This window comes from Typha latifolia, chromosome 15 (assembly GCF_019914945.1).
Source record: "Typha latifolia isolate L0001 chromosome 15, TyphaL0001v2, whole genome shotgun sequence".
NCBI classification, from domain to species: domain Eukaryota; kingdom Viridiplantae; phylum Streptophyta; class Magnoliopsida; order Poales; family Typhaceae; genus Typha; species Typha latifolia.
This window is the reverse complement of record NC_133100.1, coordinates 3,132,882-3,204,970: the sequence shown is the minus strand read 5'-3', so window position 1 is coordinate 3,204,970 and position 72,089 is coordinate 3,132,882. Positions and strand designations below refer to the sequence as shown.

Here is a 72,089-nt window from a genome sequence, read left to right as displayed (position 1 = left end):
GCTGAGGGAGTTGATTGGTGATCATTAGGTCATTGGATCAGTTCTACCGGAGCTATTGGAGGAGACAGAGATCATAGCGTGTACGTTTGAACGCGGTCTGCTTCCTGGAATAAATTTAGATCTTGAAGGAATCGTTCTGTAGCATATTAGCAGCAATATTAGGGTTATTTGTATGTTGTTGACAGTCAGACTTGAGTTATTCTTAGTTTAGATACCGTAAATAAAATTATTATATAGATACAAGTTTATTTAATTATCAGCAACTAACCAAGTTGCCAGATGCCTTGCACGTGCCGTGTGGGCTTGTGCCATGCATATATTTAGAGTTTGGGTGTTACATAAGTAGCTTAGGATCTAACTGTATTTGGGTCAGGTTGAAACTGAACTATCATTATTTTATAGTATTAACTTACAAAATTTACTTCTTTAAAAAATTTCACTGAGTGTTAGTTTAGTAGCTACAGTAATATAAGTTATAAGTTTTTACACAAATTTTTTACCACTATTATGTTATTTTACCATGTGAGCATCGACTTATAAATATACTATTGTGTTACTTTAGTGTCTACACTTACATAATATTTATAAATATAATTTAGTAGCTACAAGCTATATTATACATAAGTTACGACTTCCTTATACAATAAATTTCATTATCATTCTGCTATTTCGATAGCTAAAATAACTTATAAAATATTTACACAATTTTTTCTATTACATTCTTCCTAACTTCAACTTTTGATACTCTTAGAGATGCTACCTATTTTCAAAGGTAGCAATCTAAATGTAACATTTTTTGTTATGCCCAAACCATGACAAACCATGCATTTCTTTTTTGCTCTAGTATTCTCTTCACTAGTCGATGGTCGTATCTTCTTCTATTTGCACCCAAGCTTTAATTTAGTTAAAGGCTGTAAAACATGATGATACTTGAGAAGATATTTTAGAGCAATGATGAGGTGAGCTATAGATGCGAGATGGTATAAATAATAGTTTATATAGAAATTGAGTTGTACTAGTATTTGATATTTGTACTCTTTTGTATTAGACGATGATTTGTATAATACGGGTCAAATCATAGTGTACTCTTGTATTAGTTATTTTAGTTGTATCTAGATGGTTTGTTGTGGCCTATGTGGGTCCTACTAGATTATGTAGTGGTCTAGTGTATATTATTATGGACTTGGATATTCTTATGTTAACAGGTTTATTTGGTTAATAGTATGATTTATTGGTGATGGATTATGTGATCATGAATAGGTTAGCAGGTTTTATTTGATGATGTCATGATTATATGTGCATAAGAGTATCTATACGTGACGGACCCCGCTCGACCTGTCGCATGCATCGCTCATGCCGTGTGAGCGCGTGGGCGTGCACGTGCCTATGCCCGACAAGGGCGTTACAGGCTAGGTCGCACCCAGGCCATCCTAGCACACGGGCTGGGTCACACCCAACCCAACCTAGCACATGGGCAGCGCCGCACAGCCCAGCTCGAAACTCGGGTTGGGTCGCACCTAGCTTGACTCGACAATCGAGCTGGGCCACTGTTACGACCACATAGGTTAAGTCAAGTCGAGTCAAATTAGTTAGCTTTATCTTATTGTTTGAATTTTAAATAAATCAGATAATCCACATGTAGATCTAATCTGCTATGAATTTTTACTCCTATAAATAGAAGTGGACATGTGTTGATAATATGAATGGAAGGAATCATTGAATGAACTTGAGTTTAGCCAAGTTATTATTTGTCCTTATCTTGTACTGTAGTAGTTAGATCGTCTTTATCTTTCTAGGAGTATATTATAGCTATAGAAGCATCTTGACCTTCCAAACCCTAGCCACCTTCCACCACCACCAGCCATCCTATCTTATGGCTGTCTACCACCACCCTTCGCCATCCACCAACCTCCGACGACCTCTGCAACGTCAGTTAATTACTATTCTTCCCTACTTTGACCTTGCTCCATTATTTTAACTATAACTTTCCATCGGGATCTCTGATTGACTTCATTCCAAAGCCATTAGATCCAAGACTTCTAAGATTCTACCCCTCAATAAGTCAAGATCATCCTATGGACAGATTGTTCCAAATCTGATTTGTAACAATCGCACCTAGCCCGACCCGATAATCAGGCTAGGATGCACCCAACCCGAGCTGTCACTCAGGCTGGCCACACCTAGCTTGAGCTGGCACTCTGGGTTGGTCGCACCTAGCCCGAGTCTATGACATCCCCCTGAGTTAGGGTGGCTGCCGATGGTCACCATCGTCGGTAGCTAGAGCCAACAGACCAGTTGACGGTCAGGGGAGGAAGGCACCCTCGGTGCTACGATCTCCCCTCAAAAGGTTTGATCGTCTCACAACTAGTTCTGGACAAAATTTGCATGGAACTTTTGAGAGATATTTTGGAGGATCTAGATCATTGTAAAATTTTGATACTAGTAGCCCTACGAGAGAACTTTCCAATGAATTTAGTTTTACGTAAATTGAATTTGTATATCAAAAGATATCTTCAAAAAGGTAGACAAAGGTTGGAGGGTCAGACCTACGAGATTAGGTCTGCACGAGATTTGGGATCCGTGGGTGGTGGCACGGACTCCAAGGTGAGGTATGGTGGTGGTAGGCCAAGAGTGATGGGGTGGCACTGGTAAGGATATTGGTGGTGGAATGTTAGGGATGGTGTAGCGATTAGGGCGATGGTAGAGAGATTAGGAGTAAAGGATATAGAAGAGGAGGACTAGAAGCTAGGAGGGACTGAACCAATAGAGTGATGGCACGGTGGGCAAGTAGGGAGGAGGAAGGAGAGCCGATGGCAAGAGAGAGAGATAGGGGGGTGATAATGCTCCAATAATCAAATAATAATCAAATTAGAGTTTTCTCTGCATATTTATAGAGGCTAACCCTAGATTGACCTAGATAAGGACTCGATCAACCAATACCACTCGACTAAGCCGAGTCATACTCGAGTTCATAATACATCTCATGACTCGACTAAAATAATTTATTGACTCGACTAGACTTAATTAACCAATTAACAAGTTGAGTCTATATTTAGCAGGTACTTGAGTTTATGGCTCAACTAACAGGACACCTGCAAAAGAAATGCAAGAAATCAAACTAGACAAATAGACTCATCCTAATGAACCCAATGTGCCGTGAATGAATCCAATTTGACTAAGTCATATCACACAATGCCTACTTGATCGGTGGGGAAGATGGGGACCACCCATCGACAAGCAAGAACCCAATTGGTGGTGGAAGGGAAGAGCTGCTGGCAAACTCAATCGCAGATAACCCAGCTGACCCCACCGACACCCTCCCCTTGACAAGCAGAGGCCCGCTGAGGGGAAGCCTAGCTGCTAGAGGCAGAAATCCACCTCGTCTCGCGCGCTACCTCGTCTCGGCCATCGGCCAAGGCGAGGGGCCACCCAATGACTCTGACCACGGGGGCGTCAAAGGAAACCACTAAGGGCATCCTCGCGAAGCGGGGAAGCTCATAGGACTGACGCGGCAAGGCACGAGGCCGCTGACCGACTGGATCAAGTCGAGAGGAGGAGAAAACTAAAGAAAAAATTATAATTAAATATTGAATTACAAATCAAACTTACTTGGATGATGAGGGAGCTCCAACACTTTGATCTAGGGGGTTGGAAGTTTTGGGATGGGAGTAGAAAAAGTAAAAAAGAGGGAAATCAAACTTACTTGGGATGTTACAGTTCATGCCTTGTACCTCTCTTGATATCAATTGATATCCATCTTCAACTCGAGTTAGTGATGTAGCAAAAACTTCACTATTTGAAAAAACATGCATGCCATTCGCCAATGTATTGCCATCAATACAGAAGGATATGCAAAGAAGGCCTAATGAATGCAAAAGGGAGGGAAGTTTTGAAGAGGGCACTTACGTCCTCATTTGTCTGCACTCGAAGCAATTTTCCGTAGGGAGTTTTGTTTTACGATGGCTTTCTTCAAAAGATATGATCAATTAGCTTGGTTTTGATCTAGGGCAAAACTTTTGAGATCAATTGTAGGTGATCTAGCCGTCCAGAAGATATAAGATTTTGCTCCACTGGAATCTCGTCAATCGGAGGTGTAGATCAGAAGATATGAGAGAAATACTGGCCATTGGTCAGATGGTGGCGGGATGGACGTGGGTAGTGGAAGGTAGAATAATGGTTAGGGTATTGGAAGATGACAATGGCAGCAATGGTGGGGATAGAGCCTCAAGCTAGACGAAGGGGTAGAGGGTGGACCGATCCTTGATAGGCAAGCTGGCACAATCAGATTGAAGGAGGAAAGAGATGATGTTAGATAATGGATGCCATTGGAGGAAGGAGATAGAGGTATAGGAAGGGAAATTTTCAATAATTCATCAATAGTTCAATAAGGTTGCCTTCCACATATTTTAGAGGCTAACCTAAGAAGTAAAACAATCAAAAGATAGCCCTAGAAACAATGCAGTTTCGGTGATCACGTTCGAACGCGGGTTAGGCTCATTCGAACACGCTAAATACATTCTCTGTATTTGCGAACATATGTAGGCGCTCAAATGCAAGTTGAGCATGTTCGAATGTGCTAAATATTTTCTCTGTATTTGCGAACGTATGCAGACGTTTGGAAGTCACGTTCGAACATGACTTCCAGATTTGAACAAGACTGCCAGAAATCTTTATTCTTCAAAAGAAAAAGTTATTTCTTTCGAGGCGGGTTGGTCAAATCCAAGCCGTATCTAGGTGAACCGTAACAGTCCACCTCGTTTCCCCCACCTTGCCCTCAAGGTGTGAAGTCGAGGAATCAATTGACGATCTCAGACTCGAGCTCCCATGTCACCTTGTTGGATGGTTTTCCCAACCATTCAACCAAGATCTCAGTCTCTAGCCTCGCGCAATGTTAGCTCCGTCGTCGTGCTAGTACCCGTATTGGCTCAACATGATGCAAATCCTCCTTGGGTTTGGGTACAACCGAACCTGCCACTTGATCTAGCCCAATCTGTGCCTTTAGCAATGAAACATGGAACAACGAATGTACTCTTGTTCCCTTTGGTAACTCAAGCTTGTAGGCGACTGGTCCAACATGTTCACAAACTCGAAATGGGCCAAAGAATCTGAATGCCAATTTCTTGTCTGAATAGGGCGCTAGGTGACTTGACGATAGGGCTAGACTTGTTGTATAAACACCAACATGGACCGACACAAGAGTGGCCTAAATATGTCGTTCATTAGGCTTTGTGTTGCTAGAGCGTTGGTCAATCCAAAGGGCATGACTCGAAACTCATGATGATTGTCATTAGTTCGAAAAATAGTTTTCTGCATATCGTCGGGGTAAACTCGGATTTGATGATATCCAGCACTATGGTTCAATTTGCGAAAATAAGAAACCCCCGCCAACTCATCTAACAACTCTTCTATCACCGGTATTGGGTATTGGTCTTTGACAGTTATGGCGTTGAGTGCATATTAGTCGACACAAAGATGTTATGAACCATCAAGCAAAATTGATGAAGAATAAGCACTGTTACTCGGTTGGATGATTCCTTGTCCAAGCATCTCGACTACCAACTTTTTTATCTCTTCCTTTTGGATGTGAGGATAGCGATATGGACGCACATTAGCTGGCTCAGCCTCCAGTATAATAACTATCTTATAGTCTAAATTTCTGCACGGCGGTAGTCCTTGTGGCTCTTCAAACAACACAGAAAATTTAAATAATAATTACAACAATTCTTGGGTTTTACCTGAGCTTAAGGGAGGCTCAATTACTTTTGGAGACATCATAAAAAGATAGGCCAACTCCTTTGGCCATGGCAGTCTCACCATAGGTTCCAAAGCAGGGCTAGATAACGTTTTCACCCTATTTAGCCGCACCACCTTGCCATATCACCGAATTGTCATCCACATATCGCAAAAGTCGAACGTCACCGGTCCTAAGATTTGTAACCACTGAGTACCTAGGATAAGATCAGCACCTTACAAAGCAAGAGGATACAAATAAATAATCAATTCGTGTCCTTGGACCCAAATTTCCACCCGGCGACACAAACTGTCAGCTCTCAACTTCCAACAATTGTACTAGGCCTTGAATTTCCAACAAATAAATAATCAAGAGGGTTGGAGTGGAGCTCTCGGCCTTGAATTTCCAACAATTGTACTAGGAATTGCTATTGCAGTGCCAACCGTCGCAGTTGGTTGGTAGGGCTATTGTGATTCTCGGCTAGACCATGGATTTTTGCTTTGGTTCCTTAGGCCCTGGTGCTTCCTCTCCATGATGATGGCATCCTCATATGCTTCCTCTAAAGTTCTTGGGCGCAATGCTTCAACATCTGCCTGCAATTCACTCTGTAGCCCCACCAAAACAATTAGATTTCAACAAAGTGTCCGGCTACGGTGGATCGCAACATGCACTAATCCGATTGAACTCTTCTTGGTATGCTATGACTGTAGTTCACTGTACCATCTTGCTGAGGAGAGCATCAAAATCTTTATATCTAGCAACCCCAAATCTTTTCACAATGCTTCCTGTAAGGTTAGTCCATATTCCAAGAGGGAGGGTGTTGTTGCTATCAATATGCATCCCTTCTCCACTACATAAGATCACGCCGGTGCTCGTCATACTCCAGCGACTTCTCATCATCTTCATGTAAAGTTTGCACTCGTGCCCTAGGGTTCTCCTCAATTTGCATCAATCTATGGGAAGTTGCGGCCTCCCACGCCATGGGGTGTGGAAGGAGTGGTTCATTGTTGTGGATGATGTGACCCATGGTAGGGCTAGCTGGAACCAATGGTTGACGCCAATATGTTGAGGTCTCATTGTGTTCCGTCATCAAACCTCGAATTGCTTTATGAGTGGTGTGGTGGTCCTCCTCTTTCTCATCACTAGCCTTCACCAAATTTTCTAAGATCATGTTGGTCTGTGCCAAGGCAGCCATTAACACGGACGTGAGGCCTTTTACACTCATTGGACTTTCTGAGGAAAGATCCGTTCTTTATGCTTCACACCTTGGTGTTTTATTGTTTGTGCCTTCTTCCATTATGTTTAGATCTTCTATTTGCATTTTTGCAGCCACAGCTTTTGTCGTCGTCACTAATGATGTCAGCCTGGCTCTAATACCACTATTATGATGGCTTTCTTTAAGAGAGATGATCAATTATCTTGGTTTTGATCTAGGGCAGAACTTCTGATATCAACTGTGAGAGATCAAGCCGTCCAAAAGATCTGATATTTTGATGGGTTGTTGGAATCATGTCGATCGGAGGTGTAGATCAGAAGATATGAGGGAAATACCAACTGTTGGTTTGATGGTGGCAGGATGGACGTGGGTAGTAGAAAGTGGAATAATGGTTAGGGTATTGGAAGATGACAATGGCAACAATGGTGGGGATAGAGCCTTAAGCTAGACGAACGGGTAGAGGGTGGACCGATCCTTGATAGGCAAAGGGGCACGGTTAGATTGAAGGAGGAAGGAGACGATGTCCGATAATGGATGTCGTTGGAGGAAGGAGATAGAGCTATAGGAAGGGAAAACTTCAATAATTCATCAATAGTTTAATAAGGTTTCCTTCCTCATATTGGGTAACCTAACAAGCAAAAATATCAAAAGATAGGCCTAAAAATAATGCAGCTTCACCGATGGCGGGCAGGTTGCGCGCATTTGAATGCGCTAAATACGCTCTTTATATTTGCGAACGTATGCAGGCGTTCGAAACTATGTTTTAGCACGGGTTAAGTGCGTTCGAACATGCTAAACACGTTCTTTTTATTTGTGAATGTATGTAGACGTTCAAATGCGACTGCTAGAAATTTTTATTCTTCACAAGCAAAAGTTATTTTTTTCGAGGGTGGTATGTCAAGTCCAAGCCATATGTAGTTGAACCGTAACATTTTGGTAAAGCTACAAGCATGTAGAGCGGGACCATTTAAAATAAGAATGCTCGCTCTGATACCAATTGAAAATTCTTAGATTTGCGTATATATCTAAAACTTAACTAATATTTTTAGTAAAACTCAGTGAGTAAAGTAAAGATGAATACCAAGATCTTTACGTGGAAAAACCCAAACGGAAAAAAAAAAATCACTAATTCAAACTCAGATCAAACTTATCACTAATAACTGTAGTGGTTTACAAGATTGGCTTACAAAATAAACCATCAATCTCCATGACTTTTTTTTACTTAGTCTTGATCGCTAAAGCCTGTGATTCGCTACTTTTCGTGTTTGATCTTTCACATTGGTGATCGTTAAGATGAAAATCTTGATGTGTAGAAGATGAGACGAACCATGGTCAGTGAAAGAACATTGTTTCTTCAAAAACTTCACTTCAAAAGAAATAACTAATGTTGCTAGGGTTAGGGCATCCCAACCCTTATAAATCTTATAAAGATAAGGTAAAATTCAAGTGAAATCAGGTCTCACATAACTCCATAGTTTGCAAGTTACGTGGGGGTGTTCGAGTGCGGCTCGAGTGCGGCTCGAGTGCATTTGAACACGATGACTTGTTATCTAAAGCGCATTTGAACGACCAAATATGCATCTCTGTATGTGTGAATGCACTATGAATGTAACATTGGCCACCATATGCACATGCCCCTCATGTGGGTGGAACCTACATGATTTTCACGTGACCTATTGATCAAGGTTTTAACATAATATACAGGAGAAAAACTCATATTTTCACAAAATAATACAAATAAAAAAGAACCCCATAATATTATAGGCCACAATAAGCCCCAAAATACATATCCAAAGACAGATGCAATTATCCACATAGGGGTTACAAAGCTGTATGGCTTAATTTACATAAATAAAATAAATTAAAAAACTATAAAGTAGTCTTCGCGAGATCTTCCACAGATTCAAGCCCATCTATTGATATGAAAATATCACCACTAGAAGAAGGTGAGCATAAAGCCTAGTAAGTATCCACTACTATAGTCTAAAAATAGTGTAAATAAAGATATAATAGTGGGTAAATATAAATATGCACATCATGATCAAATAAGCTGATCTCCAAAGAATTTTGGGAAATCAAGCTTGGCCGTCCAAGCTTCAATGCCCCAATGTGGTCTGTCATATCAAGCTAGGTGACCTCATGGTGGATAGTTGTTATGTGGGTCATGAGCCCATGGGTCCGCCTCAAATTGGGCTAGGGTTGCATATAGATCTAGCTCAGTCAACTAATGTGGGTCCATTGAGTCATTCCATTGGTTATCCTTGGGCTTGTACTCGAGCCTAAATTCATGCTCATGGGTCCAAAACTAGGTCGCATGAGGTGGTCGAACTAGTTCGCAAAAAAAAAAAAAAATTCAGCCTGCCTCAAAATTCATGCACTTTATTTCCTCAATAGGATTGTCGTAACCCTAACCCTAAGATTGATAATTTGTTTTGGCCTAGGGGCACTACCACAAAATGATATGGTCTCAGTGACAGCGGCCAAGGTTGTTGATCGGTAGCAATTATCTGGTAAGTCTTTGCGACGACAGAGAGGGGACGAACAGTGGTGGAGGGCAAAAATCAAGCTTGCACTTGATCTACTGCAATAGTGGCCATGGCGCTTCACTAGTGGGTCCATTGCCCGAGTGGCAGCGGGTGGTACCTAGGAACCCACATATTGGAGCCACGATAGTGGAAAGCCCCAATGAAGCCATCTTAATGAAAGGATAGCTCGTAGTGAAGGTAGCCTAACTCATGACACTCTTTTTTTTTTTCTAACCCTTTTATATGAGGTATATGATAGCGACATGAGATATCTTTAAGGGACACTATAGAGTGAAGATGAGGTAAGTTAAACTTGGAATAATATAGAAGATAGCCTATGTAGAAATTGAGTTGTACCGATGTTATATATATTTATATTTTATTATATTAGATGGTGGTTTATATAATATAAGGTGGATTATATTTTACTCGTGTAGTAGTTGTATTAGTTGTATCTTGATTATTATCATGGCATGTGGCAGTCCTGTCAGATTACATAGTGATCTAACATAATTATTCTGAATTTGGATAATGATATGTTAATATGTTTATTTAGATGATAATATGATTTATTTTTGCAATGGATTATTAGAGTACATGTGTATCTCTCTATGGCTGCCCTGCTTGTCCTGTCTCATGCGTCGTGTATGTCGTGTGAGCACATGAGCGTGCACGTGCCTGTCGGGTGGAGGCATTATAATTTTTCTGCATTAACTAAGAATGGCATATGCTAACTAATGAACTGTAATAAATATAAATATAAAATTGGTCAATCTAAAAATTAGTCAAATGTTATTTAGTCAACGTGCTTCAAGAAAATTTCTAATTTTTAATAGTATTATAAAAATGCTTATAAGAAAATAGTTAAATATTATTAATTAAAATAAACCTTTTGCTGTGGGTGATGATCTAGAACTCGAAGATTATTCAGAAAAATATTTTGTACTGAGTTTCAAAATAATTCTTTATCACACAGTTAAAAGAGATATTTTAAAATACTTTGCCAAAGAAAAAAATTAATTTTTAATTTTGTAAAATTGAAATCTAAAAGTTCTTTTAGGAGTTATATTTAGATTTCATGCTAGTGCTAGTCTTTTTTATATGTATAACGACATATTTTATTTAATTAATAAATATAAAAATAAATAATATCTTTTTAAAAACTTAATGGAAATCATTTCAACGAATATCTTTCTTGTATTATTAATAAAAAATTAATAAATTATAATATCTAAAAGGCCTTGATGAATTTTTACGGTCTTCGATTAGTTTTTCTATGCTTTCATGTGTAGTCTTGCCAAATTTTTGTTGCCTTGATGGGATCTCGTTATAACATCTTTTGATCGCTGGATTTTATTTGGTATTTCTTGTATTTGTGAGGCATCTTCGTTGACACGTTGCATGACACTGAGGGAGTTCATTGACTTGTTTGCATACTCATGATAACTTATGAGATCATAATACGTTGTACGCAATGGATGTCTAAATCTGAAACTTTTGAATATGAAATGTCTGAATTTTGAAATTGATTTGCTTGAAATTTAATTGTTAGAATTATTGTCATGCTGACTAAACAACCAGGAGCTTCACTCTTTTGGATATTAAGACAATTAGACAAGAATAATACTCTTGAACGAGCCATTAGGAGCTTCTTGGATGGCATCAACATCATTCTTTGTCCATCAAATCCGATCTTGTTAATAAATAAAAATCTTTAATTTTCTCAAGAAATTTTGGTTGTCTTGGCCTTTTTTATGAGTATACATTGCTATATTTGTGATAGAAAAACCCAGGCCAAATGGCTACAAAACCCTACCATCGCTTAGCGCCATCTAGGTTTTCCCTTGGCCAAGGCCGGCCTTTCGTTGGCGTTGCTGGCCCAATCTCTTTTTCCTCGCCCTCTCTCATCCGACCACTCTTCTACTCCCGGTTCCTATCCTATAGATATTCCCTCGTTTTTGCACTGCCTCATTTCCCTACTGCCCCTTCGTTGTCTTGTCGTCATTAATCAATACCCACTTTCCCACTATTCCCCCATCACCCCCATTTCCCACCGCCTCTGAGTTTCTACACGTCACTTTTACTCTATCCCCTATTTTGCATGCCTCAAATTGTGTGATGTGAACCCATTTATTCTCTTCCTAGTGTTTCTTCCTAAGCTTTCCTTTCCTATGGAAGACTTAGAGGAAGTATTCAAAAAGTTTGCGGCTTTGCTCCTGCCCCTAGATTCTCCTCTTGAGATCTGTCTTTTGGTCGACTGCATTATTCCTGATAGAAAGCCGAAAACATGTCTTGTGGGCAAACTCATTTTAGTTAAATCGACCAACCCTCAAGGTTTGAAACTAGCATTATCAAAGGCTTGGGGACTTGAAGACAAAGTGTCTTTTGAGGAGATGGACTCTAACTTCTTTCTCATCACCTTCCCATAGGAAGATGATAAAAGGCGAGTTTGAGCCGATGGTCCTTAGTGCTTTTCCCGCGACCTCTTTGTGTTAGATCCCTTCCTCCCTTAGTCGAAGGTGGAGTCATGAGATTTCTCCACTTGCACTTTTTAGGTTCAAATTCATGGGCTTCTTCCGGATTACATGTCAATCTCCTTGCCATGCTGCAACCCACTTTCTTGACCTCTCGGCTTCACCATAGTCAGGCAACTCCTTCCGTTTCACTGGATCGAACAAGGGACGTTCCTTCTCTCACCAACGATATCTAGAAAGTCCTGCATATTCATCCACAGGTTCCCCACACCGATGTTCTTCCGTTCAAGCTTCAAGGCCTATTAAAGCGATGGGGTCATTATCGAAGCTCTCTTCTCATCTCGTCTCTATTCCTGTTGATTTTGTGGCTTCTCACATCTTGTCTGCTCCGAAGGTCACTACTTCTTCAACAAATAAAATGGATAATACATCATTACTTTTGTAGTTGATGCCTATTTCCGATCTCGGAGTATCTCAGGTTGTTGCCAAGGATGTTACGAAAGAGCCCATGCGATATTGCCTTTTACCAGCTCCTCCACCATCAAATGAGCAGCTTTCATGTCCGCCTCGAATTATGACAAACATATCTCCCAATTCTAAAGGCAAATGGAAAGTTCCCCCTTGGCATGACAGATACTCTTCCTCCCCTATCAAGCAATTGAAAACCATCATGAAGTGCAATCGAGTTAGAAGTGTGGCAAGGCGATGCCTGCTGCACGATCAAAGATGAAAGCTATTGCATGGAATTGTAGGGGTTGCGGAGGAGCCTCTACAATTCATAACTTGTGCCAAATCCTTTGCAGCACTATTTCTTCTATTGCCTTCATCTTCGAGACTCGTTGTGACGCCTCAAGGTCCTCTTCTATTATCTCTTCACTTCCCCTCTCTTGCTCATTTGTTGTTCTGGCTAACAATAGGGTTGGTGGCTTATGGATGCTTTGGAATGACTCTATTGCTATCACTATTAAAGTCTCTTCTCAACATTGTATTGCTATGGAAGTGTTAGAACCTGGTGCTACATCCCGTGGCTCTTTATAGGTGTTTATGGAGATCCAACGCACTAGCGCACAACTTATATTTGGTCTTTTATAACAAATATCATTCAGGACTCTCCCACTTCACTAGTTGTTTGCATGGGAGATTTCATGAAATAGCCTGTGCTACTGAAAATCTTGGAGGCCTTGCTCCTAACCGTCCCAGATACCAAGCTTTTGTAGATTTGATTCATAGTGTTGGTTTAGTCGATCTTGGCTTTTGATGGTCCCGGTTATACCTAGTCAAATCGCTAGGAAGCTCTTAGATTAATCAAGTAAAGGTTGGATCGAGTCTTGGCAGATCCTGCTTGGTGTACCCTTTTTCCTAAAGTGAAAGTCTTTCACTTACCAGCTATATCAAGTGATCAGAACCTCCTCCTCCTTGATACATCTCCCGTGAACCCTCCTAGATGTCGGTTTTGGGTTGAAAATTGGTGGCACAAAATTCTAGGTTTTTCTGAATCTTGTTCTAACCTCTAGCACACTTCTATTTAGTCTGCTTTTAGTTTTTCAGTGAATATACATTGTTTTAACTCTAAGCTGAAGTCTTGGGCTTGCAACCATTCTTCTAATCCATCTTTTGAACTTAAGAAAATAGAACAACAAACCATTACTTTGCAAGCCATCCCTAACCCGTCCATTGTTGACTTAGCCCATGAGAACGCTCTTCGATCAGTGCATGAAGAACTTATTTGTCGGAAAGAAATATATTGGCATCAAAGAGCCCGTTAGATGTGGCTTGCTGCTGGAGATAGAAATACAACTTTCTTTCATGCCTCAGCCTCGGTCAGAAAACGTCGCAACCTTATTTCATCTCTCACTTTGGCTTCAGGTGAGCTTATTAGCTGTCCAAGGCATATACAGGAAACTTTTCTTCAGCATTTTCAAACTTTATTCACTTCTGCTATGCCTCCTCTTCTAATGGCCTATCTCAAACCATTAGAGATCAGTTCTCTAAGGTCAGTTAAGGGCTCACGTTTGATCTCTGCAGTCCTCCATCTGATGATGAAATCACTAAAGTTCTCATGCACTTTGCCCCTGATAAAGTTCCACACTATGATGGAATTAATGCATGCTTTCTTCAGACACAGTGGACAACATTTAAACATAAAATATGCCAAGAAGGTAGGAGGTTCTTTATATCGGGCTCCATAGACCGAAATCTAAATAAAATTATTATTATTCTCATACCAAAGAAGCCTACTCCTATGTCAGTTGGAGATTTTAGACCAATTATTCTTTGCTCTATCATCTGCAAACTTATTTCAAAGATTTTGGCTAACATATTGAAACCTCTTCTCAATGACATTATCTCTAAAACCAAAATGCATTCATCCTAGGTCGCCAGATTATTGACAACCATATTTTGGTTCAAGAAGTTATGACTTACATGGAATCTTCTGCCAGCACCTCTGGATCTTTTCTCTTGAAAGCTGATCTCTCAAAAGCTTTCGATCGTATAGAATGGTCCTATCTCTATGATGTTCTAGCTCTTCATAGTTTCCCGGCCAAGTTTATTAACTTGATCAACCAATGCATCTCCACCACTTCATTCATAGTGGATATCAATGGTAGCAAGGGTGGTTTCTTTACTCCTTTGAGATGTCTTCGTTAGGGCTATCCTCTCTCGCCATATCTTTTCATCTTATGTGCTAATCTTCTTTCTCTACTACTTGATTAGGGCTTAGCATCTAAGAAAATTGTTGGACTAAAGCTAGCTCGCCCAGCCCTGCTATTATCTACTATTTGCAGATGATCTAGTTTTAATGGGTAAAGCAACTGTCAAGGAAGCGCTCCATCACAAACCCATTCTGAATAATTACTGCTCATTCTCGGGTCAGGCACTCAATTTTGATAAGTCTACTATTCACTTTAGTAAGGAAACTCCAAATACTTCTTGTTCCATCATTTTGGATATTCTAGGTGTAAAGAAAATGGAACATCATGATCGGTATTTGGGCTCCCTCCTTATTTGCCCGTGGTCAAAACTGGAAGCATTCCACTTTGTTTTAGATAAACTTGCCATGTGGAAATCCAAACTTCTCAGTCATGCTGGTAGACTGTTTCTTATCAAATCAGTTCTATCCTCAATTCCAATATTCTATATGTCTACAGTTTGCCTTCCAGGCCTACTTTTTGAAACTGGATAGTGTGCTTCGAAAATTTTGGTGGGGACCTAGCAAAGACCGGCCCATCTGTCTTCGAAGTTGGGAGGTGTTCGGCCGCTCTAAAGATCATGGTGGTCTTGGTATCTGTTCTTTTGAAGCAGTAAACAAATCTCTCATTATCAAGTTGGTGTGGAGACCTTTAACATCAAATGGCTTGTGGACTGAGATTCTTAAAGCCCATTAGTTCCCTAGTTCTTCTTTTTGGAATGCTGCACGTAAGCGACTTCTTCTTGGTCCTGGCTTGCAATGCTCCATGTCTGAGAAATCGTTAAATCTTAGGTAGTTTGGGTAGTCGGATCGGGAGCCAACATTTCTATTACTCCGGACACAGGGCTACGCAGCATGGACTTATCGTATCTTGTTCTCCTTCCTAGCATCACTCATGTCATTCACCTAATATCTCCAACATGTTTATGGAATCAGCAGCTTATCTCCTCTATTTTTCCATCGTCTATTTCTACCCTCATTATTAATTCACCCCCAACCTCGCCTTCTAAAGAGGATTGCTTAGTTTGGAAGCTTACTTCCACCGGCCGCTTCTCTACTCGGTAGGCATTTCAACTCATGGCTCAAGGTACTTGGTCTGCTTCATCTTCCTCACTTCCTCTCAAAGCCCTTTCGCGAGCTGTTTGGAAGACTAAAAATATTCTTCCAAGGACCCTTATTTTCATCTGGCGCTGTCTCTCCCAAGCACTACCAACCAAGGAAGCTCTTCATGCTCGCTGGTTTGCTATTGATAAGTTTTGTCATCGCTGCCTGAGCTCATTGGAATCTATTATTCATGTTTTTTTACTGTCCTTTTGCAAAGGCTATTTGGTTTGGTATGGGATTGCGTTGGCCTCATATTTCCTCTCTTTCTGATTGGTTGATAGATCTTCACACCAAACAAGGTGCAGACTTATTTCCCCTTCTCTTTGTCGCTATGTTGTGTGTTTGGAAATATCGAAATGATTATTTATTTCGGCAGTCTATTGCTAGTCCAGAAGTTATAGTACAATCTATCAAATGTATCATCTCTTCATGGTCGGATGATCTTTCTTTGACTCAAATCACCATTCTAATGCCGATTGTTCAGACGGAGATTACTTCATTGACCTCACTCTCTCTTTGTTGGGTTGACGCTAGTTGGTGCAAAGGATTAGATGCTGAAATTAGTATTTATCTCCAATTAGCATTCTCAGGAATACTTCGGTAGACTATTTATTTACATGACTATCCTTCAGCTTTAGAAGGAGAAGCCCAGGCTCTTTTAGCGGGTCTCAAAATAATTCAAGCTCTCATACCTTTGGAGCAGGTTCTTCTTTTTTCGGATTGCAAAATAGTAGTTGATGCCTTTTCCTCTAATTTACCTAATGATATTCCGTGGGTTATTAGGTCTTGGATTAGAGAGTGTTGTAGCTTGCATGCTACTCTGCCTTCTACTACTATTTTGCATACTAGCAGGGCTAATAATGCTTATGCTCATAACCTTGCTTGTTCGGCTTTATCCACTCAATCCTCTTTATCTGATTTGGGTTTTCTTAATGAAATGAACTTTGACTACAATCTTTCTCTCTCAAAAAAAAAAAAAAAACCAAACCCAGGGCAAGCTAGGCTCATTGCACCCGACCCGTTATGCCAATCCATTGGTGAGCTAGAATATTTCAAGTCAGCCTAAACCCAACTTGCTTAACTGATTCGTGGACGTGCTGGTGAAGAGAGGCCTTGGCTTGGTCAGCCTAGAAACAATGGCTCAAAATTGTTTAGCTCACGTGATGACCTCTACCTTACGATGCGAACAAAACCTTAGGGGGTAAACGACACTGATAATGGAATAAAATCCTCCATAATTGATGATGATAGGATAGGAAATGAGCAGGTATTTAAGAAATTTAGAATCGATGCATCCTAAGAGTATCTCCAAGGGAGGGCTCTATATTTGGAGCCCAAATACAAAGCCAAGAGCCCCATCCACTCCAATGCATCGAACTCTATATTTATTATTTAATTAATATAATATATATTTATATATTATATTTTAAATCACTTAATAAGTCCTCTTAATATTATTACTTTTTAATAAAAAATATATAGTTAGAAAATTCTCATCGATATCTTTATAATAAAACTAATATTCAGTAGTTTCAGAAAAAAATTTAAATTATTTTTTTAATTAAAAATATTAAAATTACATTACACAAAATAAAAATAAAATATTTAAAATAACTTAAATAATTTAATATTAGACTCATTTTAAAGATCTTAATTAGATCATTCTAATGGTACTATTTTTGTTAAAAATTGATTAGCTTTAATAAAAGATAAAAGAGGAATTTAAATTTTCAGATTAAGCTTTTGTATAGCAAAATTGGTATTTCTAAAAATTAAATAGTATTAGAGCTGGGCTCCAAATTTTTAGATGGGGCTCCAAATTTGAAGCTCTATTGGCTCCAAATTTGGAGCCCTATTTGGAGCTCGATTGGAGCTCCATCGGGTCTGGTTGGGAGATGCTCAAGTAGTCGCAAATCTTTTTTCCCTTGAGAGCTTCTGCATTAATAGGCTAAGCCACCCTTATCCCATTAAGAAGATATACTCGAAGTAGCAAGGATCCAGGTTTTCAAAGAGTAGGGGACAGGGAGGAAAATTAGGTAAAATATCTAGCAAACTTAGAACAGGGCGATCTTGAGGAGTTCGTTACCTTTTCTGCCTCAATTTATAATGAATAAGATTCATCTTTTAAGAAACTTTATATAAGTTTCATCATCATATTCGTTATCAAATAGCCCATTTGTTATGTAAAACTCCATGGAACAAATGATCACAAAATTTATGCATTACTCAATAATTCAATATCTGTACACCAATTATGGATTTATCAGATGTTACAATCCTTTACAAATTACAAAACAATATCAATAATAAAAACTGACCGATGTTTTACTAAATCTGAAGTTTATACTTTAAATAGCTGAGGCAGCTCAGTGGTCAAAGGGGTATAATAGGAAATACAATTAATGACTTCCAACATGGATCTCAAGTCCTTTACATGTATCACCCTATGCACATCTCAGCGGTACAGCTTCGCGAGTTGCCAAAAAATGTAAAAGAAAGAAAAAAAAACTCTGACCAATCACGTTGCAATGTGGGGAGACTTGGAACCCCTATACCAGCATGACTTCTGCAATTTACACATATGGATTAGAATTTGCATCCAAAACTATCACTTAATTCAATCACTAGGTGAATCAAGGAAAAGAAAAGAATATTATGTTCAGGGGTCATCCAGGATTCTGCATGCCTTTCCTATATCTGAGATTAAATCTACTTACATGTAATCCAGTCTCCTTCAAATGATCTATGGATTCTGCCAGCTCTACTTGCTTCAATGAGGTGGATTTCAATACCTGCATAAACCAATAATAGAATCATTAAGAATAGGTGTAATTATTTGGCTACTAAATATTGGGAATCAAAATCTTCAGGTTATCAGAAGCTACTCACATCTTTTGTCTTCTGTAAATCAAACTCTATACATTTTATTCTATTTAGTGATTCTACAATCATACTGTCCTTTTCTGGAGGAATTCTCATGCGTTTCTTGTTTAAATCAGCTACCGTATCCTCTAATTTCTGCAGCCTATCCAAGCATGGAAGGATAGATTCTTCATTGACATCATCATGACCAATGTGGCTGGAAGGATTTGCATTTGGCAACTCTAGTCTACTGTTGTCCTGTGCCTTCTGCCCATTATGGATGGCCACATTTCTCATTCCATAGAAGAGATGAAAAACTGTTAGCAGTTTCAAGATGAAGTACATCACTGCTCGTACCATTTGCACAAGGAACTTTCTCGACAGGATGGAACCATGAAATGAAACACCTGTTATGAGTCCAAAATGAGCTTATATTACCATGACTTCCCAGAAAAAAAACATTGTGTTCAGATTAGAAACTATGTATTAGAATAGAGTCATCATACGAGTCAAGACATTTGTTTGCATGAAATTTGATGGTGTGGCAGAAGATGGAAAGAATAATTTAATCTCACAAGGATGTTGAATGTGAAAACAAGTAAAGCTAAAACTTCAGATAGTATTAGATGTAGTGATAAATGGTAAAGTTGAAAGGGGTCCTCTTGTTCCAACATTTAGGTGACTGCATTTACTAACAATTACTCCCTAGGAGAATAGGTAGTCATTTTAACTCATGAGACCTAACAAAATTTGTAAACACTTTTTTCCTTGCCGAGATTCCAATTCAATCTCCATACCCCTCCACTCTTCTCTTATACTCCTTCCTCCAGGCTGCTGCAGTTCTTAAAGACTCCATCAAAATCTGACACAAAATTGTTCACTTCTTCCTCATCATTCTCAATATTATGTTTTATTATTATTTCCTTCTGTCAAGTCTCTTTACCATCACCTGACTCTCCTATCCAACTCAGTCTCAAAATCTGACCCTCAACTCTCAAAGATTATCGTGAAAGGATAAAAATTCCATTTTGGTTCCAGGAAAGACAGATATATGCCAACTAGTAAACATAGTGGCTTTATTTGTTTCAACATAAGTTTTGGAAATTTCAACCTAAAATAAGAGAGATACAGAAAATTTTAACTTTTAAAAAGATGGACAGTTTGATGATAAAATTCACTCAAGAAGATTGTTAGACATGTTGGTTGTTACATGCTCTCTTCATCTCTTATAGCATCTACCAATGGAATGGTGGTATAGATTGAAATCTCAGGGAAATTATGTATGAACATTGCATGTGGTTTACTGGCTTTATTTTCATTACAATCAGACATGACAACCTTAATGGAATGAATATGAGCCTGTGAATAACAATCAACAGTTTTCATTTTACCTCAAAATGAATCATATGTTACCATGACTCCATATTCACATCAGAAAGAAAAGTAGGGAAAATACAAGAAAATGTATTTTCCTTGAGGGAATATGACCAAAGCTTGCAGATACTATCTCTTAAAATATTTAGTCAACACAAGTTCCAGATGATATCTGAGATAGAACTAATTTCAGGTTATTTCTGAAGCTGAAATATTCTACTTCTTCAACATCATCACTCATCATACACTAAATAATTTTCCTTCAGGGTTATACAGGCTGTTTATAGGAGACCAAGCTAAGACATTGATATCAAGAGAAGAGAGGTAGATAAGAGGAAGTAGACAGGAAGAGAGAAAATGTAAGAACCAAAAAAAAAAAAAAAAAAAATTTAGGGGTTGAGAGAGGAGGGTGCACGTGCAACCCCTCCCCTCTTCCTCCTCCGGCACGCGATGAGGGGCAAGGAAAATCTCATCTAATCTGAATCGGATTAGATTTGATTTTTTTTTTTAATCTATAAATTAAAACCCTAATCCTCCCTCTCTCTCTCTCTCTCTGCTTAACCACCTCAGCCCCCTTCTCTCTCTTCTTCCTCCCCTCTTTCGCTTTCTTCTTCCTCACCGTCGGAGTCACACCGTGGAATCGACCTGCCGGAGCGCCGCCAGAGCCAACGGAAACCAACATGTGACTCCTTAGTAAGCCCTCTCCCACCCCTCAAATTTAATTAAGTTTAATAAGGTAAATTAGAAATACCTAATTTGGGTTTCTCGGCTTCATCGGCAAATCAGGCCGGCCAACGGCTTTGGGTCGCAACCGCATCGTCATCGGAACCTTCGTGCTCTAAGCCCAGTGTCGATATCTTCTAGGAGGCCCTCGTGGCTCGGGTTGTGGTTAGCCATGGGTGGGAAGTCTTCCACCGTTGGTCGCCATGGTCGAACTTCCCTCCAGTGCACATCGTTGAGGTCGCTAGGGGACCTCCGACAAGGTCGATAAGCTGCCGGCAACAATGGTCGTCGGCGATGCCCTCTCTTTCCCTTCCCTTTTCTCCTCTCTTCTTTCTCCCTCACCGATCTCTTTGGGGAAGAAAAAGGTTGGGCTCAGGTTCAACTCAAGCCAACCTTTTTCCTTCTCTCGGGTTCGGGTTTGGGTTGCGGACCTGACCCGACCCGACCTCTAGCCTTAAGTCATGGGCTGCAGGCCGACCTACAGCCCAGTTCTTTGTTGGCTTTGGGTTGGGCCATGGCCCAGCCCAACTAGCATGAGGTGGAAGGGAGGGCTACGGGCCAGCTGCAGCCTAATCCAATCAATTATCTTAGCTGGGCCTTGGCCCAGTCCGATTAGTTCTATTTTTAGAATGGGCCGAGCTAGCAGTAGCCCAGCCCAGCCCAATCCAATGGGTAATTAAACCCATTTTAGTTCTTTTTAGTTTTTTTAAATTTTAAAAATATTGATATTATTCAAATTAAAAATTTTATTATTATTTATTAAAAGTTACAAGGAGGCATATCAATTATATAAATCTGTAAACTTATAATCTGACATAGAATGTTATGGGCATTCATCTTTATATTCACGAAGAGAACAGCGCCATATGCATCTAACAGTTTCGGCTATAAAAGCATGTCCAATGGCTTTAATATAGGTTGATTGTCATTTTCAGTCTAAACTATGAAAACAAATCTAACAGATGAATTTTAGCATGAAAATACACAATCAGTTTATTGCATTGTTTATCAAGCATATGCTTGCTAACTTGCTATTCTATTGTCCTACTGATGTTTGGAGAAATTCATTTTCACAATTGTACAACATCTATGTTAGAAGTAATGAGATTTTCACTGGAAAAAAAATTAAATGGTAGCTCTATTATTTCTCCATTTAGTGGTCATTAAATTTACTTGTACTCTTGTATTGTTTCTTCTAATTGAGGAAGCTATAATTTCATAGTTTGAGCCGGAATTAATTTAAGAACTTGTGCACACAACTTAGCCATCAATGATGACAAATTTCCATTATTTCAACTATTATTAAATTTCTCAATATTTGAGGTAAACAGATTTAAGGTTCATTGACTTCATTCTTTTCTGAATTTGACCAAAATATTACCCTATATTTACAAAAAAATTCATCTGAGAAACACCATTTAAAGTACGTACTTTGAATGTCCAGTAAATTCACTTATTTAAACCCAATTTTATGGATTTTTCAATTTTATGGTGAAAAGAAGGAAATTTACCTCTCCCAATTTATCCAGATCCGGCCCTTTACTCACCTACACTTACTATGAGTAGTTTATGAGATTAGAAGTTGTTCACACTTATATGCTGTTGAACCCTTTAATATACTGGTGTCTGAGGATACAGGGATCTCTGATGATATGGGTATGAAGATGACAATCATTGTTAGAATTGTGCTTATGAGCAGGATGGACTTCAAAAAGATCATCAGGGATCAGGTATTCCAACTTTGAACAAATAAAATTACTAAAATATCAAAGTGGAAGAAAGGAAGTTGAACCTCTGATCTGATTTTTGTCTATACATTGATGACTCAAGCTGCAGGGAGCCGCATTTCCATCAGTCCTTGGCTGTAATGTGACACAACAGAAAATATGCAACAAATAAGAATATTGTATGCATTATTTTACTTTCATCATGACATTCATATATACCACAATGTTGAAAATAAGAAGCAAGAAGAATAATCTTGATTTATTTCCACTAATGGCCTACTGCATGTATTTTATAAATGCAAAAAATGGCATGCCTAAGGCCAAAGGCAAGCCTATGCATATTTTGCTAATTAATAGGCTAATACTTGAAATTATTTGCATTCGTATGGACAAACCATGCAATAGTAGATCCCTGGTGCTCTTAAAGCCTGAGCTACTAACTAAGCATGATAATGAGGTTGAGAAGTGCTCCCTTGTTATGCTTATCTAGGTGTACAAGCAAAAATATAACATCAATGTTTTAATATGAATGGACTATTTAGAAAAGGTGCAGCCGTCTTTGATGATAAATCATAAATCAAGCTTATGCCTATACTGATTCAAGTTCAAGCGAAACTAGAGGAGCTTCATACAATCAAGTTGCACGCTTACTGCATACAAGATCTTTTCGTACCAGAAACTCTAGATTGCACAGATTCCTATGGAAATGCACAATTATGAGGATTTTCATAGATATAGTAGGAGTAAGGCATGTTGCTTCTGCATGATTGGTAAATAGCCAAATACTATTGCTGGAGATGAACTCCTTTATGCAAATAAGCAATGCTACACATAGGATTGAAGCCATTTATTGAGCATATATACTCCCATAGGAATCTGAATGAGCGAGTCATATTGATAGGCGTTCAGTATGGTAGTAAATATCATGATCAGTACAGTCATCAGAATCGGCATCAGCCACAGGAAAAATGGTGTATCAGCCATATAACTGCTATAATCCAAAGATGTGATCATGCTGGTCATATCATATGAACAATAAGATGTTTGTCGCTCTTGTTGTGTCTACCACCTAGAATAACTAGCAAATCCAGCATATGACCCCTTTGTGTGAATCTGACTAAATGAATTATCGGGAGCAGCAGCCCTCTCATGATGGGCATGTCTTTGATAAATATACAACTCCTAGTCTTTTTCTCTCCACTCGTCTAGCATGATCTATGGATTGATCTCCCTTATCTATAACATAACCATGAGATGCCAAATCAGATGCGGAAGGGATAATCTCATCACCATGAGTCTAAGAAGCACAGACACAAACATAGGACACAGATATAACACGATACGAATATGGGGATACAACAAATCTTGAAAGTATAGGACATGATACATTTATGACACGGCAAAATAAATAAATAAAAATATTATATATATTATTGAAATGTTTAGAGAAATATTTTTCGAAACTTATAATATAAATACAGGAATGCATAAATTATTCATGAGAGAAAAATAAAATATACACAATACCACAAAGTCAAAAATAATAATGCTAATACGTGACAATACAATTCAATATTATAAGAATAAATAACTAACTAACATTACTTAACAATAGCGGATGGCATAGGTGAATCTATGATTTTATAATAATATGCATTAATATTTATTTTCTTGGATGCACTAACTTGTGATTGTTGCATTATATTTCTATAGCATATGTAGGAATTTGCAATAGATAATTTGTATTATAAACTTTTATAGCATATTATAGCATATTATAAATCTTTTGAGTCAAGTTGAAAACTAGATTTGTAAGAATAGAAAAAAAAGGGGTCGCACGTGTAGTGAACGTGCACCCCCTTCCCCTCCCTTCTTCAAAGTTACACAAAAGAGGAGTGGTCGAGTAATTTCGGCCATTCCGAATCCGAATCTGATCTCAAATAAAGGTTCAAAAACCTATCATATAAATTAAAATCCTAACCCTAGTATTTGAGGATACGTTGTTCTCTCTCTCTTTCCTTCCCGTCGGAGCACCCATCGTTGGATCAAACTGCCGAAGCACCGCCGGAGAAATTACAGATTACCACGCGAATCGTCGGTAAGCCCTCTCCCACCCCTTAAATTTAATTTAAGTTTAATAGGATAGATTAGAAATACCTAATTAGTGAGGTTGCGGCTTCGTGGCAAATCACATCGGCCAGCGACTTCGGGTCGCTACCGCTCCATCACTGGAAGCTTCACGTCGTTGGCCTCGTGCCGTAGATGTTCACCTTTGGAGCTCTCGTGGCTCCAATCGCCGTCGCCCATGGATGGAAGACCTCCCATCATCGGTCACCATAGCCAATCTCTCTCCTCTTTCAAGTCGTCGAGGCCGCGAGAAAGACGCAGGCATGACTGGCGAATTGCTGATGATAGTGATCGCCGGCGTTTCTCTCTCTCTCTCTCTCTTGTCGGTCCTTTCAGATGAAGAAGGCAGACTCGAACAACCAGAGTCTCGCCTTCATCTTTTAAGATTATTGGATTTAGGTCGAGTTGGATTTCGAATCCAAGGGACCCAATCTGACTCAGTTAACTCAATTGGTGAGTTAAAATAGAAATACCTAATTTCGGTGTTGCAGCCTCATCAGTGAACCTCGTCTGCCGGCTGGCTTCGGTCACTACCGCTCCATCACCGGAAGCTTCATGCTTTAAGCCTTGTGTCGATGATACCTTCTAGGGAAGCCCTCATGGCTCGGGTTGTGGTCGACCATAGGTGGGGAGTCTTCCACTATTGGTCGCCGTGATCGATCTTCCCTCCTCTTGTTCAGGTCGTCAAAGTCGCTAGGAAGGCTTTGGTGAGGTCAGCAAGCCGCCGCCGACAGTGGTGGCCAGCAATGCCCTCTCTCCCTTCCCTTTCCTCTTTCTCTCTTTTTCTCCCTCACTGATCTCATTGGGGAAGAAAAAAGTTAGGCTCGGGTTCAACCCAAGCCAATCATTTTCTTCTCTCGGGTTCGGGTTTGGGTTGCGGACCCGAGCCGACCCTTTAAGATTAAGTCATGAGCTGCAGGCCAACCTGCAGCCCAGTTCCTTGTTGGCTTTGGGTAGGACCTTCGCCTAGCCCAATTAGCATGAAGTGAAATGCGGGTAAGCCGCAGCCCAATCCAATCCAATTGGTTTTATTCAACCAATTGTAGCCTTTTTTTTGTTTTAAAATTTCAAAAACTTTATTAGAGATAAATTAAAATTTATGTTATTTTTGTATTTTTAAAGGTGGTGATTTTAGCACGTGGACTAGAGACTAGAGATTTCAATTGTCTTACCTAGACTCAGGTGAGTGGGTCACCCACATATTTATTTATATTATATTTCATACTTTTATCAAACCATGTAAATTATTGTGTGCAAATTTATTTATTACATTTTCTGTGTGTATTTAATTATTATACTCAGTGCATCGCCATACCTTGTGCAAATTACAAATTTTAGTGGAAAAAATAAAACTAGTATTGATATGACTTAGAAAATAGTTCCGATATAGTTTGCTTGCGGCTTTCCGTGGTGACTCAAGTCTATCTAGAAGTCTAGGAGAAAATCTTATATCAGATTACTATGGTGACTTTCTTAGGTGACTCTGACGGGGTTAGGGAACAGTCCTAGAATGGATCAAAAACTTCCTAAAGTGACTCTAACCTCTCTCAACGGTTAGTGAAAAAGACAGGGTGTATTGATCATATAGTGACACCTCGTGATGACCCTAACTGGATCAGCTACGAGGAAAAGACCCAAGTGTCATCTCGAGATGACTTCTAGTTGATGTAGATCTACAAAGTATAGACCCATTGAGACAAATGATATTATAAACATTGGAAAGATATTAATATGTTGAAACTGAGCAAGGCTACAAGTTATGACTTTGTATTATTATCATTGTCATTATTTTAAGAGCATGCCTGTTGGAAAATTGTTATTTATATTTTTGAACTTGGGTTTTAGTTAACACTATAAAATTTTAGAATTTATTTGGTTTTCTAGTGGATTTCACTCACTGAGCTATAGTTGTTGGCTCATAGATTTCTTTTTCTCTTTTTTTTTAATATCTCAGGTAATAGTTAGCATGGCGACTGAGCAAGATACACCAGGATCCTACCTTCACTTAGGACCTACCTATTTACCTTTCCACTCTTTTGGTCTTATGTTTTAGATTAATTATTAATTTAATTTCATTTAGAGACATAGTAATTATGACATTGTTTTATTTTCATTGCAATTAGTTTAAATTTAATAAAGCAGATCCTCTTCGTTTATTTATTCTTGTTATTGTACACTTAAGAAGTATTAGTAAGGCTTCGTGTATCTCAAGCGTATTGAAGTGCATGGCTGATCATGATTTCAATTTGGGTCGGGGGGCTAGCTCGGAATAAGAATGAGAAACGCTAGAATTGGGATATCGAGATCGCCCTCCGCCATTAAAGAAGGGGACACGACCAGCCGCTTTTCTGATATTTCCTCGCTTAATCTTCATTCTCCGGATCTTTACGAAGGGCGAATGAAATTCTTATTAAACTTTGGAATCCGGAGCCCACCCGTCACTATACTTCGTGCAAAATGCAAATTTTAATGAAGAAAAATACAACTGGTATTAGTATGACTTAGAGAACAATCTTGGTATAGATCGTTTGCGACTTTCCGTGGTGACTCAAATCTAACTAGAAGTCTAGGAAAAAGTTCTATTTTAGATCACTACACTAACTTTCTTAGGTGGCTCTGGAGAGGTTAGGAAAAAGTTCTAGAATAGATCGAAAGACTTCCTGAGATGACTCTAATCTCTTTCAACGGTTAGTGGAAGAGACAGGGTATGTTTATCATGTGATACCTCCTGATGACTATAACCAGATTAACTATAAAAAAAAAGACCTGAGTGTCATCTCGAGGTGACTTCTAATTGATGTAGATCCACGAGGTATAGACCCAATTGAGACAAATCACATTATTATTATTGAAAAAAATTTCGGTATGTTGAAACTGAGCATGTTACGAGATATGACTTTCTATTATTATTATTGTTATTATTGTTATTTTAAGAAGATGCTTTAGTAGAATTGCCATTTTATATTGTTGAATTTGGATTTTAATTTAACGTTATAAATTTTAGATTTATTTGGCTTTCGAGTGGATTCCACGTAGTGAGCTATAATTGTTGGCTCATGGATTTTTCTCTTCTAATATTTTAAGTAATGGTTAGCATGGCAACTGAGCAAGATGCATTGGAACTCTACCTCCAGTTAGGACCTACCCCTTTACCTTTCCATTATTTTGGTCTTTATGTTTTAGACTAATTGCTAATTCAATTTGTTTAGAGACACATTAGTGATGACATTGGTCATTTTCATTACGATTTGGTTAAATTATATAAATCAAATTCTTTTCTTTTATTTATTCTTGTCATTGTGTACTTAGAAAGTATTAGTAAGACTTTGTCTATCTCAAGCGTATTGAGGTATATGGCCGGTCATAATTCAAATTTCGAAGCATGACAAGATCTCTCAAATGACAAGCTAAAGATATAATATAAATAACATTTTCTAAATTCATTATATCTAATTATTATATTATTGTAATAAGATTTTTTCACTTAAGAATGTAGATGTTCTATATTGGCATTGTACCTTCCATAGTTGGAATGACATTTATCAATAAATATTAATACAAAATTTATTGATTCCTTAAGCAATGCCTTAGGGTAAGCATCTCGCAAGAAACTCAAGCCTAGGTTGGAATTACATGAGGATCATAGGCTTATATCATTTTGTTAAACAATTCAAACGTTGAGTTTCGCTTTGGATGTGTTTGGTTGGTGAGAATTGAGGAAAGTGAATTGATATTAGGAAATGAAAGTTCCTAGTAAACTTCCTAACAAAAACTTATCACTTTTGAATATTTAGTTAGGGTAGAGAGTAAAAGATTGGAACTGTGAGTTATTTACTTTTTATTGTAGTTGACAAAAGTGAATAAAAGTAGAATTTCAGAACAAAAATAAAATAATTTATTTACATCTATATCCCTCCAAAGTTCCTTATTTGTATGTATACCCATTTAAATTTTATAATTGTGTATATGTCATTTAAAACCTGTAGTTTTTGTGTGGATATCATTTAGGTTACCTTTTGGTAGCTATAAGTTAAATATTTAGTATTTAAAATATAAAAAGACATAAATACTACTAGTTGAAGTAATTTGTAAAAATAAGAACAAGGGTTTTGTCTTTTTAAAATCAAATTGGTGAATTTAACGTTTAGCTAGTTTTGAGGGGTATCCAAAATTTTATTTTAAAAGGTACCCATTTAAAAACCAAGGGTTTAAAGGAGATAAAAGTAAATATTAATTTTAGAGGGTATACATGTAAATAAGAGATTTTTATAAGAAACTAAAAATAAAAGAAAATGGGAAAAAAATCTTTTAGAAACTTAGTGATCAAATATTTTGCATGTAATTGGTAACTAGAGTTGGAAAATGCACTGTCTAAAGAGGAAGTGGATTGGGCCAAAAATAGGAAAGTCCAATGATTTAAGGGAAGTAAAAGAAAAAAACTAACCCAATTCCCTAAAATGCATGTCAACACAATTTAGTATGCCAATAATTAGAGGTGATCAATTGGCCTAACTCGCCCGGTCTGGACTCAGTTTAACTAAGAATGGCACTACTCATCTAATGAGGCATATTAAAATGGACATTAAAAAAGCTCAATATAATATCAGTCAAATGTTGCTTAGTCAAGGTGATTCCATAAATCTTTTTAATTTTCAATCAAATTATGAAAATGCTCATAAAGAAATAGTCAAATATGTTATTCATAAAAATAAAATATTTTGCTATGGATAATGATCTGAAATTTAAAGATTGTTTTCAAAAAGGTTTTGCTCCAACTTTTAAAAGAATTTCTCATCACACAATTAGAAGAGATGTTCTAAAATATTTTGCAAAAGAAAAAGAAAAATTAATTTCAGATTTTCTAATCACACAATTACAAAATTGAAATGTAGAATTTATTTTACTAATGATAGTTGGACTTCATGCCTATATTGGTCTTTTATATGTATAACCGCACATTCTATACCCTCTCCTCTCTTTCTCTTTTTCTTTCCTCTATCAAGCACGGCAATCCTTGCTCGTGTGCTAGCCAAGAATCCAAGTTTTGATCGATCCAAAGTCGGATCGCTGAAACGGGATAGTGAGATAGAGAGGCTAGAGAGTGGAGAGTGAGTGATGGAGAGTAATTATTATTTTCTTATTTACTTGTCATTTTTTCTTAATTTTCAGGAAAATTTTCTGCATTTTTAAATAATATGTAGATTTTTTTTACATAAATTCAATACGGGCGATCAATACTGCCTATATGTACCTTTTTCAGACAGCCAATCTTGATCTAGATACCAAGTTTCGAAGCCATGGTGCTGGCACTCTATGATTTTTATTTTGTCTATAGCTTAGCGAGTTTATTTTGTTCAGTTGTGCCAAAGTATGTGGCTCAAGGTGTGACAATGACATCACTTTAGAAATTTTCACATCATAGAAGCTACAATTTAAAATTTGTTATTTGCCTAGATTCAAGAACTAAATTGTGCCTTGGTTCATTACCTGGAGCAGGAAAGAGACTAAAGAAGCACATACAATAGAAATCTGGAACACCACAATGCAATAAAGTGTTACTCTCCAGAATTATTCGAGTTATGGTTAAGGTGTCCAAATCATGAAAATCATCATGAATAAGATACTACATAGATATAGTTATTTCATAGAAGATTTAAAATTAAAACTGATTAAAAAGACCAAGAAACACTAACATTTTCATGAACTGGAGTAGAATGGTTGGCAAATGGAGAACTTGATCTACTAGAAGAGATGGAATACACAAGAGGTGTCACCCTTCCTGTTATATTATTCTGCAAATACAATGTAACAATCAAGCCATGAGTAAGCCACCTCACTTTTCTATATCATTTTTAGAACATGACATATGTAGTCCAACCTGGAAAATGTCTTCCTCTTCATCAGATAGATGAGTTATGTCCCTTGATCTTGTTTTCTCGTTGTGAGTTGCCTAAGAAAAGGATAATGTACAAAAAAAGGTATACGATGAAAATGCTTTTCACTGAATTTGAACTTGGGAATTATCTCAAAATAAATTACGCTATATAAATTGTTCATACTTTCGCTATCTGCATATCCCTCCAGGGTCCCTTACTGGATCTAAGACATCCTCCCTCATTTGGGCAAGAACAAGAACCACCAAGAAATTTGGGCAATTGACTGCAATGAAAAGGATCTCACTGAAGTACCTTGGAACAGACCATTAAAATGACAAATGTAGAAAAAAGAAAATAAACAATAGAAGAGAAACAAAAATTTAAACCTTGCATCAATTAATTCAAGTAATGTACTATGGTATTTATCTCCTAAGACCTGCAAAGATGAGAAAAAGAAAGAGATTAGCTTATAAAATATCTAATGTTAAATGATGCAGAAAAGCACTTTTACCTGAATCTTTGCAGATGTCCTTGGGTCAATGAAACCTCTTAAAGCATTCCACAGTAATTTGAAACCACTTCCAGCATTGACAATGAACATCTTATGCAAAATCTACATAAATGAGCTAAGATCAAGAAAAAATTAAAATAAAAGAAATAATTGCATTTAAGAAGCAGGCTATTTTCTAAGCTATATCAACTTTCAAGAATTTATAACCTCAGGATAGTTATCACCATCTATTTTGTGAATGCGAAGAACAATATCATGAGCCAATTTGCCTACGCTCACCCAGTTCTGCATAGGAAGCTCGGTCAGGTGCCCAGCAAACATAAAAATGGAGTGCACTTAAATGGACAAATAAACAGCAACTTACCACTCCTTGTACATCTAATATTGTTATTACTGTATCAATGTGCTTGTTGGCTGCAGCAGAACATGCTGGATATTTCTCAATGAATAGTCTCTCCAATGCCTGAACATGGTACTTTAGAAAACGTTCAATTGTGGTTACATTCATGAGTTTATTTGGGTCGGCTTTCCCAAGTCTCTCAATATAAATGGGTCTGCCATCCCTGTCCACTCCATGGAATCCATGAGGATAGTAAAGAAGCACCTTCTCCAGTTCATCCAAAACAAAGTCCTTAATAACAAAATCAACTTATTAGCATAAATTGTGCAATACGTACAATATTAAACAGACTCGTTTGAGAGAGGCATAATATCTAAAGTAGTATAAACCTGATAAAAGCATAGAAGTAAGAAGGATTACTGTAAAAGAAACATGATTAAAAAGAAGTTAAACAAGGATGGATCAAGATAGGAAATAGATAGTAAGAATCAAGAGAATGATTGTCCTGAAAGTTAACATGCTCTGATCTAGAGCAAAACCTTTACGATTCGAATTTCCAAAAACAATAGCAGTAATATTAAATAGTCTACAGAGAGTCATCACATTTAACTATGGTTCATTATAAAAACAAATAGGGTCTATTGGAATCGATTAAATAAGAAAACGCTTTTGAAACCAAAGGCTTTCTTATCGACAGTTTGCTATTATCATCTCTGGTTGTAGGGTGATATTAGGCTAGTCCATTCCTATAACCAATGATGGCCAAGGCATGCCAACCGGCATGGGTGAGTGCCAAAGCATGCTGGTCAGGCACGGGTACATGTTGACTCGTGCCAATGTGGAGCCTATTTTTTAATTTTTTTTCAATTCTCATCAATCCTTATCGATCAACTTTAATATTATTTTTGTGCCAGCAAATAAATCATCAATATACTAAAGATTATTGACAGTTTTTAATGCAACATTCTCATGTTATTATTATGCTGGCAAATGAAATTTTGATCCTTTCTGTCATTCTACGTTCAACTAGATATTATTTTTAATTATTAAATTATTATCAATTAATATTATGTGTTGAATGTTATTATCTATTTAATTATATTATATAGTATTCAATCATAAACATTTATCTTAATGAATATATTCAATTATGTATTGAATAATATTTATATTTGACTATTGCTATATCTTTAATAAATTAAGTTATTTACAAATATAATCTAAAGATAAAAGACAGTGTAGGTTTTAAAACATATATATTCAAATCAAAAACCAAAGATTGATGTGCCGAAGACCCAAAAACCATGGATCTAGATCGGGATCAACCAATTTTAGCCAAAATTTGGCAATATTGGCAGAAACTAAATTTTTTGAAAATTCAGTTTGAATCTAAAATATATTTCACATATAATTGATATCCTCAATTGCCTTCTTTTTAAGTTTTTAGTTTTTACCCTCCATCTCTCACTCTCCTCCCATCCCACACAATTTACCGAGCTCATTCGATGAGCCCCTTCGGCTACTCCACACTTTGGTGAACTCGGAGAAGTATTTTTTTCCTCATTTCTCTTCTTTCTTTCTCAACCATTTTTTAACTTCTATTTTCTTACTACTATATATCTTTTCACTATTCTATAGTAGAAATTTACAAGTATAAAAATTGTCAAATTCAAGTTGAAATTCATCATAGTACCATGAATGTAACAACAATTGAATAATTCAAACTCATGAATGTGAATAATTTTTACTCACATAGTGAAGAATAATTTCAAAAGTAAAAATTTTTACTTTTTTGGCTCAATATGTGAATAATTTTTATTTTCTTATTTTTCTATTATTTTTTCTAATTATCTAGAATTTTTGTATTTTTAAATAAAATTTAGAATTTTACATTATTAAAAATAGCCCAATCCGAGATAGGGGACCAATACAACCGATACAACTAATACGGTTGATACATATTGTTATCCATAATGACCGATTCCGATCCTAATACCGAGTTTCGAAATCTTGCCAAAAATATCTTTTTAAGTATCTTAATTTTTTTTATTAAAACTATGTTAAACATGTGCCGATGGCCCAATATGTATCGAATACGGCCGGGGGAGTATCCGAATTAAAAAAATTACTTTTAACTTTCCGATACAGCTCCGATACGGCTCCAATATATTTCTTGATCATCCAATCTTTTTTTTTTTCTATGTACCAAAAGATGATATAAAACATATACTTTATATGTATATACGATTGTCTAATCCTTCATGATACTTCAAGGCTTTGTTTATTTGATAATGAATTAAAAAATTAATTTTTATTTTCCAATACAGCTCCAGTACATTTCTTGATCATCCAATCCTTTTTTTTCTGTGTGCTAAAAGATGATATAAAACATATATTTTATATGTATATACGATTGTCTAATCCTTCGTGATACTTTAAGGCTTTATTTATTTGATAATGAATTAAACATATAACTGAAAACCTATTTAAAGATCTATTCTTTATCCTGAAATGTATACTTTGAGTTAAAACTTCCAATCTTCATGAGAACCACTAAATTGCCATGCTCATATCAAACCTTCAACCAATGTCTAGTTTGGCAACTATCTGACAATAATCTCTTATTCTGGATTGTTGACTCACCAATTGTTCTAAAACCTAAGCTGTTGGAGAATGGTGATTTCTATCTTATATTCTAACACTCCTCGCATCTGAGGTTGAGATGCTTTTGATAGGCTCAAGAAGTGTACCTGACTTAAATGGGTGGGTAGAGGTTCTTTCTATTTAATTGATAAGATAGGCTTGCAGGGTTCGAACTGAGGACCTCTTATTTTGATGCAATGTTAGATAACCAATTTTTCTAAAAACTTAAATTGTTAGAAAAAAAGTGGTTTATGATTAGTGTTCACTAGGATTATGCTAAATCAGCATATGAAAGTAATAGTAGTAAATTGTTTGGAGGGGAAATTCACATCTATAGTCTTCTATGGATGTTACCCTTTTGCCATTGCCTTTCTGTTGCCGTGACCGGGAGCTTTCTTCAGTACATCAAGAAATTGGGGGACAGAGCGTCTTTCATTCTTCAGGCTTCCTGGCAACATTACATGCTTTTCCGTGGGAGGTCAATCAATTCTATCACCAGAATCAGTTCAACTAGAGCATGGTGAACATGGCTGAATCATGATCACTTCGAGCAAACCCTGCCGGTTTTTAGTAAGTAATACTAATCACTTATGCTTCAATCTTAGCCAAAAGAACTTCATTAGGTATATGCAGCTTCCTTCCATGTGACCATGAGGATCAACAACCTTACCATAAGAATCTTGAAGACAACATTAGGCCTACCTTGTGATTGTTGATCCTTCCCTAGTACACTAGTTCTTTCTGTCTTATTTAATTTTGCTTTATTCATACTGTTACAAATTGCAACATGCACAATATATGCTTGATGAGTATTGGTAGAAGGAGCACTATGTTGTAGGAATTCTAGATTTCAGGGTGTAGATTACAATGGTTGCATGCAAACCACAAAAAGTAGGTTGTGGAGAAACCGAACACTGAGTCAGCAAAATTAGTATCTATTATGATGGTTGGAAGTTTGCCACCACGGTTTAGTCCCTTTTATCTTGACTATATAATTGCACTATAATAGAAGGACTTGGAATTTTTTTTTATCATCTTTTTCTATAGTGCTAGGTTAGGCAACTTAATTAAATTTTCTTGATAATCTAAGTAGGCTAGCCCAATGAAAAGGAAGCCACTTATTTTTAGTGTAGGTAGGCCAGTCCAATGAAAAGTAAGTCACCTGCGATCTATTGAATCGACCGATCTAGAGTTGAATCAGCTGATTTGGATCGGGATCGTCCATAATCAATCCCAATCTAGACCCGAAATCAGTCTTAGTCATATCGACTGAAAACAACAATATTGGTTGAAATTAATTTTTTTTAAGATTCAAGTTGAATCTAAAATGTTTCTTACTTAGAAGACATTATTAATTAATATCACTAATTGCCTTCTTTTTAAATTTTCAGTTTTTACCCTCTATCTCTCATACACTCTCATCCAACTCTCATACTTCACTGAGCTCATTTTGTCGTCAATCCGATGAGCCCCTCGGCTAGTCCACACTTTGGTGAACATGAATGGGTTTTTCTTTTCTCATTTGTTATTTAGAGAGATCACTTTTTTCATGTTGTTCTGCAGTAGTAATTTATAAGTATAAAAAATTGTCTAATTCAAGCCGAAATTTATTATAGTTTTAAGTGAATTTTTTCTTTAGTTTTTAGGCTTTGACTAATTTTGATTTTCTTATTTTTCTATTATTTTATAAATTTTTAGAATTTTTTCTACATTTTAAATAATATTTAGAATTTTACGTAATTAAAAGTAGTCTGATTTGGTACGAGTGACCGATATAGCTGGTATGGTCAATATGTATCATTTTTTCTAACGGCTAATCCCGATCTCGATACCGAGTTTAGGAACTTTGTTGTCACCTTTTCTTTCGTAATGTAAAGTAATTCCGTCAGCAAAGAGAGCTCATTCATAGCAGAAAGCAGTCTCAATGATAAAGTCATCTAGCAAGAAGTATTTCATGCTTTAATTGAAACTAAAATTCTGGTTGAGTGATTGGTCCAGCCCTAACATCAAGCTTTTACAGGCCACCCACATAAGACATGCTGGCGACCTCTAACCAAGGTAGTGCTTGTTGGCTTTGTACCATATTGGCACATGATATGTGCCACAGACTTGGTGCACCTTGTGTAAAACCACTAGGCTGTGCTAGCTATTATGTACCATGCTAGCCTTGACCAACACTTAAAAAGCATGAATAGCATAATTAAGAGAAAATTGGATCGCTCTTTGAATTGACTGCAGCCTATGAAGCATTGATACGAATACATGATACAGGGATACAGAGATACGAATACGGGGATATGATAAATTCTTAAAAGTAGGATACAGATACGGCATGGATATGCCAATAAATAAATAAATAATATATTTTCAATTTGTTGTCAACCAATATAACATATGGTAAAAAAATGATTATCCCATAAATGATAAGATAAAAGGAAAGAAAGCTACATATTTAATATCTACATGTCTAAGACTTTAGAATAATATTATAATAGAAATTGATATGAAACTTAAAATGTTAGTGAAATATTGAAACCTAATTCAACTATTAGTCTACAAATAATAGAGGGTGCATCCTTGTGTTGGATGAATACTATCAAACTTCTAGTGAAGAAAATACATTCTAAACATAATTTACATCTTAGTTTTAGAGCCAAGTTGATTCTAGAGCTAAGTGGCAAGAAACTAAAGTTTGCTCATCAAATGTATGGGAAGCACTTTAGGCAAGTCCCATGAAACTAAGGTCATCATATATGGATGGGTCAGCATAAGGGATAATGACACTACTTTATAGTTTATAGCTCTAATCATGGTTTGAAGTTTCACCCAAGAAACAGTAGCTGCTGAACCTTATTGAAAACTAAGGCTGAAACCAACAAGATTACTAGGTTTGACCTTGGTTTCATCCTAAGAAGCATGAACACTTCAAACAATATACCATATTCGTGTCTGTCAGACACCAATACGCGTTGGACACATGTCAAACACTTCTAAAAAGTATGCAATACTTAAAAAGATAAAATAAATTCAAACACTCATAGGGCACGACTGGACATGCGAGGACATGCCCAAGACACATTTTGGAATTTGGACACGAGATTTAGTATAAGCAGGTTTTGGGCTAGGTTTAGAAGATGTTTTGGACACAAGATTTAGCATATTCAATAGAAATATATAGCACAAATCATCTACTGTAGGGATTTTCTACATATCAAGAAGATATGTACCGCAGAAATCACAGGCTAGTGCATTGGAGAAAAATAATGTAATTATTTAATTATCACAATATCGAATTGTATTGTCATGTAGTAGCATGACATTTGTGACTTGTTACGATTTTTCAGTTGCTTCATGTACACTTTAATTGTCTCTTGTGAATAGAACATGCATGCATGTGTATTTACATAATAATTAGCAAAATATTTCTTTAGATGTAGATAGAATATATATATATCTAGATATATATATATATATATATATAACTTTTTTATTCATCTATTTTGTCGTGTCCTAAATATGTCATGTCCTAATTTTTCAACATTTGTTCTATCATTGAGTTTATATCGCCGTGTTGTATCCATGTTCCATATTCATGTCATGTTAGGTTTCGACACAAAATTTTCTGTTTTCCCCAATTGTCCAAATGGCAACCAACAGAAAATAAAACCTAATTTTTTTCTTACACTAAAGTATTTTGTAAAAGATATTATTATTTGATTTTTTTAATGAATGTACTATTATTCAAGGTTCTAGGTATCTATTTTGGAATCGGGTACGTAATGGCCGTGTTGATTGTATCAGCCTTCCGTTTCGGACAATTCAGAGTGGGGATCGACAAAACCAGCCATATAAGCTAATTCATTTTGGCAATACAGATCCAGATCGACCGCTACTTGAATCTATGCTATTATTGTTTACCCATTGCAGTATTAGAGTTACTTATAGAGTTATAGTTGTTCATTTTTAGTCACTCTAATATCTGTAACATCAAATATAAGATCATAGATTGTAGTTATTATTTGTCAAAGAGAATTAAGTCCCAATGTTGTCATAGTTTTCAAGGTCTGAATAAAATTGAGAAATTTAATTTCCCTCATTCTATTCAAAATTGATTTTGAAATTATCAAAAATTGTGTGGGATGAATTTTTTGATCGACAAGAAAGTGTACAATAAAGCTTGCCGACATCTAAAAAGCCATGGATTTAAGTCAAGAAAATAGTCCCTTTAGGAGGAAAGGGTTAAAGTTAAGGCTATGCATATCTTCTTTCTTAGACCCGGACAGGCAAGAGCATGGTTCAAGGTATCAGCTGATATGTATCGATACCAGCCATTACCGATTTGAAACTGTTATCGAAATTAGTTTTCTCTTGGTTTGACCCAATATTGTCCGTATTGTCCAATATTGGCTGTATAAACCGATATGTATCGGCTATATTAGCTATAAATAAACAATTTTGATTTTTTTATCTTTTATGGGGACTATATGCAGATCACAATAGTAAGTTGAATTTTACGTGAATCTAACTCAGGAAATCAATATTTTATGTCCCAAAGTCGGCTCCACATTTTACATATTATTCCCATTTTCTTTCTACTCCTTTAACCTCTTTGTTTATATTTTTTTCTTCACTCCACTTTTCTTACAATCTTTTTTAACACCTCCCATGCTCATCTTTGTTAGAAAGGTGGTCATTAGCCTCAGCTCGTGCTTTCTTGCTCTTTTGTTCCAAGGTGACAATAATGAACACATGTGTTTACTGAATCCATTTGGAATTCAATATTGTTCTTAGTATTTTCACTCTTTATGTTATGTTGTTAATATCTTATGTGAGTAATCTTTATTTTCTGATCTTTGTCATTTTTTATGAACTTTTGAGATTTCCTACATTTTAAATTATTTATAGAATTTAAGTAGTTAGAAAATAGTCTAAAAAACTAAAACTAAAATGGTTGATATACTAGTGACAAAAACAGCCGATACTACTAATATTGTTGATACATATCATTTTTTCTTCGACGACTTGATATCAATACCGCTATCACTTATGTCCTGTCTAGGTGATTATCTTAGTATCTATATCTTATTTTAGTACGTAGATTGATTTTGAAAATCAAAATTATTGTACATGATTAATTAGTAGATTCTAATAGCCTACTATAGTTCTTAACAAGGATACGTTAGTACTTTTTTTAGATTGTAGATATTAATTTTAACTTCTTCTCTAGCAATTATTTCTTTTCTTTGTTTATTTTTTAACTGCTTTAAATCTTAGGTACCTGCTAGCGCTTAGGTGCTACATGATAGTACATTTTTTGGATTGTAGATATTAATTTTAACTTCTTCTCTAACTATTATATCTTTTCTTTGTTTATTTTTTAACTGCTTTAAATCTTGGGCACCTGCTAGTGCTTAGGTGCTACATGATCCCTTGTTTGCCTATCTACCACCTACAGCCTTTAAAACCTTGGTTTTTAATAAAGATATTTTGATATGGGATATCTATTTGTGATGTTATTTGTAATAGTATCTATATTGTGTAAATGTGGTAAATTAAGTTAAATTAGTTTTGGCTAGAAATTCTAAAAGCAACCACAATATGATATTATAACATAAAATAAAATCACAATTTGGGTATAATTCTAAACCCATTTCCTATACTAATCCAAAAAATGAAATAACAAATATATTTTTATATTAAACTAGATCATCCTTAATTTCAACTATCACAATCAGGCACTATATTTATCCCATATTTTTATCCCAAAACTTATCATTCTTTCTTCAACCAAACACCCTAAAAGAAATCGGGCTAAAATTTTCTTTCTTCGTAATAAGTCCTCATTTTATTCCAATCCCAATTTTTCTTTATCCCGCAACCAAACAGGCCCACAGGAATTTGGGCTATTACTAAAGTTATCACAGGCATACACAAGTACTAGTGGTAATCAATTTTTGAGAAACAATGATTGGCAAGTAAAAGGTGTGCAATTCGGGGTAAAATACCAAAATGGGCCAGATAAAATTTTATTCAACCGATTACATATTCAAGTTTTTCTAGATATGGATCTAAAGTCATCATACTCAAATCTGAATTTGTATCTTATCTGAATGGTTCTATCCAGATATAGATATAGATATAGGTTAAGGAATCCTATCCAAATATGTATTAATATATCAATTCAGTTTATATATTATGAAAATAGTAAAATTAAAATATAATAAAGCTCATTTTTTATTTTTAAATGAATCTCGTATATGTTTTATTTTTTTTACTGTGCTACATATTTTAGTAATACCATATTATTATATTAACATATCATATTTGGATAAATCTGATATTTGTCCATATCAAGTGAATAGGGCATTATATAATTAATTTTTCTATATGTCCACTATTTGTATCTGTATTTGAATCCAAAACGAGAAGTTGATAAGGATATGGTTTTGCCACTATCCAAAATGGCAAAATCCTTATCCGAATTGTTTTCACCCCTACTCTAGTATGGTTTATGGTGCTCGATGGATTGAGGATTCTATGGTGGATGCTTCGCACCTAGAGTAGGTTTTCTCAAGTAATAAATTTCCTTTTGGGTGAATAAAGTTATCTTACAAGTTACAACCTCTTAACATTACTCAAGCTTCACATATTAGATAACTAAGTGTTCTCATTTTATGGAACAGTGAAGTACATTACTCCCGATTTGGCTAGCACAGTCGCATGGATCAACATTCCCTAGATTGGATTTTTAATGATCTTTTCATATAAATTATGAAATAAAACTAGTAGACATAATTTAACATGGAAAATTAGAAATACACTATTAAGTGATACTCTTGTCTTATATTTTATGTACAACTCTTGTTCCCAAGGATGGCTATGCCGATCGGCACGGGGCGTGCCGGTCGGCACTTGCCGCGCCGGTGGCGTACCGGCATATGGCACGACGGATCCGGATCCGCAACTTAAGTTTTAACCGATCTCTCTCTCTTTCTCTTGATCTCTCTCTCTCAATTTCTCTCTCACTCTCTCTCGGTCTCTTCTCCCTCGGGCTAGGGCACCCGACAGCGGCGGCGGCGGCGACGGCAACGACGGCGACGGCAACGACGGCGGCGGCGGCGACGGCGATTGGCGAGCGGCGACAGCGATCGGTGAGCGGCGATCGGCGAGCGGCGACGGCGAAGGTGAGTATCTATTTTTTTTCTCTCCTCTTATGGCACGTATCTATTTTTTTCTCTCCTCTTATGGCACGGCCGGCAAGTGCTGCCGCACGTGCCGTGCCGTGCCGTGCCGACCGGTGTTCGACACAGTCCGTGCCTGTGGCACGACTATCATTGCTTGTTCCTTTACCATGCCACCAATTGGAGTATTTCATTTTCCTCAATTTTAAGATAAATTTAAATTAATTATAGTAAAATTGTGCCGAATGAACCACTAAAAGGTAAATCTACAAGACCCATTCTACAATATCATCAAAGTTATTAAATGTAGTAACTTTCTAGATTTTTTCAATGCAAAGCTTGATCTAATTTTGTTGTTTTCAAGGTTAAGATACTTGAAAGTTGAAACACATATCGCAAACTGAAGTGCTTGTTCAACCAATTTAATATACCACAACTAAATGATAAATAACAAACTCAAGTCACATGTTGATGGTCCAATGTTAGGAATAGTTATACATATTCTGCGAAAGTTAGCCATGAATTTCATCAAATACAAGAAAATGCTTCAGAAATTGAGCCTCTCATAGAACTGAATTCTCACATTGAGTTGGTCATACATGATGTTTGATGTCGGGTTCTCATGATTTGCTGACTAGAAACCACAAAATATATATAACCTATATATCTCATAACTCAATTGATCAGCACTCAACGATGATTTAAAAAATGTCCACTGACTACAGCAATTCAGATAATTCAATGCATGTTAGATCAGCACAGGTAACTTACCCAGAAGAGAGGATAAAGTGATATTAAGGCATTGTACTTACTTGCAAGATACTATCTGCACCAAATTCTCTCCTCCAATGAAGCATTTCTGACCACATGCTGATTGCTTTCTCAATATTAAACCCTCTAGCCTTCAAAAACCTGCAAGAATAAAGATGAACCATAATAATATGAAAGGAACAAAGTCAACCAATATCGAATTTTTACAACAATTGAAGATAATGAATTTGAAGCACAATTCTAACAATCGAAGACATATATTAGGTTTGACCATGGGTGACCCAACTCGACCCTACCCACCTGACCCATTTTTTGGTGGTTTATGTCAAGAGTGTTTTAGTCCATTAGGTCGAGTCGGGCCGAGCTTAAATTATGAGACCAATCTATATTCTGGCTGGGCTTTGTTTGATTACAACTCCAATGACCCAAAAAAGATTGCCCAACAAAAGCTTTTTCTCATTAATTAATTCATCAATTGTTGATCTTTTCAGCTCCCTATGGCCTTTTATGAAGACTTTGGAGTTGCTCCTAATATAAGTACTCTATTGTTAAGGCATGCTATCATTTTTGGTCTATTACCTAATAGTTTAAGCTTTTGCTTCAACTAATTAGCCAATATGGTATCAGAGCTATTTTTTTTAGAGGTTATAGGTTCAAATCTCAATTGCCCACTTTTATTCCCTAACTTTTAGTATTGAAATGGCGAGTTGCACATCCTATAATCCATCATCTGTCAACGTACGGTATTAGGAGTCACACATAATGGTGTATGTTAAAGGTATGATATACAAGTGATCCATTACCTAATAATTTAAGTTTTTGAGTCAACTGATTATCTAACATCTATCTTTCTCCTTGATTCTAGCCAACATACTGCCCTATCCCCTCTTAATTTTAAAATTTACCACTATTGTTCTATTTCGCCCTTCTCTTTTGTAGAATGGGTATAACTAAAATATTGGCTGGCATAATCTTGAATTAAGATCTAGCTATGCCCGTATTTCTATTTCTTTCAACTAACGTCACAAAATGGTTTGTCATACCGAGCAGGAATGAGTCAATGACCATGTTGGCAAGATGTTGGTGACATTTGTGCTTACTAGACATTCTCAATTTTGAATAAAAAAAAAGGAAAGTTACAAGATTAAATAACATAAGGCAGTCTTAATAAAATAAAAGCAAAATCTTTGACAGCATTTACAACACTAGTACTATATCTTGTAGTTTCTAGTAAAGGATTGTTTAGGAGATCAATAGATAACCTTATAAAATTTGAGTAGGAAACAGTGTATGATGTGACTGACTTAGGATTGGATGAAATCTTATAGGGATATGAGAAATGAGATGAAGAGTAAAAGTCAATGATGGCCGTGCCACAGGCACAGATCGTGCCGACCACCGGCCGGCATGGCACAGCACTTGCCGGCCATGCCATAAGAGGAGAGAAGAAAAAAGGGATACTCACCTTTGCCTTCGTCGTTGCCGATCGCTGCTCGCCTTCGCCGTCGTCTCTCTCTCTCTCTCTCTCTCTCTCTCTCTCTCTCTCTCTCTCTCTCTCTCTCCTCCTCTATCAGGCTAGGGCACCCGACGCGCTCGGGCGACGGCAACGGCGATCAGCAACGGGTAGCTCGACAACGAGGTCAACGACAAGCGGCATAACTATTAGGAGCAGTGCCGTTCGGCACCCCCTCATGCCATGTGTCGGTACGCCGCCGGCACGGTAAGTGCCGGCCAGCATGGGACGTGCCGATCGGCACGGCCATCCATGGTAAAAGTCATCACAGCCTTCTAGGTCATCATAAGGTATGACTTGTTTTGGCTAAATTCCATGTTTTAGACTTTCAAATTACTTATTTTTTTCAATTTTAGGAAAATTTTGTTTTGCTTATATAATTCTATGTAGAACTCAAAATATAATTCCATTTATTCTAATGTAGTTTGGTCGGGTGAAGGTAGTTGTCCATATGTCTAAGTTGAAACTTTTTGGCAAATTAGGGTATTGGATATTATTAGTCTATATTTAGTCATGTAAGCCTATTACCGGATTAACTTAATTTTCTTAATAAAATTTCAAGGTTTTCCTCAATTTTGTCTTTTATCTAGTATTCGTGAGAGTCAAATCATTAGATAAATGCTTCCTTTGGGTATTCATTAGGGAATCAATGAATCAAAGTTTGTATCATATTCTTTGACGCTCCCCAGCATCAGTTACTTAAGGGCTCAGATACTAATATTAATAAGTTATATTATTACTGGGAACTGATTGTAGTCTTTAGAAAATCAAGCTGATAAAACATACATTAGAAAACTTAGATCATTAATAAACTTCAAAAAAGAAACACTTATGACTTATCCAACCCTATGTACAGTCAACCTCATATATCATACTACCTAGTAGGATAGGAATGGATAAATTCAATTAGAAGGGTATAAAGTATGAATCAAATAAGTATAACTAAATATAATATTTGCACGACAAACAAATATGGTAGGTCTCAGTGTGCAAATATTGCATAAGACAAATACATGATTTTGTAGACTTTTTATTTACTAATGTATATGTTCTAACATTTTTCTAGGAGATATAAAATTTATTGCGGTGTTCTTGCTCAACAGAGTATACTACTATAGGGTTGTGTGTTGCATTAGAGGTATATCAGGTTGTAGGCCAGATAAACAAATAGTACTTCATTCTCTAACCAAGGTCTAAATATGTGACAAAAGATAAGATAGGCTTTTGTTAAATAGAAATTAATCTATTTGGTAGTAAAGGTTTGAGATGAAATAATACTTAAAGATAAATATTAGCCAAATGTGAATCCATTTGAGCACTGACTGCTCACTAATTGCAAGAGTTACTTGATGAATAAGCTTGTAACTCTATGCTTGTGTTGATTTGCAAAAAACTTGGAACACTGAATAGCTCAACAAGAACAGCTTCTGATCTAAGAAGAGATTTTTATCCCCTTTCTGGTGTTTCATTGAACGAAACACATCTCATGCCAGCACTGAAAATTTGCTAACCAAGCACATCCATAAGTGATTGATGTCACAGTGTCATTTGCATTACCATGAGAAATGACTAAGATTAATATAAAAAAAGTATGATACGATCCTTCCTCGGCTATAGGCTCTGATACCAGCTTGATACGAACCCTCTTTTGGTGCTATGGCTCTGATACCAGATTGTTACGATCTTGCACGGAACTTTAAGATAAGATCCCGAAATATCCCGCCGTTGGATCACTGTGAAATTTTGATATGTTGTAGGCCCGGAAAAGAGCTTTCCAACGGATCTAGTTTCAGGCGAATCGGAGTTGGGGATCTCGAGATATTGTTCGTTTAGTAGACGAACGTCAGGATACTCTGTTTTTGGATTCCGTGGATGAAGGCACGAAATCCTGGGTAATGGTGGATTGTGGAGGGCCGGTGTTGATGGGGTGGCACCGGTGTAAAAGTGATGGTGGAAGGGTTATGGATGATGGAAAGGTTAGGGATAGCGATGGATAAATTGGAAGAAGGGGAGAAGAGGGCCACTCCTAAGGGACTAGGGTGATTGGCCTGTCGAGGAGATTAGAAGCGGCGTCGCCGGGGAGATTGAGGGAACGGGAGCGAAGAAGATGAAGGAGGCAAGGCAAACTCAATTCTCAATATTCAATTCCTAATTTTGGTTGCCCTACACATACTTTTATAGGCTAACCAACAACTCAATCTTATCCTAAAACACAATCTTATCCTAAAACTCAATCTTATCCTAAAACACAATCTTATCCTAAAACTCAATCTTATCCTAAAACTCAATCTTATCCTAAGGTAAATCCAAACTCGAGACGACGTCGGTGAAGTCCGAATCGTATCAATCCACCACGCTTCCGCAACCTTGTCCTCAAGGTTTGAAATTTGGGAAGCGATCCATGATGTCTGTCTCTAGCTCCCATGTAGACTCGTCGCAGGTTTGCCCAGCCACTCAATCAGCACTTCAGTCTCTAATCTGGATCCTTGGCGTCTTCTCCTACGACTTAGGACTCGAACCGGCTCATTGGAGCCATCTTCCTCCATTGGTTCGGGTAAGGTCGAACCCACTACATGGTTAGGCCCGATCTGGGCCTTCAATGCCGAGACATGGAAGACGGGATGTATCCTGGTTCCTTTGGTAGGTCCAATCGGTAAGCTTTGGACCGATTCGTTGTAGCACTCAGTACGGACCATAGTACTTGTATCCCAACTTTTGGTTCAAAATTGGCCTCAATGTGGATTGTCGATACGGTTGAGCTCGAACGAACACCAATTGATCCACCTCAAATTCTCGCTCACGTCTCCGCCTTTGTCATGCGTTTGCTTCATGCGGTTTTGTCTTTGTGGCTAGGTGAGTCTTGAGCCGTCTCAATGTTTCATCTCGATCAGCAAGCTCCAAGTCAAGCTCAGTCCTATCCGTCGCCGCGAGTCTATCGTAGGCACGCAAGACAGGGGGAGTGCGCCCATAAACCGCCTCAAATGGGGTCATGCCAATGCTTGAGTGATGAGCGGTATTGTATGACCACTCAGCCCAGGGAAGAAATTTGACCCAATCCTTTGGTCGATCCGCCACGAAGCATCGCAAGTATTGCTCTAGTCCACGATTCACCACCTCGGTTTGGCCATCCGTCTCGGGGTGATAAGCTGAACTAAGATTGATTTGAGTCCCTTGCAATCTGAAGAACTCGGACCAAAACTTACTTATGAAGATGCGATGGTCATGGCGACGGTTCGGCGGCAGTCCTCGGGGTTCCTCGAAGAGATCCTGGCACTCATGCAGCAGCTCTTGCAAGTCAGCGGCTATTCTCCTTGGTGAGGGATGTTCTGGTTCAGGAACAGCCATTTGCAATAGTAGAGCTCGGTCCCCTGCACTAGGAAAGCCTACAAGTGGTTGCAATGTTGGTCCTTGCCGCGGTTGATTTCCATCCAGCAGTACCTTTCTTCCATTCCTCCGAAAGGTCAGTGTGAGGTTTGAGAAATCAAATGTTACGGGCCCCAAGCTTTGAAGCCATTGGGTTCCCAAAACAATATCAGCTCCTCGCAAGGCTAATGGATAAAGATCCAATGTGAAACTTTGGCCTTGCACCTTCAATACCACACCTCCACAAATAAAATCTGCTCGCAAGGTGGTGCCATCTCCAATCGTCACATCGAACCCTTCCGTGGGTTCCGACTCGAGCCCAATCTTCCTAAGGAGCCTCTTGTCAATGAAGTTGTGGGTGGACCCGGTGTCAATCAAGATTCTCACTTTGTGGTCTTCTTGACTACTCCGTTCACCCGCAATGTCTTTGGCGCCGCCGTCCCCGAATAGGCGTGGAGGGAGATTTCAGCTATAACGTCCTCCACGTTTTGCTCCTCAACTTCTTCTCCTCGATGTCCAGCCACATCTGCGCTTTCAGCTGCAAGCTCATCCTCCGCTTCCTCCAATCCATCGATGAGCATCACCGATCCCATCGGTTTAGCACAACGATGCCCCGGTACAAACTTCTCATCACAACGGAAGCATAAGCCCTTGGCTCTTCTTTCTTCTACTTGGGCAGGTGTGAGTGCTCGCCCGGACCTCTAGGTGCGTACTTCACATCTTGGGATGGCTTCAAGGGTGCTCGAGGAGGTATCAATGCCGTAGCAGCTCTTGGTACTCCGCTAGTGTTTCTGCCGCTATGTTTGGTAGAGCTTGAGTGCGGCTTCCTTGGCTTGTCCAACTCGCTTCCAGTGTATCTTCATGGCTCTATGCTTGTCATCCATAAGCACCGCATCTTGGAAGGCCTCCTTTAAGGTTCTAGGCCTTAAAGCCCTCACATCGGCTTGTATGTCACCCCGCAGCCCGGAGATGAAGGTGCTTTGCGAAGTTGCCGATCCGTCCATGGTGGATGACATCGGCTACTAATCCTCTCAAATTCTTCTTGGTATGATCCAACCGTGGTCTTCTGAACCGTCTTTGAGAGGAGAGCATCAAAGTCTTCATAGCCCGATACTCCAAATCGCCGTGTGATATCGGCGCAAAATTCAGCCCAAGTTTCGATGGCCTCAATGGCATTGGCTGATCGAAACCAATGAAGCGCCGCATCCTCAAGGTGGAAGCTTGCAAGCGTCACCTTGTATTCTTCCGCCGTACCTTGGTATGCAAAGAATTGCTCCGCCCTATACAACCAATCAATTGGATCGCCACCTTTGAACTTGGGGAATTCGAGACGCACGACTTGTCCACGAATGCCGTTGTCTCGTTCCGGATCATGCCCAACTCCTTGTCTAACCGGCGGAGGATGCACCATGAAGGGTTGATGATCCCTCCTTCGGTTTAGATCAACTCGCCGTGGTTCCGGATCGTATCGGCCCGCCCATGGATCTTGATCTCCAATGTGGTCTCCATGGTGATTCGCTCGTCGGATGGGTTCACCCGCAACTGGTCCTGGTGTAACCATCCTTGCTTGCCTCTGCCCATAGGGTGGTGGTAGCAGCGGCTCTTGTGGTTGCAAAGGCTGAACCGGTGAGGATTGATTCAAGGGGGTGGACTCGCGTCGTGGGGTCGATGGTGCCTTCCCGTTAGACATTGCTTCCCTTGGCGCCCGTAGTTCCCGCATCATCTCCATCATCATCTGGTGGTTGATGGCCATCTGCTCTGAAATAGACCCCAACATGGATAGAACGCTAGGCTCTTCCGTATTCCGATTAGATCGGATGGTTCCGCGGGTGGAAGTCCCCGCAATCGTCTCTTCCTCCTCTATTGGGAGAATCTCTTCTTCATCATCACGCCGTGCAGCCATGGATCTGGTGGTCGTCATTGGAAGCGCTTGTCCGAGGAACGGTGGCTCTGATACCAGCTTGATACGATCCTTCCTCGGCTATAGGCTCTGATACCAGCTTGATACGAACCCTCTTTTGGTGCTATGGCTCTGATACCAGATTGTTACGATCTTGCACGGAACTTTAAGATAAGATCCCGAAATATCCCGCCGTTGGATCACTGTGAAATTTTGATATGTTGTAGGCCCGGAAAAGAGCTTTCCAACGGATCTAGTTTCAGGCGAATCGGAGTTGGGGATCTCGAGATATTGTTCGTTTAGTAGACGAACGTCAGGATACTCTGTTTTTGGATTCCGTGGATGAAGGCACGAAATCCTGGGTAATGGTGGATTGTGGAGGGCCGGTGTTGATGGGGTGGCACCGGTGTAAAAGTGATGGTGGAAGGGTTATGGATGATGGAAAGGTTAGGGATAGCGATGGATAAATTGGAAGAAGGGGGAGAAGAGGGCCACTCCTAAGGGACTAGGGTGATTGGCCTGTCGAGGGAGATTAGAAGCGGCGTCGCCGGGGAGATTGAGGGAACGGGAGCGAAGAAGATGAAGGAGGCAAGGCAAACTCAATTCTCAATATTCAATTCCTAATTTTGGTTGCCCTACACATACTTTTATAGGCTAACCAACAACTCAATCTTATCCTAAAACACAATCTTATCCTAAAACTCAATCTTATCCTAAAACACAATCTTATCCTAAAACTCAATCTTATCCTAAAACTCAATCTTATCCTAAGGTAAATCCAAACTCGAGACGACGTCGGTGAAGTCCGAATCGTATCAAAGTATTAAAAAATTTGTCCTAGCAAATCTAGGGATAATTATGGATTGTGAATTACTTACTGATAGAGTCATAGAGATTCCGCAGACTCAATCTCATTTCCAACTAAGTTCTAAGAATATAGTGGAAATTACATGACTGAAATGAAATGCTCTACGAGAGGAGTTAACCCAACTAGGGAAATTCCTATAGCCTAACTCCTATTTCATTTTCCGTTGAACGCAGACTGATCATAGTTGGAACAAATTAAAACAAAAAGGATGGAATAATTTGAGAATATATATGTTCAATAACCTCAACCAATTGTTCAAGTAATAATACTTCCATTTCTAAAGACTAGCCACCAAATTAGGGAATTGGATCAACCCCACTCGACAAACATTACAAAATTGCAAATTTCAAAATATCCCGACTTCTTGACCTTTGGGAACTGTCATCCTTATTGCAAATACTTTCACCTTATGCATCCTCCATATGCATTATGATATAAGTTGTTATTATGCCTGACAACACCCTCCATGCTACTACTCAAAAGTCAATATGCCCATTTGTATTGCATTTTCCCACCCGCAAAGGTCCCACAAAAATTGTTTGAAAGTTGGCTTGAATAGAAAGGCTATAGGTCAAGTAGAACAACTCTTTCACCTAATTTGCAGTATTTTGTTGTTTCAATTCTAGGGAAACAAAAGGTATTATCAAGCAATTGATGAAACGCAAAATGTAAATGGTAACACAATTTGTAATCTATGCTATGCCATCTTACTCCTAGGATTATTTGCTTATGTTACACATAGTCATGTGCCAACTTATATGGGTCTTCAAATACAAAGGAAATCAGACAACAAGTATCAATAGGGGAATCTTAAGAAATCCCAGGATTATCATATAATCATATGCATAATATAAGGAAAGGATGATTGTACCAGCCATCACGGATCAGCACAAGGCCATGCTAATAGAGTATCAGCACTTAGCACAGGTTGTGCAGTGGCCTAACCCTGTGCTGGGGTGCGTCGACCATGCTGATTATTGCAGAATTTTTTGTTTTTCTTTTCTTAAACTTTAAAAGCTAATTTGGGTGTACAATGCACAGCCTTGCGCTGGCATGCCGGTTAACACAAAGATTTTCTTTTCTTTTTTGCATTTTAAAAATTAATTTAGGAAATACAAATAGATAAATCTAGCCCATTTTTTTTAGATCTATTATTTGTAAGGATCTCTCTGCATAATCTAACATTTTATGCTAGATCTACAAAAAAACACTCTTTAAAATATAGGAATCAAAGAGAAATTTTGATTTTAGCTAAAATTTTCCCCAAATATCAAAAGTAATATGTCAAATTCATTCAAATTGCATGAAAATTGGTATATGAATATATTAGATTAACTCCATATGAATAGATTTTAACAAAATTTTATAATTTTGATTTTGAATTTATTATATTTCCCCCAAAATTTTCCCCAAATTTCAAAAAATTTGAAATTCATATGTTAAGTTCAATAAAACTTTGGTCAGAATTAAAATAGGAAGATGTCAGATTAACTATTTTCAACTAGGATTTAGTTTTAATTATTAAAATATTATCAATTAATGAATATATTCGATTATATTATATGTTGAATCCACAATTCGGAGGATCAATTGATCCTAATCCGGATCGGGATTGGCTGATCTAGATCCGGATTTCCTCATCTCTTTCACTCTTCCTCTCTTTCTCTCTTTCACTATTTCTCTCTCTTTTCTCCCTACTGTAGTTATTGTTTCTCCAACATTGAAATCTAGCTCTGGCAAACTCCACCGACGCAGATCCAACTCCAATGATCTCGATGATAATGATTTTCTTATTTTCTTTATTTTTATGTCTCTCTCCTATCTTATTTCTTCACTGCAATTTTTTTTTCTTCTCTCTCCTTCACTATGGCAGAATTTTTTTCTTTTTTTCTTCCACTCTCTCTCTCACATTCTTCGTTGGAGCTATTTTGACCAAGTTAATACTTTTTAGTTTTTAGGCTTTATATGTTAGTAACCTCATTTTTTCAAGAAGAAAATTAGAGATATGTTATATAATAAAAAATAGTCTGATCCGCCCGAGCGACTAACACATATCTATTTTTTTTGGAGGCTAATCTTGATGCCGATTTTGCGAACCTTGGTTGAATCATATTTCTGCTTGACTATTACTATATCCTTAATAAATTAAGCCATTAAAACATTATCTAAGGATGAAAGACTCTAATTTAGGGCTTTAATATATATATTCAAACCAAAAATATATATAAAAAGTAAAACCCTAAAATATATATTAGAGGCATGTCATTGGCATGCAGGAGTGTGTCGAACCAGCACACCCCTTGCCGATTATCTGCACGATACATGCCTTTGGTATAGCCAACCTTGATTTAGGAGGTTGCTTGTGATACAAAACCATAGTAGAGATGGATTTGTAGTAAGAGTCTGAAAATCTTTATCGGTGAATCATGAAATAGCTATACAATGCCTATACATATCCTCATTAATCCACCATGAGGGTATCCCATCACTCCAGTATACCTAGAAAGCATGTATACGAATATAGGAGATGGACAACGAATCTTGAAAAATAAACAAGGACACAACACTGCTTAAGCATGGAAGTAGATATTTTATCTTGCACTCTCTAGAGATTAAATAAGAAGTTTCCAAGAAAAATAGCAAGCTAAAAGTCAAGAGGTGATTCGGAAAAGAAATTACCCTGAAGATATATTTTACAAGATAAGCATGGCAGAATTGGCATAAATAAAGGTAGACTTGATCAAACGATCCGACCCGATTTAGACTGGGCTAAGCCTAGCCCGGACCCAGTTTAGGCCCAGCCCGGCCCGGCCCGAGCCCGAACTACCCATGGGCTGCACGGGCCAGCCCTTTGCCCGCCCGATTCATCCCGGAAGCCCACCCGTTTAGCCCGCAACTAGGCCCGCCCATTCTGCTACGGTAGCCCGCCTGTTCTACTATAGTACTTACCCGTTCTACTACAATAAAAACCAACTAAAATTTTGATATTGTACCGTTTTACATTTTTTTAAAGCACACATTTAAATTTTTTAATTTATTATTATTATTTTTTAAAAAAATAAGCTAATAGTAAAAAAAATTATAAAAATAGCTAAAATGTGGGTTGGGCCGAATGATTAGTGGGTTGAGCCGACCCAGCTCGACCGGCTAGCCCGATCTCTCACGGGCCGACGGGCGGTAACGGGCTAGACTATTCTAGCCCGGCACAAACCCGGTCCGGCCCGAGTGATTGGTGGGGGCAGTGAACAAATACTTAAGTCCGATTGGCCCGAAAAGCCCGACCCAGCCTGCCCGATGATCATATCTAACTAAATAAAGGAAGACTAAAGTTAAAGGACAGTTTGAGAAATTTTCTAATCTTACACTCTTAATAGTTAATAATAGAAAACTCAGCTTAAAAGATCACTAATTCATTTCTCAATCATCTTGATCTGTGAAAGCCTGAAAGGTAGTCATTACTTACCCAAAGAGCAAAAAACCTGCCATAATAACATCTATCATAAATCGTATGTTTTCTTAATAACATCTATCATAAATTTTATGTTTTCTTTGTTCCCATTCTTCTAGAATATGCATCCTAAGATATCATCTAAATGGGCACTTGTAATTCAAGGCATTAATGTAGGTACTCTACCATCGCCAAAGCCCCTTTTCCCAATTTTCGCATTCACCCTATCAGAAATAACTATCACTAACATCACATTTCTAACGAAACCACATAAATCACTAGATTTGAAGCAGAAAATTCATTACACTTTCATGTCAATGATGAACATACCAATCTCATAGCACATCAAAAGAATAACAGATATTGGAATACCCCCCATATCAGCAATCTTGAGAATAACAAATTAACAATCATTTATGTTGAATTAAAACCTACGAAACTAAGGAATTTATGAATAAAAATCTCACCTCCTCATGGCGTAATAATCATCGTGGCGAGGCGGCAGCAGATCTCTCGCGATCAGGGCCTTCCGGAACTCTTCCACTGCACTCTCCTCGGCTTCCTTCCCATCTTTCTCAACGATGGCGTTGGACTCCATCCTCCTCCCCCTCCCTCTTCCCATTGCTAAAGGAGGGCTCATCTCTCCCTTCCGATTCGCACGTCTAATTACCAAGAATGATAATAAGACGATGGACGAATTGGAACATATTCTGGAGGAGGAGTGAGGGAGGGAATCGCCAGTGGGCAAGAAAGAAGGCGTAGCTTCCGACGGGCAGGAAGGACAAGTGTAAAGGGTGAGGTGGCGGTAAAAGGGACCGGATTCGTTGAGAGGAGTGAACGTTTGGAACGGGAGCTTGAAAAGGCGGAGATATTTAATTACAATTTCAAAATTTCAATACCAGGGGGGCGGAGGCGAGGAGCCATGTTTGAAAAAATGCTCGAAATCGAATTCCTGACCACGAGAAAGAAAAGAAAAAGAAAAGCTCGAACGAGATGCGTGTATTGTTGAGGTCCTCGAGAACATTTGACATATGAGGACGTGATGCTGAGGTAAACCAAGGCGATATATCGTATGACGACGACTTAGGATTGCGACCTTTGCTGACATGCTTCCACGTTAGGGTGGCGGAGAGAGCGATAGAACAAAGGTAATATAACTATTTGTCAATCTTTCCACCAGTGGCGAAGCGAGGTTCTCATAGTCGCATAGCTTTTCTTCTTTAATTTTTTCTCTCTTTTTCCTTTCACTTTTTATCTGCAGCGCGAAAAAAGAAAAGTTGCTGGTGTGCATTAATCCCTTCTCCAAAACAGCAAGTAAGATGATAATGCAGCAGCTTTTGACCAAACTAGCCTCCCAAAATTGTTTTGGCTTGAAACGAGAAATAGGTTTAAAGAGAAGAAAGGATTCTTATGAAAAATATTTTCCTTGAAAATGACCACCTTGGCCCTTTTTATATAAGTCATCGTATATGAAAATAAATAAATAAAATATAACATAATAACTTCAATACTATTAGTGTAGAAGTACGACAAGGTCGTCATGAGAGTGGGGTACTACTTTAAAAAAGCTGAAAACTTAGTGAGAGAGCAGTCCGGAGGGGTAAAGGAAACTAATAGTAAAGGAATGTCCATGGATGGAGGAGTATCAGGCAAGTGAGGTGATGTGATCCAGGTCTAGTCAAATCGATTCACAAAGACATTGGGCTCGATTGATCGAGTCTATTTATCCTTTAATTATTTTATAATGTAAGTCTTTTAGACAAGTCTAGTTTAGTCATATAAGTCATTAAGACAAGTCTAAATAAGTCATGAAAACTCTTAAGGTAAGTCTAATTAAATCAAGTAAGCCTTTAAGGAAAGTCTAATTAAGTCATATAAGTATTTAAGGCAAATTCTAATTTGAGTCATGTCAGCCTTTAAGGCTAGCCCTACTAGAACTCATTATACCCAACATCTATATATAGAGGGTTTAGGCTCCTTTGTTAAGTATCCAAGCATTAAAAAATTATTTTAGCCTTAAGATTATCTTAGGAGTAAGAGTAAAATAATCTAAGAGTAGAAATATAATAATTCTCTCTTCTCCACCATAACCACCCATTGACTCTCTCTCTCTGAGATCCACCACCTTCCATCATCTCCATTAATCGTTATTCAACCTAACTAAAGCCTAGATCCCCTTGTTGTTGATCGACTCTATTCGGTTCGTAATAATTTGGTATCAGAGCCATCGTTATCCTCGGACCAGATGACAATCACATGAGGTATGGCAGCAAGAGTAACTAAGGAGACTTCTATGGTCAGGGATCCATCGCTAGTGACAACTACCCGATTACTCAAGAACACCGCTAGAACTGCCGACCCCACCACTGTAATAACCTAGATCTAAAAACATATATATAATAATAATAATAATAATAATATAAATTAAGTTAAAAAAGCGACAAAAAGAAAGAAAAAAAAAATTTAAATTTAGTGTTGCATGGCATGAGCTCGTGCCATGCAAGTTGTGGGTGCACACTGAGGGCGCCACGTGCGCCCACAACCGTCAGTTCGTGCCATGCAGGTTGTGGGCGCGTGCTAAGGGCACCACGTGCACCCACGACCGCCAGCCAGGCCAAGCGGGCCGCAGTCGCTGCCTTCCCTCCCTCACCGCCTCTCTCTCTCTCTCTCTCTCTTTATAACTCTCTCTCTCTCTAACTCTCTAACTCTCACTCTCTTTCTTACCCTCCTCTCTCTCTCAATCACCTCGCTCCTTCTCGTCATTATTGTCGCTGGCACCGCCGCACCCCCCTCACCACCTCTCTCTCTCTCTAACTCTCTTGTTCTCTCTCGAGCTCTCTCTTTCTCCCCTTCTCTTACTGATGTCAGCCTGCCGCCATCGTTGCCGCCTCTACCGCCGCCGCCGCCACCGCCGAGGTGAGCCTCCCTCCCTTCCCTTCTCTTCTTCTTCTTCTTCTTCTTTTCCTGTACTTCTTCTTCCACTCGTCATTCTAACTCCTTCTCTGATAACAAGACACCTATCTAAATCACTTATTTTATTTAGTTAATCTAAATTAGCTTTTTAGATATTTAATTTTTCAAGAATATGTATATATTTAGTAACATGGTTATTAGACAAGTATAATTAGTGTATTTTCAATTAATTATAATTATAAATATAACTTCATATATTTTTATTAGATTAATATATGTCTTTATAATTAGATATATATATATATACACACACACACAACTTATAATACATTATTATGCATGTAATAAAATAGTAGGCTTACTTAATATTTATATTACATGATTAAGTAAAGATTATTTTATATGCAACTCTTAATAGGTTTAGTAAGAGTAGAGGTCACAAAATAATTAAAGTATAATTATATAATATTATATAATATATGTGCTTGTATTTTAAACTATATTATTGTACATGTAGCTCTTTTACCTTTTTTATCGAAAGAGATTAACTATTATATACTTAATATATAATTAGCAAACTATGGTTTTATAAATAAATGTACAATTAGAATAATAACATATTATTATTATTATAAATAAATATATGATATAAATCAAATCATTAAATAAAAATAAAAGAAGAAATTCTAAACCTAATAAATCATCATATGTTACACAAATAGATTCTAATTGGATAAATAACTAAATTTATATTACTTAAATATTTTCATATCCCAACCCCCTTATGTGAAACCCCGTGGACTCTGTTAGCGATGAGTTGACCCTCGGTTGGCGGACATAAGGGGTACGTGTTTTATATTTTCTGATCAGACGGTGAGTAGTCTTATCCCCTAAACGTATTTCTCAAATTAGGATATATTATATAAATTATGTATATGCATGTTTTGGCCTCCAACATGATTATATGACTTTATCTAGAGATGATTTCAGTCAAGCATATTTTATTATGCATTTGATTAGGCCAATTTGAGATATGAGTATATTTGATCTCTAGTATGAGTATGCATGTGATAGATTAGCGTGGGTATGCATGTGTTGACTACATTGTTGGAGACTACATTGCATTATTTTTCTCTTGATTCCTATTCCACCTAAATTCCTATTATGCATTGACTTGTTATTGTACTGGATATATACATATGATCTATTATTTAGAAGGAAAGCATGAAATGTGATTGATAGGATAGTTGATAGAAAGCATGAGGATACCCGAGTGGGCGCGAGGGTTAAGGCGTGCTTGGAGATGATTGATTGCTCGACATAGCCGTGATCTTATTGGCCTTACATCCGAGGTTATTAGTCTGTGTGCGCAGCAGACATTCGGACACATGTCATTCGCCAAGGCATATGTGACAAGTTATCCTCATGAGATTTCTATCAGCTAGAAGGGTGCTCTGTCTGGATAGATGTTGATACCCTTAGCGGATGGCAGGATATGATTATATTTGAGATACTCTTTGCGGGTGGCAGAGTATGCTCTAAGCCTTCAAACATGATATTGAGACCGAGTACCGGGTGTTAACTGTACATAGTAGTCTAGTATGATGTACAGAGACGACATTGATGACTGAGATGTTGAGAAATGCATGTGATTTTATTATTATCTGATTACCTGATTATCGAATGGTCAATATACATCAAATATAGTTGCATTTGATATAATAGTATGGTCATGGTCGGCATGCATCATGTGTCATATTTTAGAGAGAGTTATGATGATAGTATGACATGGTGATTTGCTTATTCATTGTCGAGGATTATATATTTTTATTAATTATGACATGTTATCTATCTTTTATTTATATATTATTATTGATGACATATTCATATACTCATTTATGATATAATGCTCTTTTTGATTTATATTATCCAGTATATGATTTACTCTCTATTTAGCATCACTAATTCGGGATAAGGTCTATTCACTGAGTCTTTTGCTCATGGCTCTCTTTATTTCTTTTCTAACCCCCTGGATATTATGGTACGTGACAGCGACTTGAGATATCCTAAGGAGATATTAATACATCTTGTTAGAGTCTTTTCTTATTACATTAGTTATTTAATTTTAGAAAAAATAAACTTTCTGTAGGTCGCGTTCGAACGCGGAAGGGGGAGCATTCAAACGCCTTTTGTGAACGCTTACATCAGTTCGCAAAAATAGAGAATGCGAAATGTGCGTTCGAACGCAGTCGGGCGCATTTGAACGCCCGTGTGCGAATGCCTGCATCAATTCATATCCATAGAGAACATCTTTTGTGCGTTCAAACGCGGTCGACCCCATTCCAACACGATCGACGAGAGTCCACTAGAATTAGGGTTAATAATTATTATTTTGACTTGTTGGCTAACTTCTATAAAGGTGTGGATGGTAGCCAAAATTATTATGATGAATGAATATTAGTTTCTACCTTCCTCTATCCTCTCTGTAGTCTCTATACCCTAATCTCTCTCCTCCCTCTTCACCAACCAACCACATCTATCATTGGCAAGATCTCATCTATCTTCTAATTTTCCTCGTCTATCTAGTCCTCCCTCCTCTTTGGGATCTCGATCACTTCAACCCCTTTGTCTTTATCCCTTAAACTACAATAACCATCCACCCTCATCTCCATTATCATCCATAACCCTATCATCCACTCCACTCGTCACCACCACCATCACCCCCACTATATCATAATTTTGTCCCAGTTGTAGTTCAAATTTGTGAAGGACATAAATACTAAAAACGTAGATCAGGAAGTTACAGATCGATCAACCTTAGTTTCATAATTTTCTAACTATGGAAGAATATTTGGTGAATATTTTCCCTTGGTTGTGTAGACTGCTTCCTACAATCAATCTAGATCTTGAAGGGATCGTTCCGTAATCTATCAGATATTTTAGAGCAAAGATGAGGTGAGCTATAGACATGAGATTGCATAGAAGATAGTTTATCCAGATATTGAGTTATAATATTATTTGATATTTGTACTCCATTGTATAGATGATGATTTGTATAATACATGGGGTCTATGGTAAGGGTAATGCAACCAATGTGAGAGATGGGATAATGGGTCTCATCGGCTATATGAACATGTGGAAGAGCAAGAGGGGCAGGGTGAGGCTAGTAAAAATAGAGGAGTCACCAGTCATATGATGTGAGGCGCTAGAATCAAAAAGCTACTATTTAGTCATACTAGGGATAGCAAAGGCAAAAGTAAATGCACTACTGAAGCTAAGAGCATCATAAATAAGCTGCTAAATCTGCTGAAGTGTTGCACTACTGAATATGACATTGGCAAGATTTTTGCCGAAGATCATTTCTCAAATGGTTTGAGTGTAGTTTTAGAGAATGGTAAAGTGATCCAATAAATTAGTGCTCGAGGTAGTGGTCGAGGAAGCCAAGTGATGATTTTTGACCTTGCTTGATACCCCTTCGTCAGAATAGGGAACACGCTTAGGATGAAGTCGATAGCAATAAGCAACAAGTTAACTAGGACGATCGCAATAAGTGCACATAGGATGCGATGAGTGATGGTCTCGTCTAGATATATGAGTGGCATGACCAATGGTCGAAATATCAGGCATCACTAATATAGGAGCATGGGTAGCACCAAGTACACTCTCTATGGAACAGAAGGTAAAGTAGTAGTGGCCTATTGAGAGGGCAAGAGATGCTGCCTAAGTTCCTCAACCTATAGCTCAGCAACGACACTATCTAGACTCGGGAGAGTGGAGTGATGCAATAGATGACAAGTTAGATCCTTAAACCCTAAACATAGAAAGGCTAGAAAGTCCATTAATTGGTCCTCATCACGGTGACGCTGAGCAATCGCCAAGTTAGAGGGAGAGAAAATAGGCTCCATTGACATATAAGCTCACGCCATGTCAGTCATGCAAGCATAGAAGTCCTGATAAATAACTGACCATGTCTAGCCTCCTAAGCATCATAACGAAGCTGAAAACAATGCATTAGATTTGACTAAATAAATTGACGACTAAGGTGATGCCAGACAGCCTGAGCTAAAGATAATGTCTAAAGCTGAGGTCAAAATTATTGGTCGACCTACAATATAAGATAACTGCAAACCCGTGTCACACAAAGCCCACTCAGCATACTTAGGAGAAGGGACCTCAGACTGAATGGTTTTGGGCGTGCCAGACTCAGTAGAGATCATAGTGGTAGACTGAATGGCTGTGTGAGTGGGAGCACACTCCGCAGAGATACCATTGATGTGCCCAAGGAGACATTGCCTGTGAAGAACTATCTCGATAGAAGATGCCCAAGTGATCTAATCACTCTGAGTGACGAGTAGAAAACCAACCAAAGACACACTCTCACGACCAATTGGAACATAAGACGTCATTGGAGAAGATGTCAATTTGATAAACACCTTGAGAGAGTTTTGAGAATAACAAAGAAAATTTTCCCAAACCTTTTGGCAAATACTTAGTGAGCAGAGTCTTAATTTTCAATGAGGCTTTTCGTCGAATAGGATGTGAGCAGCTCAGAAAACCACAAGATGAGTCTTGATAGAGAAAAAGGGGCTCGACCTCTTTGGTATGGCGGTGAAGAGAAGAGAAGAGGAGTCGGGGTAGAAAAGCTCAAAGGCTTGGCAATCAACAACAGTCGAATAGCTTGGGGATTGTGACCAGTGAAGAAGCTCACAACAACTAGAGTGACGTAGTGGTGAGAGAAGAAGCTCACCAGCGATAGTAGTGAAGCTTTCGGGTATGGGCATAGCAACAAGGGTTGAAGTGGAGCGTTCATAGGAAGAAAAGCTTCCCTTCGCTGTCCAAACTAGGAGACGAGCATGACGCAGTTGTGGTGGAAGACGAGCGTAGTTGAGGAAGACGAGGAAGCTTACAACTCCTCTCTAATGGCGGCGCTCTCGACTGGAAGGGGAATCCGTCAACGACTTGACAAAGGGAGAGGCTGGTGAGATGTCTTAGCTAGGGAGAGATTAGATTTGTGAGGGAGAACGAGCAGGGGAGGTGGAAGATGAAGGAGATCCAATGGCTGAGAAAGAATCCTAGAAATCTGATGGGTCGAATACCATGAGACAAGACATAGGTTTGAAGAGAAGAGAGGATTCTGGTGAAAGGTATTTTCCTTGAAAATGATAGGGGACCTTGGCCCTATTTATACAAGTCATCATATATGTAAATAAATAAACAAAATATAACATATTAACTATAAGATGACTAAACTTATATTTGAAAATTGATATCACATTAAACAATTTTATAATTCATTTGTAATTTTCGAGATGAATTACACACATACCTGTAATAGTCAAAAGCTCAATAATAGATAAGAAAGGAAAGCCATAGATGTAGGTTGTTATTTTGCAAATTTTCCTTATTTTAAATATATACATATATGTACACATCAATCTAATATATATATAGGCATATCTTTATACAGTCATCGCAGTTAAATCTCTAACTACTATGGTACAAAATTTGCATTATACAACTATGTAGATGTGTTATGCATTATTATTTAGTAAATGGTTAATTATATTTACATCCCCCTAAACTATACCTAGTTTTCATGGGCGCCCCCTAAACTTTTTTTTCGTTATAATGTATCCCTTAAATTTTATATCTAAGTAAAATTGACAAACGACAGGTAAGAAATATGCCTAATGCCTATAATACCACTTACAAATATACACGTCATCAACGTCTAAACTTAAATAACTTAAAATAGTGAAATTATATAGTTACCCTCGACCAACTTAATAGTTTTTTATGAACCAATCTTCCACACTTCCTTCCTTTCTCAAAACCTTCCAAATTCTCTTGCAATATTCAAAGCCTTCATTCTCCTTCTTGACAATGCTCTTCCTTCCAACCTTTGATTTTAAGAGCCCAACAGCCTTTGATACACAACTCATCCACATTCTAACCATGAAAAACATTGAGCTTCTAATTAGTTTGTGGAGTGTAGGAAGAACATGGTAGTGATGGTGGCTCTGTGTCCATAGCAAAATCATGCGGAGCTTCAGTAGGCAGGGGAGGGAGGGAATGGAGATTATGTGGGGTGTTGGGGGAGGAAATAGAGATCATGGGATGGAGAAAATAAGAAGAAAGAAATAGGAAGGTTAGGTGTATTATTGTTGGACCAAAAATGGAATAGAGATGTCTTCTCTCGAAATAAGAGCATTTGAGTCATTTTGCATTTAGATATACTCTGACATGACCACCACATAAGCTAAGTTAACTAAACTAATGGTAGACTAACATAAGGATGAGATTGAAGGAAATTTAAAGTTTGGGGGGTGGGGGTAAGGGGACATTGTAATAAAAAAAAGTTCAGGAGGTGCCTATGAAAACTAGGTATAACTCAGGTGGTGTAGGTATAAGTAACCCTATAGTAAAAGAGTCTAGGTTATATTCGGAGTAAGATTATGTGTACTAATGGAATGGAGCTAAGCTCGACTGAAAACGAAGTGGACTTGGGCCAGGTTATGTATTGGCCTAATCCATTCACAAATGCAATCCAAGTTAGGTACAAGCTCTACTTAAAAGGTACTATGTTGTTGTTACGAAAGATATTTTCACTATCATTAGAACATATTTTGCAGTTATTAGAACATATTACATTATTATTAGATAGTATTCTGCTGTTCTTATAAGATATTACATCATTATTAAAAGGCATTATGTTGTCATTAGCAAGGATGGTCATGCCAACGACACGCATGTCATGGCACAACGCTTGCCAACTATGTTGAGAGAAAAATGTTTCCATCAACAACCCAAAGGGAGAAAAATAGAGAAGGCAAAGGAGAGGAGACTTGCCATGCTGCCTTCACTATTGTTGTCACTTGCCACAACTCTCACTTTTGCCCTCGCTCCGCTTCTCCATGCTAACTTAGGTCTTTATTCAACCCATTATAAGATCTCTTCCTCATGACTAGAGCACAACAAAATGGATTGAGGGCGAAGGTGAGGGGATGATGAGAGCAATGACAAGCACCTCAACGATGAGGGTAGCACGACAAGTCTCTCTTTCCTCTCTTGTTCTATTTTTCTCTCCCTCTATGTCGATGGTGTAGCTAGCCATTTCATTGGGTGTCATGTAGTACCCTTCGTTGCACATGTTGATAGGTTATTAGAATGCATTATGTTATTGTTACAAAGAACTTCATATACTAGAGAGCGTTACGTAGTTAACATAATATAATATGATTTTTTTCTAGGGTATTATTCACAATGTATTATGCTAATTATCAATGTAATACATTATTTGACAATGTATTACATTGATCATCTGTGGATGATGTCATAGGTTGTGAAACATATTTCGTTACTTATGTCTAATTCCTATTTTTAATAAATTATAGATCTCATGTAATAGCAAATTGCATAGTTGCAGATGCAGTGCAAAACTACATCAAAATGGTGTGAACATAAATTAAGAAACCCTAGTGGGAACTCAAGTGTAAAGCAATATTTTTGTTATGGCAAATTTATAAACAAAATTATATTTAATTGACTTGTACAAATTAATTCAAATGTATGATCAAATCACATAGCATATGAAAGTTAGAATATTTAAAAGTTTCAAATTAACTGATATAATATTAAATTCAAAAAATAATGTATTAGGACCTAGTCTGGACGAGACTAAGGGCGTCTGGATGGTTGGGGATGATTCACTTTAGAAAACTTGAGGCTTACCAAAGAACCACAATCATTTTCACTATAGTAGTTATTTAAGCGGTTTATGTTCAAGAAATTACTTAAACTTTAACATTAGAGTATTGAAAGAGATTGTAATTAAGTTTTATCTCTATTTCTTAGTGAAATAAGATCAATGGGTTCATAGCGTGTCCGTAGTTTTTTCCACATTAAAAGAATATGTCATTTTGTGTTAATTATGTTTACATTTTCTATTCAAATTCAGTTTTTCATTTTCTACTCTTACTCTTTTTTTCTGCACGGCAAATTGCGTTTGGGTATCTTTATTATATGTAAGATTCCAATTTCCTAACTAGTTTCGGTTCTAAAGTTTGATTTTGACCTCACCAAAAAGATTATTTTTACCTTATTTGACCTCCTCCTTGAAGAGATCCTAGATACTCTAATAAAGCTTTAAATTCTGTTTTGAATAAATACTTCTTACTCCCCAACAAATGAGTAAATTAGAGCAAATTGGCATTTTATCTTCCGTTGTGGGTCAATTCTAATCTAGGAAAACTTGTGGCCGATAATTTTAGGATTCATTAGGAGTCATTTCATGCAAGCAATAAGGCATGAGCTAATTATTCAAAGCAAGGGAAAGGCATTCGCATAGGCAACTCTCAAAACCTTCTATTAAAGGTGTTGCAAGAAGGGTAGGAGATTTTAGACTAAGGCTAGGTATTCACACAGAAGTACTTACAGAAAGAGGAATTAATAACTTGAAGAGAAGAAACCAATTCTGTGCAATAAGGGCTTAAGTCTTTGGATATCAGGTATAGGAACCATCTCTTTGTCTCTGGTTATTTAGACCTGTGCCATCGTATCCATAAAAAGTTTTACCATGAGCAGATTGTATCTACTAGGTAAATATGTAAGACTAAAATTGAGTCAATCTGACCTAACCTTGCTAGCTGACCCAATCCAGATAGGATTCAGGTCAGAAAATTCCTATAGGACCTGAATACAAATTTAGATATGGGTAACATTTCTTAAAAATACTCGGATACTGACACAGGTTAAGTAAGATTTCTTGGATATGGATATAAATATGGATATTAGATATTTGTTTACCTACATAAATTGTAAATAATATATTTGCATCATATAGCACACCCGACTACCTGCTAGAACCTGACCAATTAGGTTAACTATCCAATTACCCGTCTTTTCTTCTCTCGCCTTGTGAGTCGTGACCCTTGTCTCCTAGCCTAAGGCCATGAGAGCTGAACACAGAACACCACCTCCTCTCATCTCTTCCATCTCACCTTATCTTCATCTCCTCCGTTGCCACCAACTCACTGCCAAACTCTACCTCACTCCCAAACCAAGCTCTGCCTCACAGCCAAGCATTGTCTTTGTGCACCTCTCTACCAAGCTCCTCTGCCGCCTCACCACCAAGCTCTGCCCCTCCTCGGTTGTCATAGTCCTGAGGTGCATTGGCACCCCGTTATGTGTTTTTCTATCATTTTTAGCTTGATTGAATGAAGTAGCTTTGGTGATCTAAGGAGCAAAGTTAATAACACTGTAGAAAAGCTATCTCCGGCATTCTGTCGTGCCAACTCTTTTGGAGTTTGTCGTCATCCAGAGATGCACCCTTTCGTCCTATTTTGAAGTAGCTTTGCAATTCTGAGCATTTGTCCTCTTTTGAAGTAGCTTTGTCATTGAAAAGAACACATATATATTTATAAAACAGCAAAGTTAGTCATACCAACTCTTTTGAAGTTTGTGTTTCATTTTGAAATGTGATTCTGTGAACTATAATGACTAAGAGATGAGTCTTTGTGTATTTCGAAATGTGATTCTGTGAACCATAATGACTAAGAGTTGAGTCACTATATTATCCAAGAATAAAAGACAATGGAATTCTTTGTTCGATGAACAAAATAATGTTCAGTTTTTGCAAGATTTATGAGTGTTGTTTATCTAGAGTAGATCCTAATCCTCAATTAGCTGTCTGAGATTATCAGTATATATCTTTAGAGATTATCAGTATATATTTTTACAGTTTTTATATTCATTTAAGATTTGATCCATATCCATTTAGTTAAAATATTATTTTAAATTTTACTATTTGTCTAATATCCATATCTAAACTAAAATCCAGATGTAGATGGACATTATCTATTCTGTTTTCACCCCCCCTACAAATATGAGTTCGATTAAGATTTGTTTTTTAGAGTACCATAAGAGAGCATGACGTGTCGTTATAAACTTAAATGCTCAAGGTACCTTTTACTTATTTGGGTATTCAAATCCACCATCTAAACTACTGTCTAGCCATTTTGAGTAACCTTTTAATAGAGTGAAGGGGAAGTTTGTTGTATGGAAACCATCTACCCTCTCTCAAGCTGGGAGAACCATCCTCATTAAATCCATTATCCATGTCTTACCTTTCTTTAGCAAGGGTTGTACCCTAGTGCCTTGAGTACCTTAAACAAAGTTGACAAGTTGGATTGGAGTTTTCTTTGGGGTAAAGGGGAGCATTCTACTAGTCTTTCACCTGATTAATTGGGAATGGTTCTGGTTCCATCCTAATGAGGGTAAGCCGACGATCCGAAACATCTAGGATTCTCGGGTCAGCCTAATTAGCCGAAGGGATATGGACCTCCTCACAGCAACAAGTTTTGGCCTAAATTGATCATTACCAACTATGATAGGTTAAATCTTTGGCAACCTTTTCGAGATAAGTCTAAAATATTAGTTATCTTTAAACACATGGTAGGATTCCTAACTGCTATTAGATCAGGCATCCTTAGATCCATTGGGGATAAGCAATCTACTAGCATGATAGTGGATCCCTGTTCCGCAACATCCCAATCTTGCATTGGCCTATTTTTATCAAGGTTTCGCTTAATCTCTATCCCAGAAAAGTGTCATAATTTATTAAAAATTAAATATGGGACTACAAAAGAATCTAATCCCACTTCACTAATATTGTGATACTATTTGCTCTTTCCCTTAGTTGTGTTTCCTACCTTTGATTCTTAGATTTGGACTATTAGCCAGGTCAAGGGGGAATCAATGCAAGGTTGCATAACTTTTCTTGGGCAACCGCCTCGCAATATGGAAGTTGAATATGTTAGTTACCTACTATTTGACAATGAGAGAAGTAGAGAGATGTAGATAGCCATAGAACAATACCTGAGTTACTAGGTTTAGGTAAATTGGGGAGACAACTAAGGCAGTCAAAAAAGGCAACTACTCCTATTCGTTGTATTCTAGAAAAAGGAGTGTGGACACTATGGAAAGGTCAGAACAATAATCTTAAACCACAAGCAGCATCACTGAACCAACTGTTATTCAAAACGCTTACTGTGGCCCTTGAATTCTTTTAGGCTCTTAGTTGGCCCTATAAACCATCTATGCAGGCTAGGTTTAGAGAGGGACTCCATCAAAATAAATTCGCATGGATTCTTTAGCAAATTGGGTGGAAAAGCTAGAGCGAGCTCTCATTAAGAAATTGGTAAACTGCTCATCTTAGGTGCTATCCATTTCACTGCATTAGATCCTTTCCATGCAGAGGTTGAAGCCTTAGGCTAGCCATACTAAATGCTAAGAATCTTAATCTAGTTCATGATTACTATAGAAACAAACTCTCCAACCTTTTATCAACATTTTGGACCACCGAGCATTGATTGGCCTTGTGGCAGCTGCAGCACATTTTTCTAATTTATTTTATATCATATATTATTTTCAATTTACCTCCATTTTTCACTATTTTAGAGAAGCTAATCTAGGAAGGGAACAAAGCATTTCTACGGTGTGGATGAGATCCCCACAAACTTAGTTTATATAAGTATACCAGGTATCATCCTTTATACGTAAAGCTTTTGCACCTATCTTTTAAGGTAATATATTATCTTTTTCATTAATATATACATAAAACGAAGAGGGCTCATGCACAGATTTATACAGTGTCAAACAGCTATTGGTTGTTTTTCCATGAAGTTCCATGTAGCATTTAGCTTATTTTGATTTTTAATTTTTGATTCGATATGGATGATGGATGCATTTAAATCCCTTAACGTGTTATCCGTGACGTTTGGTTAAACTCCTAATGCTCAACTAAGTCATGATATGATGATAGTTCCATGCAGCATTTAGCTTATTTTTGATTTGATAAAATTTTATGACCAGCCATAGTCCTACTGGCTACTGCCCGTAGACCCCATCCCTGCTACAAGACAATAGAGCAAAAACAATCCATCTTCGTAGCTCTCATATGCCGCGAGCTCTTTCTGCACAATTAATTAATCTTCTTTTTCTTCCCCTAATTGGGCGTGATTTAATTTGAGCCTTGTCGCCATCTCTGTCATTTTCCAAAGCTAAAAGAAAACTCTCCAACACTCCATGTGCTCCCCACCACTCCTACCGCATTTAGCAACAGATTTGCATCGGTAGCTGCTACCCCGCAGAGAGAGGAAGGTATAGAAATATAAAGTGTATGTCAAATCCAAATATGGATTTCTTGAGTAATAGCAACTACTACGTGGACCCCCATCCTACTTTCCAAACTAATGATTTGTTCATTATACAAATTGCAAGGTTCATTGGCACCTCTAGTTCCACTTCAGTCGTGCTACTATACTACCTTCAAGTTTCTCTGTGAAATTGAGGGTATTGAGGTGGCAAGATGAATCCTTCGTACGACTGGAGCTGGACTCATGAACCCTTGCTTCTGAGCTAGAAGTAACATAAACTCCTCACCAGGCTTGCCTTTTATCTTTCGGATCACATCAATGTATACAGTGCAGAGAGTGACTATGTAAGTAAAAGAATCAATTATTTACCAATAATAAGATGGATGTACTATATTTGAATGAGGAGAGGGGCAGTGGTTACTGTCAAACCATCTCAAACAATGCCAATTAATTTCGCATCACATGATCAGGCAAGTTTCATGAGAAGAAATCAATGAGAGGTTGCATTACATCGAAGCAGCAAAACAAGAACCAATTGATCCAACATCATAACAAAAGAGAAGATTAGATGTTGTCTCCCTACCAGAAGCAACAAAGAAAATTGAAAAGAAGTGGTGATTCACAATTAGGAGCCAAAAAAAGAGCAAATGTTGTAGCTAGTAGTAACTCGTATCAGAAGCTTCCATCCTATCTATTACTGGTGTCTTGATCACCTCCAGTATCTGAACAACCTCAGCCATCGTTGGCCTACTCGAAGGTATCTGCGACGTGCACACGAGCCCCAGCTTCAGTACCGGCAGTACCTCATCCTCTGGGAACTCCCCCATTCGAATGTCGACGCAATCTAACGCATTCCCCTGTTCAAGAAGAGCTTTCACCTGGTCAATCAATATCACAACATCATCTTCTCCATACTGCACCGGCTTCCTTCCGGTCACGAGCTCTAGAATCAGGACTCCAAATCCATACATGTCACACTTCTCATTAATCCTCAAGCTCTGGCATGCGAGCTCCGGCGCGACGTAGCCCATGGCACCCTGAAACCGGCTGCTTATGACATGCTTGTCCAGCTTCGGCAGCAACCTTGCCAACCCGAAATCGGATATCTTCGGATTGCAATTCTCATCCAGGAGGATGTTGCTCGGCTTAACGTTGTAATGGATGATGGGCGGGCGGAACGACTGGTGCAAGTAGGCGAGGCCTTTGGCCGTCCCAAGGGCGATCTTGAACCGGTCCGCCCACGTCAGAGGAGGCGTTGATTCGCGGTCGTCGTGGAGTCTAGAATGCAAGCTTCCAAAGGGGGAGTAATCTGATATCAGTAGCTGCAATTCAGGAGTCCAGTAATAGCCCTTCAGTGACTGCAAGTTTGGGTGCCTCGCCTTCCCAAGTATCCTAACCTCACGATCGAAGTCGTCATGGTATTGAATTATGTTAGCAGTGAGCAGTTTTTTGACACTGACGATTCCCCCTTCGCCGACAGATGCCTTGTAGACGGTCCCGAACACTCCCCGGCCTAGCTCAGTGGCTTTGCTCAGTAGGGACTCTGCTCCGCCGACCAAATCCTCTGATCTCAAATTGTTTCTTGGCCCAAAGAACACCATCTTTCCTACGGCCGGGCAACCGGACCTCGTCGAGCTTGAACAAATGCTCTCCAATGCATTCTCGAATAGTCCTATCCTTCTTCTAGCTGACATGTTAAGCAGCGTGATGAGCAGAACACCTAGGACTATAACAAGAGCAGCAGAAATAGCTACAATGGCCGAGACGCTGAGGAACTTCCTGTGCCTGGAGATGGCGGGGCTCGAGAAGGTGACCCGGTTGTCGCCGTTTCCGTGGGTGTAAGCATTGGGATCGAGGACGAGTGGTTTTGGGACGTTCATCTTACATGACTCTGTAACGAGGGGACTGCAGATACCGAGGTTGCCTTCTAATGCACTCTGGTCTAGGCTCTGGAACGCGCCGCCGATTGGAAGCCGGCCGATGAGCCGATTGTGAGATATGTTCACCGCCAAGAGATTGTCTAGGCTGCCGAGTTGCTGTGGGATCTCACCGGTGAGGTTATTGTACTCCAGCTTGAGGATCTCAAGCTTCTTCAATTGCGACATTGTCGCCGGAATCATGCCACTCAAGCTATTCCGAGATAAGCTCCTATGAAAAGATCAAACAATGCATGTTTACACTTAAACAATTTGATTCCATCAATTGAAATTGCAATTATGAATGGTGCAGTAAGACTTACAGCAAGTATAGAGAAGAGCAGTTTCCAATCTCATCCGGGATAGGACCGCTGAGAGAATTGCCATCCAATTGCAACACGGCGAGGCTACCGGAATCGCAGAGATCACCCGGGATCGGCCCGTAGAGTGCGCTGCTGCGGAGATCCAGCACAGATAAGTTTCGGAACAGCCCAAGCTCCGGCGGCAGCTGCGTCCGGAGGTCATTCCGCGACAAGTTTAAGTATCTCAGATTGAAGTAGAGCGCCATCTCCTCCGGGATAGTCCCTGTTATTCGGTTGCTCGACAGGTCTAACCACCGCAGCGTCTCTGCCAGGCGCGCGGAGCGGGCCGGCATGGTGCCGGTCAGCTCGTTCGACGAGAGATCGAGCACTTCCATAGCAATGTTGAACAGAGCTTGCGGGATGCTCCCGTTGAGCGCATTACCTTTCAAATGCAGCTCGGCGAGATTCGAGCACTCGGCGACGGAGTCGGGGATCGCTCCGACGAGCACATTGTTCGCTAAATTTAGATAATTCAGATCCTTGAGCTCTCCAAGAGAAGACGGTAAGCTTCCAGTAATCTTATTACCCGACAAATCGAGGTGCTGCAATGCAGTCAGGTTGCCTATCCACGACGGGAGATCGCCGTAGAGACGGTTGTTAGAGGCGGAGAGGAAGAGAAGCGAACTAAGAAACCCGACGGAATCGGGAAGCTGTCCCTCAAATGAATTGGAGCTGATGTCAAGGCTATTCAAATGCGGGCAGAGGCCGACGCCGGCAGGGACTGCACCGAAGAATCGGTTGCCGCTCAGGTTCAGCACCTTGAGGTTATGCAGACTGCTAACGCCATCGGAGACGGCACCGGAGAAGTCGTTACGCGAGATGTCAAGAACGCGGAGACGGGTCAGCGGCCAAATGGAGGCGGAAAAGTCCGGCGAGCCGGAGAGTTGGTTGTTAGAAAGGTTTACATGTAGGAGGAAGGAGCAATGTGATAACGCAGAGGGCAATGGTCCGGAGAAGCGGTTGTTGGCTAACATTAGAAAGCGGAGAGAGGAAGGGAAAGAATCCGGAAGTGGGCCGGAGAAAGTGTTGGAGGAGAGATCTAAAGAGCGGAGCGCAGGAAGAAGGGAGATGTCGTCCGGGAGAGGACCGGAGAAGGAGTTGGAGGAGAGATCTAGATAGCGGAGGGAAGGCAAGAGGGAGAGGCCGGGAGGGAGCGAGCCGGAGAGGTTGTTATGGGAGAGGGAGAGGGAATGGAGAGAGGCGAGGCGGTCGAGGCCGCGAGGGAGCGGCCCGGAGAGCGAGAGGGAGTCCAAGGGGAGCCGGAGGACGCGGTTGGTGGCCGGGTCGCACTCGACGTGAGCCCACCCGCATGGGGTCGGATCCGATTCCGTCCATGACGAGAGAGCTCCGGTCGGATCCGACAACGCGGACTTGAACACGATTAGACCCAGCACTTCATCGTTTAATGGCATTGGAAGGTTGACACTAGTAGTAGTAGGGAAGAAGAAAAAGAAGAAGAAGAGGAGAGGGAGGAGAGTAACTGGCCTCATTACTAGCTAGCTTTTCTTGGTTGTTCTCTTTCTTCTTTCTTCTTTGGGAGCTAAAGATGGATTAGGGTGGAATGGTTTGGGTTGGAAGGCTTCATGGACAAAAAGAAAGAACCAAACAAGGAGGACAGAGGGGAGTCACGTTCTTAGAGACAGGGAGGAGAGAATCCAAGAATAATACGTAGGTAGGGGGTGCAGGCGAATAAGACATGACACGGGAAATGATAGGGGCGGAGGTGGGGATGGAACTGGGAAAAAAGGAGGGTGACCCAAGAAAATTGAGGGGTGGG

At 38.4% G+C, this 72,089-nt stretch overlaps 2 protein-coding genes across 2 annotated transcripts; both read right to left on the bottom strand.

Annotated features, from left to right (window-relative positions):
• Positions 1-17,942: 17,942 nt before the first annotated feature.
• Positions 17,943-53,963, bottom strand: LOC140802417 (phosphatidylinositol/phosphatidylcholine transfer protein SFH9-like). The gene is made up of 13 exons (XM_073157939.1): positions 53,434-53,963; positions 41,916-42,015; positions 31,304-31,570; positions 31,147-31,224; positions 30,940-31,041; positions 30,815-30,864; positions 30,612-30,711; positions 30,431-30,502; positions 30,246-30,344; positions 22,491-22,560; positions 18,629-19,008; positions 18,457-18,531; positions 17,943-18,305 (listed from the first exon to the last, which is right to left on the bottom strand). The coding sequence occupies exons 1-13, from the start codon at positions 53,604-53,606 to the stop codon at positions 18,258-18,260; spliced, it is 1,614 nt and encodes a 537-aa protein (XP_073014040.1). The 5' UTR covers positions 53,607-53,963; the 3' UTR covers positions 17,943-18,257.
• A 14,488-nt stretch (positions 53,964-68,451) lies between these two features.
• On the bottom strand, positions 68,452-71,928 carry LOC140802342 (probably inactive leucine-rich repeat receptor-like protein kinase At3g28040). Its single transcript, XM_073157839.1, has 2 exons — positions 70,274-71,928; positions 68,452-70,182 (listed from the first exon to the last, which is right to left on the bottom strand). The coding sequence occupies exons 1-2, from the start codon at positions 71,800-71,802 to the stop codon at positions 68,691-68,693; spliced, it is 3,021 nt and encodes a 1,006-aa protein (XP_073013940.1). The 5' UTR covers positions 71,803-71,928; the 3' UTR covers positions 68,452-68,690.
• Between the last annotated feature and the right edge of the window lie 161 nt (positions 71,929-72,089).

What these genes read in the sequence shown, in the direction of transcription:
- LOC140802417 (XM_073157939.1), bottom strand. Translation starts at nt 53,606, where the DNA reads ATGAGCCCTCCTTTAGCAATGGGAAGAGGGAGGGGGAGGAGGATGGAG. An exon ending in GTGCAGATAGTATCTTGCAA is followed by an intron (nt 31,571 to 41,915) that starts GTAAGTACAATG and finishes TTTGTTATTAAG; the next exon opens with GACTTTGTTTTGGATGAACT. An exon ending in CTTGAATTAATTGATGCAAG is followed by an intron (nt 30,712 to 30,814) that starts GTTTAAATTTTT and finishes TTTTCATTGCAG; the next exon opens with TCAATTGCCCAAATTTCTTG.
- LOC140802342 (XM_073157839.1), bottom strand. Translation starts at nt 71,802, where the DNA reads ATGAGGCCAGTTACTCTCCTCCCTCTCCTCTTCTTCTTCTTTTTCTTC. An exon ending in TGCTCTTCTCTATACTTGCT is followed by an intron (nt 70,183 to 70,273) that starts GTAAGTCTTACT and finishes ATCTTTTCATAG; the next exon opens with GAGCTTATCTCGGAATAGCT.